At 36.0% G+C, this 72,089-nt stretch overlaps 2 protein-coding genes across 4 annotated transcripts; one reads left to right on the top strand and one right to left on the bottom strand.

Annotated features, from left to right (window-relative positions):
- Window positions 1-13,868: 13,868 nt before the first annotated feature.
- Window positions 13,869-34,554, bottom strand: Ccdc122 (coiled-coil domain containing 122). 2 transcript variants are annotated; one of them, XM_042685595.1, is made up of 5 exons: window positions 34,520-34,554; window positions 31,303-31,418; window positions 28,306-28,704; window positions 27,475-27,591; window positions 13,869-14,433 (listed from the first exon to the last, which is right to left on the bottom strand). In XM_042685595.1, the coding sequence occupies exons 2-5, from the start codon at window positions 31,414-31,416 to the stop codon at window positions 14,284-14,286; spliced, it is 780 nt and encodes a 259-aa protein (XP_042541529.1). In that variant the 5' UTR covers window positions 31,417-31,418; window positions 34,520-34,554; the 3' UTR covers window positions 13,869-14,283. The 2 variants fall into 2 exon arrangements, with proteins under 2 accessions (XP_042541529.1, XP_042541528.1); XM_042685594.1 differs by lacking the exon at window positions 34,520-34,554 and adding an exon at window positions 31,895-31,948.
- A 3,089-nt stretch (window positions 34,555-37,643) lies between these two features.
- Lacc1 (laccase domain containing 1) lies at window positions 37,644-51,522 on the top strand. Of its 2 annotated transcripts, none has more exons than XM_042685593.1 (7): window positions 37,644-37,716; window positions 38,579-39,183; window positions 39,820-39,998; window positions 40,808-40,973; window positions 46,988-47,213; window positions 48,540-48,664; window positions 50,496-51,522. In XM_042685593.1, the coding sequence occupies exons 2-7, from the start codon at window positions 38,628-38,630 to the stop codon at window positions 50,528-50,530; spliced, it is 1,287 nt and encodes a 428-aa protein (XP_042541527.1). In that variant the 5' UTR covers window positions 37,644-37,716; window positions 38,579-38,627; the 3' UTR covers window positions 50,531-51,522. The 2 variants fall into 2 exon arrangements, with proteins under 2 accessions (XP_042541527.1, XP_042541526.1); XM_042685592.1 differs by having other exon boundaries at window positions 37,646-37,716; window positions 48,540-48,700.
- The last annotated feature ends 20,567 nt before the right edge of the window (window positions 51,523-72,089 follow it).

Here is a 72,089-nt window from a genome sequence, read left to right on the forward strand (position 1 = left end):
GAAAACATATGGAAAAGCTTCATTGTAAAGGACTTCTTAGACATAGCACCTAAAAGCATAGGAAGTGAAAAGAAAGATAAATTGAAGGTCATCAAAATTTTAAAATTCTGTGTGTGAGAGGACACAGTCAACAAAGTGAAAGCAACCACAGAACATATTTACAAATTATATATTATGACAGAGTGAGAAAGACAAATTATATATTATGACAGAGGGAGAAAGAGTGAGGAATTCTGCCCCTAGATGGCAGATCAGACTCCACAGTCTTTTTTTTTCATGAAAGCATTCATTCATTCATGAAGGCAGTGCTCTCATGATATAATCACTTCCCACTAGGCCCCACTCTCAGCAACAGGTTGCACTGGGGATTGACTTTCCAAGAGGATCTAGAGTATAGTAAAGCCCTTAGAACTCAACAACAGCAGCAAAACAGCCTGATTCAAAGAAATGTCAGCAAAGAACTTGAAGGTACAGTTCTTCAAGGAAGATTTATAAATGGCCAAAGAGCATATGAAAAACTGTTCAGCACCACTTAGGGAAATACAAGTCAAAACTACAATGAGCTTCTATTTCACACTCATAAAGATGTCTGCTATTAAAAAATAGGAGTTAACTGATGATGAGGATGTGAAGAAATTGGAAGCATTTGTGTTTCATTGATGGAAATATGAATAACATAGTTGCTATGGAAAAAGTATGGTTGTCCTTGAAATAATCAAATTAAACTACCCCACATTCCAACAGGTATGTGCTAGAATACAATTACCATGCAATACATGTCTAGATATGTGCCATAATCTGTTTTGTGTTGTTACCATAGAAAGTCTCAGATGGGGTAATTTACCAAGAAGAGATTTTTTTTTCACATTTCTGGAGGTTGGTAAGTCCAAGATAAAGGCCAGGGCTGCTGAGGGCGTTTTTGTTGAGTTCTCACATAGCAGATGATAGAGCAAGAAAGAGAGGAATTTTAAGTTTCTTTCTTCCTTCCTTCTTTCCTTCCTTTCTTCCTTCCTTCCTTCCTTCCTTTCCTTCTTTTTTATTTATTTTTTGTTGGTCGTGGGGCCAGAATTCTGGGCCTGGGCACTGCCCCTCAGCTCTTCAGCTCAAAGCTAGTGCTCTACCACTTGAGCCACAGCACCACTTCTGGCCTTTTCTGCTTATGTGGTGCTGAGAAATCGAACCCAGGGCCTCATGCATGCAAGGCAAGCACTCTACCACTGAGCCACCTTCCCAGCCCCCAGTCTTTTTTTTTTTTTTTTTAATGAAGGCATTCATTCATTAAGGCAGTGCTCTCATGATCTAATCGCTTCCCATGAGGCCCCACTCTCAACACTGGGGATTGACTTTCCAACAGAAGAATTTGGAGGACACAAGAGATAATAGCAATGTATATCTGACAAAAGAACAAAAAGCAGAGATTCAAACAGATAGTTGTCTCACCCATGCTCATACAGCATTGTGCACAGTAGTTAAGGCAGAAGCATCTCTTGTCCATTGGTGAGTAGATAAACAAATAGAATGTTACTTCATCCTTCCAGAAGGAAGAAATTCTGGTATATGCATAAACCTTGAAAATATTGCCCTAAATGAAATGAACCAGACACAAAGAGGCAACTATCATGTGATTTTGTTTATGAGTTCCTAAATAGTCAAACTCATAGAAACACAAAGTACAATGCTGTTTTTCAGAAGCTGTAAAAAATATTAGATGATAATAAATAATGGTTCCAATATTCTAGCGAAGGGCTTAACCTACATGCCCTTGCATAATCTGACAGTGAACAATATAGTGCATTTCCTTTGTAAACTTAGGTTGTATAATAAAAAAATCAGAGTCCCAAATATATACACAAAAAATGTGCCTCTTCTATTAATGGCTGATCACACATAAGTAATCTTAAGTATCATTTTTCATTCTATATCTTTCATAAAATAATGTCAAGATTGAACAGATTTATCCAAAGAGATGTGCCTAGGATGGTGAAAATACTTGAACTTATGCTGTGAAAGAACTTAAAACATTCAGCTCAGAGAAAATAGTGCTTGGTCTGAATATAGCCTAAGTATTCTCTCCTCTTTGAAACAGAGAACCTAGTTACCTTTTTAAAAGCATAATTTGAATATTTTATTCATATTTTCTTTGAAATCAACTCTTCAACTCTCTCAATGAGTTCACATTTTATTACTACGGTTATTTATAAATTATTTTTTTCTATGTAATTATAGTTGGCCTTTCTTTTTTATTCAGACTACTGGGGCCTTGCATCTTAAATAGTGCTGTATTTAAGTTTAAATCCAAAGAACACGTACAATTTCAGGAAATTATTTATTTGCTTAAATTATGATGTATAGATGAACAATTACACAGTTAATATCACATAAGGCACACTTCTCTTTTGTATTTGGAATATTGAGACATGTTACAATAGTTGTTTGCTCAGTGGTTATTCATTGCATTTCTGTTTTATTATTTCTGTTTTATGAGTATTATTTCTCAAATATCCTTGGTTAAAGCAGCCACAATGGTACTAAAATGTATCTGAAAATTAAATCATCTGAGAAACATCTTAATGACAGCTCAAAACTCCCTTTATACAAGAAAATTAGCAGTCTCTACATCCAAACAAGCAAGGTTAAAGACACTCAGAGAAGAACTGAAAACCTTGTGTCATCAACTAATAAAATGTTATAATTTTAATGAAAAAGGAATTTTTGAAAGTGTTAGGGAAGATTGTTTTCATTAATGCAAAATATAATAGATACAAAAAGCAGACTTTCTGAAAATTATTTTGCTACAAATGCAATTAGAAAAAGTGTAAGACATGCTATTTAGAACAACTCTATTACAATTGCAGCTGAATTCTCAATCATTCCTAATCATATAGAAACAGTGAAACTATAAACAATTATTCTAACTATCCATTCAATTTATGATTAATTTATAATAGTACATCCAAAGAAATGTTACAATTTTATTTTTATTAAGATTCTCTTTTGGTCCCATAAAGTCCCATTTGGTTAGCTGTGTTTGAAAGGACTTATATATTACAACTTTCTCCTTTAAGGGGTGGAAGACTTTGCATAATTTTTTGTTATATAAAACTCTTTTAAAAGCATGGTTCAAAGTGTTTATAATGAAAGATCACAAAAGCATTCTTCTCCTGGCTTACTGAGCCTGTCTGATTTCATGTGACCTACCTGAAAGTACCATTATATTTTCCAGAAAAGCATTTGAAAGAAATATTTGATTTTCTAAATGTTCATACATTTTAGTTTAAAATTATAAAAGCATATTTTTAAGTAGTTAAGGAAAGGCTAATTTTCATGTTTGTATATAACTTCTTTTGTGATTAGGATTGAACTTAGGGCCTCATGAGTGTCAGGTAAATATTTTACCAGTAAGTTGTATCCAGAACTTCTTTTATAAATGATAAGTAAATTCTATTTTATTTGGTGTCATCTTAAGTCAATCAAATTCCAGAATATATATAATAAATTCCAATATTTAAACTCCTAAAATTATTTTACCTCATTATAAATGAGAAGTGCTACATAAATTCTCTATGTCAGAAGTATTATTGAGAATTCATGATGTAGATTTGTTACTACTTCTATACTGTGACATTGCTGGAGCACATCAAATGGTGGTTCAGCTTTATATCAGTGATAATTATTGAATTTGATCTGAAGGCCAAGTTGGAGTTTTCTCTTGGATATAGGTGAAACATATAAAAATGCTTATAAAATAGTTAAGACTTTATTTTTTGTCAATTAAAGGGTATATGTGTTAGAATGGAAAAAAACAATGCTGATACATGTTTAAGAGTTTAGTGTTAATTCATTAAATGAATTTGTTCCTATGCATTTTTTATTATTTCTTTTATTTCTTGATGGCTCAATTTTTTTTTTACTCAAAGATTACTTAAACATGGAATTAATAAAATGAGAGTTGCAGAAGCTTTCAGATAGGAATGTTGGAAGATTTTGATAAGATGAATAATGATTGAGCCTGACTTACTTCACTTAGCATAATTTTTCCAGGTCTTTCCATTCTTTACAAATGGTACAATATCATTCTTTCTAATGGATGAGTAAAAGTCTATTGTGTTTATATACCATATTTTCTTGATCCATTTGTCTGTTGAGGGGTACCTGGGATGATTCTAAACCTTGGCCATGGTGCATAGGCTACAATAAACATGGATGTGCTGTTGACTTTACTATATCCTTGTTTGTATGTTAAGTGAAATAAGTCTGGTTCAGAGAGAAAAAAGATGCTTATTTTCCCTTACATGTGGAAGCTAAGTTTAGCTTCCATTTATAAGTAAATATTTTGGGTGGTATGCAAGTACATACAAATGTATTAACTGAAACACAGTTGATTCAAGGGAGAAATAAAATAGTATAATTCCTTAGAAAGGCAAAATCAAAGTTCAGTGACATAAAACACTAGGAAGTGGGTATTTGAAAGGAGAGTGTGGTCAAGGGGAAAGAGTTGGTCCCAATGAAGAGAAGAGGAAGAGAATGCAGTCAAGACTCCAATATATAGCCCACAAAATTAACAAAAGTGAGAGGAGGAATGAGTAAGGAAGGGATAGGTGAAAATGATCAAGATATATTGTATCCATAAACTGCTTTGTTAAATGAGAACTCCTTTATAAAACTATTTAAAGATAATTTTTAAAACTCTTGAAAAAAGGGGTTTGCAAAGTGGTTTAGTGGTAGAGTGTTGCCTTGTATGCATGAGGGCCCTGGGTTCGATTCCTCAGCACCACATAAGCAGGAAAAACAACAACAACAAAAGAAGTGGCGCTGTGGTTCCAGTGGTAGAGCATTAGCCTTGAGCCGAAGATCTGAGGGACAGCGTCCAGGCCCAAAGTTCAGGCTCCATAATCAACAACAACAGCAAAAAAAAAAAAAAACTCATGAAAAAAATAATGGTTGAATGATTGAGTCAATAGTTATTTTATGCACTAATTTATAATTTATTCAGTGAGCATCAGAATATCTATTATGTGCCAGGTGGCTGCTAGCTGGTGGAAATGGAAAAGGGAACATAATAGCAACTTTCAGACTAATGAATAGAGACATCTATAAGAACTTCTGCTTGCTTTGAAGCAAACTTCAAAAGTCACTTCTTATAATCACCCTTTCCTAATTAGAATTAACTGTTCCTTGTTTGTGTTTCCAAAATAAAGAGCTGGGTTTATGCTTCTGTTACAGCATATTTTACATTGTATTTGAGTCTGTGTGTGTGAGAGAGAGAGAGAGAACGTGCGCGCACACGTGTGTGCACATGTGTCTACGTGTTGATAAAGTTGATCTCATGGAAGGAATGAATTATGTCATATTTATTAATGTAGCTGTCTATCACAGAGAAGGTATAACACAAAAAATGCTTAAGGTTCTTCACCCTCATTTCTGTTTTGGGCCCTAATTAGTAAGCTTTAGTTAGACCATATAATAAAGTTTAACAAGTTTTGATCCTATTACTGTCCTTCATTTATGTAAGCTTAGGACATTTTGCTGCCATTTAAAACATTTATGTAAAACTGTCAGTGTTGAGGACTCAAAACAAGGAGAAGAAAGACTATCTTGACTTTAGCTTAAGATAAAAAATTATTTTGTAATATGAATACTTGTTTTTTTATTTATTACTACTTATGTTACATTTTGGTATTGTTAAACACTTTAGGAATATCTTTTGTTAATAAATACTCGTAAAGTTACTATAAATTTTCTATGTTCTTGAGCTATAGATTGAATCATAAATGATTATAAGGTAGAATTTTTTAAAAGGCAGAAAAGAGAAAATAATGGTTTGACAGAAGAGAGTTATTAATATCAGAACACAGGATCTCTAGATGTACACATGATTTACCCAGGACTCTATGTCTGTGTTTTTCATCTAGTTTGAATGAAATCATCCAGAATATTCCCCCCCAAAGTATTGTTTGTTTGTCTGGTTATATGAGTCATATAATAAATCTACCTCAACACAGCTGAAATAAAACCATCCTAAGCTTTCACCTTGGAGTTTGAATAAAGGTTTATTTCTTAAATTTATTGTTTGTAGTGACATAGTAGTTGCTAAAGATATGAGAGCTCCAAAATATTAATAACACAAAATAATTATCTCTTTGAAAGCTAATAGTATACTTTCATGAATACCAAATACATGACTTGCTTTTTTTTTTTTATTTAAAGCAAATTGGATTTGAAAGGAGCTAAGTGTTTCAGTTTTCGTGTTGTTTGCTGGTCTAGGGTGCTGCTACATATAGAATCAGAATAAGAAATAGAAGTAGAACACAGTCATTGTTTTGAAAATAAAGATTTCAATGTGAGATTATTTTTGGAAGGTACTTAGGTTAGCATTCCCCAACTCTGAGATGAAGATTCTTGAGTAAGCGATTTGTTATTGAAGTCTTCTCAGGAGAAATCAATAAGGAAAAAGAAGCAAAGCAAGGCTGCAGTATCAGGCAAAGTCCTTTTAAGGTTAGTCAACCTCCCAAAGAAAGTCTTAAGTACGAGCAATAAGAGATGAAAGCATGCACCGATGGAGAGAGGGCAGCTCAGAAAGGAATATAAAAAGATTTGATTGAATCTGGGCAGCACACTGACTAAGTCTACTACACAATGCTAAGTCTATTGCACAATGCTTCAAAGACAGATTTTCTTTATGAAATATTTCATAGGAAAGGTGGGTAACTGGCTCTTGCATGAGCCAGTTATAAGTGTTGAAATTAATGAAGAAATGTTGAGAATCTAACTTTAGGCCAGTGGATTAAGTTTGGGAGCTGAAAAATCGAGAATTGGAGCCCCAATACAATGCAATTTATAGCTGTCCAGGGACAGAATGAGGAAATGGCCTTTTTTATGCAAAAGCACAAAAGAAACATGAGGGAATTATACTAATTATTAAGAAACTGCATAGGTAAATGACATTGACTGATTCGTTGAGATTGAAAGGTCTAGAAGATAATCACAATTCATGAAAGGTTAGAAAAAGGGTTTCTCTTTCTGAGAAATGAGTGTTTTATACGAATCTTTATGAGCCACAAATTAAAGCAGTAAAGCAAAATCAATAGTCTGTTTGCAGAAGAGAAGCATCCTCAGAGTAACTTTCTCCAGAGTGGCTGTTTATATTCTTTCTGAAAAACATACAAAAATCACAGGATGCTTTCAGCCAAGAAGAGCTGCTTACATGTGACTTAAATTTGTACATGAGCTGGTTAGCTAATAGTAAGTCACAGAAGACAAAAAATAGCTATTTCCGTTGTAAGCTTGCTTGTTTGTTTCATGACACATTCACAGAAAAGTACTGTGGACTCAAGAGTTTTGAAAGCACCTTGAGGAGACTTCCCATTTGGGGTTGTGTAAGTCTATTTTATGTAAAACAATAGAATAGAAATAATAGCAGATGAAGTGGATGATATCTTGATTTCCTCTGGAAAAATATTTGAAAATTTTTCTTAAACTTGTGTTCCATGATCACTGCCTCTGAATCTCCTCTGTGCTATTGTGATTGAGTCAAGCTGGCAAATTTCTGTCATGAAAGTGTTTTATTCCAATTTTGACATTTTTTTATGCCAGAGAGCTTTCTGTGTAAGAAGTCTTCTAAAACTATCACACAGGCTCTGGTTTTGCTTTTCGAATACATCATCTCATTAATTAAGAGGTTGAAGTCTCATTACTTCATGTCTGTCTTCACTGGATTATGTAAACAGCAACCCTGTCATTACCAATCATATGCTATTTTTATTTTTCTAAAGATCTAGAGCTCACAGCCATCATTTAAATGGAACATTACAGAAAAGAAAAAGCAATTTAGAGCATCCCATTCTCAGGCATGTTTTGAATAAATGTATTCTGCTAGTAGTATCTGCTTCAATTTAGTTTTCTTGATATTGGTCATAGTTCAGTAATATTCAAGAGAGAGTATTATATGGTAGCTAATGTGAAAAGTCCCATTCCTTAGATTGCTGAATTGATCATCAATGAATAAAAAAGAGACACTTTCTCCCAAAACATCTTAGAAATTCAAGTAGCATAGATTATTTGTGACAAACATACAGCTTTTAGCTTCTAATTATTAGCTTTATTATTAGCTTAGTTAATAAGAAATAAAGTATTTAAAATAGTGAATATATGAGCAACTAGAAAATCAAAATATGAATAACTAGAAAACCAAAACCATACATTTTTCTGAACTATGAACTTCCAGAATACTATAGTATTATAGTAACATATAGTCCAGAGTTACTATAGTATTAAAATGGCCCTTTAATAATTTTATGGATGAACAATAAATCCATGTTCAGTGAAAGGTGATAATGAACTTAAGAGTGTCGATTGCACTCTCCTGTGGAATTCCATTTTCCTTAACCAAAATGTTTCATAAACCAAGACCCAGGTGCCAGTAGATTGGCCTGTAAGCTTAGCTACTCAGGAGGGTTAGATCTGAGGCTTGAAGCCACCCTAGGAAGGAAAGTCTGTGAGACTCTTATCTCTAATTAACCATTAGAAAACTAGAAGTAGTGGTGCGGCTCAAAGTGGTAGAGCACTATCCTTGAGTGAAAGCATTCAGGGACAGCACCCAGGTCCTAAGTTCAAGCCCCACAACTGACTAATAGAAAGAAAAGTGACCCTCCTGTAATGTTATCTGAGTGTAATTTACCTTAGTCATAAAATTTCCTTTCGGATAGGTCCATTTAATGCCTTATTTTCTATCGAAATGATAGGTTAAGTATGGAAATAATTATTGCTCAGTTTTAGTAAAGTGAAATTTTAGTAAAGTTCTATGTCGTTAAGATAGGGCTTTGAATTTCAACTCTGTCCTGAAGAGCTGTGCAATTAGATCTTAAGCAAATTACATACCCTGTTTGTCAGAGCCTGATTTTACCCATCTGTAAATCAGAGATAATAATATATACCTTAAACTACTATTTTGAGAATTTAATGAAATAATGCATGTAATTTAGCAAACAGAGCACACAGCATTTACTCAGGACTTCAATGTGGTTTAGACGTTGTCTTTTATATCTGTAATGTTCTGTAAAATAGTATGATTAATTGATTGGCCAGGGGAGACACTGCGTAAAAGATAACACTTGTATTCACCATAAAAAGTGTCCATTACAGTTTGTGTGACTGGTTTAATATGTACACTCATGGTGTTCAGAGTCAAAATAAAGCTGAGGTACCAATTTCTTTACATTGTCCAACTTGAATTTTCCCACAGATTAAGTAGTAAGTTAATATTTTGAGATATTGATAGGTTGCTTTTTTTTCTTTCCCTCTGTTCCTTTGCACTAGTCATGTTTTCTTAACCATCAAGTAACAGTACCTAGCAGGCCACAGGTAGGATGTCAGCAGGCCACTGCTGGAATCAGGAAATAATTTGCTAGCATTATAGGTGTGAGCCATCGGAGCCTGGCTCAAAACAGGGTCTGAATTCAGAGCTTATGCTTGTTAAACAGGCTTTCTACCACTTGAGCCACATCTCCAGCCCTTTAGTGTTGCTTTTTTTTTTTTTTTTGAAATAGGCTTTTGTTTCCTGTGCCTGGACCACAATCCACCTACTTTAGGCTTCCTGTGGTAATTGGATGAGAGGTATGTATTACCTCATTCAGCTTTTTTCCTTTGAGATGGAAGTTCTTGGAATTTTTCTATTCAGGCTGACCTGGAACTATAATCCTTCCAATTTCCATTTCTCACTTAACATCTTCTTTTCTACTCACCTTGCATATAATTCTTTTAGATTTGCCTCAGGAACACAGAATTCCAGTGTAAACCCAATAATGCCTAAGAATTTATTAAGCATCAAAAAAAGTACAAGATTAGTGTGCTATCTCTGTAGGTAGGTGGGGTCTGGACAGTCTCACACTGGAGTGGCCATAGTTATCATCCCAACCAGATCTTGTTTTGAATGCAGAAAGCAAGCAGTGGTTCTTCTAGGAAACATAAGTGGCCAAGGAACCTGTCACACATGCCCTTTCTTACTCAGATAGCTTCACTGGATTTGTGGGTCATTTGTGCTGAGAATGCCAAGGGAGAGAAACAGCTTAGACTTCCTTTTCTTTCCAGTCTTGCACACACAGCAGCAAGCTGAGGACCATGTTGGTAGGATTCTATTAACTCAAGATAGGCATTAATGTTCAAGTTGTTTGGTGCAGTGTTACCACTGCTCTGCTGAGAATGCAACCCTTAGCTTCTATTAGCAATGATATATATGATGTTTACTCTTGATGATTTGGCCTGAGATCAATGCTCTGGCAATTTCATGTCCAATGGGCATTGGACAGTACAAATAAAAACACTAAAGCTCAAGTTAAATTTAAATTTTTCTTTAACTAGAATGATGTCAAAGTAAAAAGCATACTGTTACAAGTCTTGGAAGAGACTTCAGAAAAAAGGACAGTGCTTTCTATTTTAGTATATATATGTGTATATATATATATATATACACATATATATACATACATACATATATACATATATATATAATTCACTCATTTAAATTATATAACACAAATGATTTTAGTATGTCCACAGATACATGCAACAATCATCATAATAAATCCTGGATATTTTCATGACCTCAAAAAGAAATGTTGCCAGGTGTCTGTAGCTCACACCTGTAATCCTAGTTACTCAGGAGGCTGAGATCTGAGGATCACAGTTTGAAGCCAATCCTGGCAAGAAAGTCCATGAGACTCGTATCTCCAATTCACCACCAAAAGCCAGAAGTGCTGTGGCTCAAGTGATAAGTGTCTCAAGTAGCCTTGAACAAATAAATTCAGGGATAGTGCCCAGGCCCTGAGTTCAAGCCCCAGAATACGCACACACAGAAAGATGTTGACACTTTAGCTACCATGCCCTTACCCTTAGAGATCCCTTCCTTCTACCGCTTCCTAAGCAAGCAATGATCTATTCTTGGCACCATAGATTCCTCTGTTCTAGATATTTCATATGAATAAAATCATAAAACATGAGAAACAAAATGTAATAATAATTTGCCATTTTGAGTTTCATTTAGGATTTTTAAAGCCCATGGTAGAAATAGCTTCTTGATGAAGACTTGGTATTGTGAAGGATTTTTTAAAATGCTGAGTGTCTCAAAGAACAGAAAACCATAAAAGGCTCAGTTTATACCAGAAATCAGATTGTAGAAGATTACATGGATAGAATAACAAGTCTTATCTCTTAGAGATAAGACTTGACCAGCATAAACTCAGAATTAAATAGGTTCCGAAGTGGCTCTGTGATTCCACAAAGAAACTGCACTGACTAAATAAAAGCAATTGCAGGGACAACAGAGACAGAAGGTGCTCGAGAGCAGCAAGAATGGATTACATTTCTGTAGAGGCCAGAGAATGGCACTTGGACCAGAGCCCTACCACTGATGACAAAATAACTTCGGCCACCTAGGAACTTAGAGCACTTTAAGGAGAAGAAAACAGGAAAAAGAAAAGGAGCATTACCCACAAAGATACAGTGTTTTAAACACTGTGTGAGAAAGACCATGGCATGATTTGGATATGATTTTAGGGTGCCCCTAAGGATTCTTGTAAGGAGGACTTCTTGGAATGGTAGTGGGGTCTTTAAGAGCACTACCTAGGGCTCTCAGAAAGGATCAACATAGTTCATTTGGGACCCCAATTAATCCTTAATGGCCCTTTGACTTTCTGTCTCGCAATGTGATTTGTCATTCTAGCATGTGTTCTCACCATCTTCCTGGATATGAGATAATTAAAAAGAGACTTGCTGGAGCTGGTGCTATGCTATGTGGACATATAGCTTCCCAAACTGTGAGCTAAATAAACTTCATGTCTTCAAATCACCCAGCTTCAGGCATTTTGTTATAGTAATAGAAAAAAAGACTAATTCAAGACATTAAACAGAAGAGCTCATATTCTAAGCTAGATGGATGAGTTATGTAGAAATAAAAATGGATAACTTCAATTTTCCAACTTTAGACTTTTATGGCTGTGCTGAAATAGCTACTAAATCATCAGGCTTGCTTTTATCTCAGGTTTCAGTTCTTCTTGGATAATCTCAAAACCATCATTACCTGAAATGGGTTTTAAGATTAGAAAAAAAGGGAAAAAAAGTTTCTTCTTTCAAATAATTTAACTGTCATAAAATTTCAGATAGGTTCATGAATCATTATCAACAGTATTTTTTAAATGACACCAGACATTACTTTCTCAAATATGGAACATTATCTGAAGGAGATTAAACCTATTTGCTTTACAACTTATTTAACAGTGAATTTCCAAGCCCAGAGCTGGTGTCTTGTGCCTGTAATCCTATCTTCTCAGGAGGATGAAATCTGGAGGATTGTAGTTCAAAGTCAGCCTGCATAGAAAAGTCATGGTGACCTCCTGTCCAATTAATCAATAAAATGCTTGGCTGGAGGTGTGGGTAAAGTAATAGAATACCAGCTGTAAGCAGACTAGCCAAGTGAGTGCAAGACCCTGAGTTCAAATTTTAGTAGCAGGAGGGAAAAGAATCTCCAGATGAATCCAGCTGGACCTGACTGCAGCCATCTAGAGTTTTAACTGCCGTGGTTGCCTCTGAGAAGCCTGGCCTGCTCTACAACCCCACCTTGTACCATTTCCTGGAGTCGTACTGATAAACCCAAGCATTTGGTGGTGTGTGCAACTTTTAGGACTGGGCTCTGGCACTGTCAGCACTAGGAAAATGCCTGATGGCTTCAGTGTTAGCTTGAGACAAATGAGGTATACAATAGCTTGGATAAAGTTACTTTTTACAAGCCCATTCTCTGATCCAAATTGTGAGGATCCACTAGTCTTGCTGCCACCCTCGACTATGTTTCACTCTGCTGTACTGCATCCACCTGTCTGTTTTTTTTTTCCTTCTCTCATCACGTTCCACCGATGACAATGCTTTCACAAAATATTTTTCTAAAATAGTAATTCAGGGTGTTAGTGATCATGTATGAATATCTTATTTTTAATTCCATCATAAACTCTAAAAGAAAGTAGAAAAGCAGAATTTTGTTACACCCTATAGCTGAAGTTATAAACTATGATTTTAAGAACATTTGGACATGTAAATCATGCTAAAACGTATCTACATAGTCACCATCTGGTTCAACCTTGCCCCCAGCTGAGTCTAGTGAGTACTCCCTAAAATCTGCAGGTTTAATCATCTTCACTTGTAACTGTGTTTTGGAGTCACAAACCAAAGCTGATTATGTTATAGGATAAGCCATTTGAAGTGTTAACCAAAATAAGCCATGTTAAGCTATGCTAAGACTATTAATGTCAGACATAATGAGATTATTTATATCAGGTTTTATATCAACTATGCTTACTGAATCTTGGCCATACAGAAAGTTGAGAAAATGAATTTGAAATATCTTTTCTGATGTTGTTGCTTTGAAATCACTTAATCCTACAAATGCATATTTAAAAACTGTATTTAATACTTAATGTTTGTTTTGCTTCAAATATCTGACTCTATGTAGTCTTTTATCTTAAAAAAAGACAAGTTAGCATGTGATTTATTGCCAGGGATATAACATTTGCCTTTCATAAGATAAAAATGTTTGTTAGTCTATGCTAGTTAACACTTCTTTTAAGAGTTTGATTGTATGTTTGCTTTACATGATAACTTCAGTAGTAGAATAGGAATAAAGAATTTATAGACAGAAAAGAGAACAACAATTTTATGCATTACATTTGTTATTTAATAACAAAGAAAAATGATGTCTGCTTTCTAGATAAAGGAGAAAACTGAGTGAAATATGTGAAGCATTAAATATCTAATATTACCATGAATATTAGTATTTATGGGCTACTATGAAAGCAGTTGTAAAAAAAGCAAGATTTAATAAAATAAAAGTTTGAAAGACAACCATGTTTAATATATCAGCAATTCAAAACATTGAAAATTCAATTGTCACTTTCCTTCTAAATTTTTACATGGTAAATACAACATTTATGAATATAACTCACACACCTCAAATATTCATATAGAAGCCTCTACTGTTCTCCTGACACACTGCCACTGTCTACCTCTTGCTATCTAGTTTAGGGTAAGATTAGCACTAAAACAGAAATCTATTAAAACAGGCCTCTGACATGGGGAGTAGTTCTTACAAATACAAAGGGGATGGAGGGTTGGTTCAAGTGGTAGAGCTCTTGCCTCGCAAGCATAACATCTGGAGTTCAATCTAATACTGCCAAAAAGAAAGGGGGGGAAAAAACCACCAAAGTTTCATAATTTTGGTTGGTCCACATTGTCCTATGGCAGTTACTCTTTCATTCCAATGCATTTTCTTAATTCAGCTGCAGTTTTTTCCAATTGCTCAATGTTCCATTGCCATTGTCTTCTATTTGATTGAAGCCTGTTCACCTGACAATGCAAACGCTTAAGAATTGCATCATATCTTTTATGTTGTACCTATTAAAAGAATGGTACATATTAATAGGGCTCATGAAAGTAAATAGTAACTAGCTATAAAGGATATTGTGACTACTTGAAGAGGAAAGTACTTACTAGAAATTATTTATTACAAATAATATAAACAGTAATTGTATACACTCAACACTTGTTACATGTTAGATGTGCTAAAGGTTTTCTACATATAATTAAGTTCTAATGATGTATTATTATCCTCTTTTTTTGTGAAGGGACTGAAGATCAAAGAATGATTTGACCAAAGCTGCCTAGCTAGCAAGTGATGGTGTTTTGAACTTTGAAACACAAATGAAGCATCCCTGATGAAATAAATCCTATTTGTCAAAGCTGTGAAAAAAAAATGAAAACTTCTGTGAAAAAGAATAACTTCTATTTGTTAATGCTGTCTTAATGTAAATTTGTCCTAGAGCTGCCCCCTTATTTTGAGTCTCTATTTAATAAGCTGCTATCTAAATTAGTGTGTAAACTAAGAACCTAGTTTAGTAGCATACATTTTGTAAGAGAAAAAAGAAAAACAACAAACCTGAGTCTCAGCTAATTACAGTAACCAGACTTCAATCACAGGCTGCCAGAAAATCCAACCATGCTCACATAAGAAAATGCTGAGCTGTAACCAACCAGGCTGCTTCTGAACTTCACTTTCATTTACTCTGCTGAAATGTTGCCTGTCCCTATTACAGAACCTCTGCTGATTCTAATAGTTTCCTAATTCATAAATCATTCTCTGCTCAATTATGCTGTGTTGAATTTAATTTAAAGTTTTTTTCTTTTACTACTAGTGAAGAGAAATGGTTCCATTTCTTGTATTTGGGGCCTTATTGAAACATAGACCCAAACATAGGTCTTAAAGATCTAAGAGCTAATGTAGTCTATTTCTCTACAAAAAAGTAAATCAGTGTTTATGCTGAGCTAGTCAATGATAACCTAACAAACAATTAAGAACAGTAGAAATTGCCAAGTTTTGGGTTCTAGCCACAGAAAGTGAAAATATCAAAATTCCAGATGCTAGCGTGAACTAAAGAATACCCATCTTTGTTTTTAACTCAACTTTATTAACATGTAATTCACTTAAGACAATCTACCCTTTCATCTCGATGACTTTTAGTATATTCAAATTTGTACAACAATCACCACAATCTGTGTTAGAATAGTCTCATTATCACTCACAGGAAACTGGTACCCATTAGCAATTACTATTCCCCTACTTCCACATTTCTCCTTGGCAACCGTTAATCTACTTTCTCTTTATATACGTTTGCCTATGTTGTCTTTTGTGTACAAGTTTCATCTAGCATGTATCGGTATTTTTACTGTTAAATAATAGCCATTGTAGGATAAATCACATTTTATTTATCTAGTTCATCCATCAAAGGACATTTAAGTTGTTTCCCCTTTTGAGCTACTCTAAAATTATGATTCTATGAACATTCATGTGTGCTTGTGTGCACATATGTTATTCCCTTTTCTTGGGCATGCACTTAGGAAAGACATATGTTAACTCCATGTTTAATCATTTGAAAAACTGCTGTTTTCAAAATGAATGTACCAGTCTACATTCCCACCAGAGTAGGAATTACCACATTTCTTCACACCTTCAAAAATGCTTGTTATTGTCCCTTTTTTTCATGGTCACTTAAAGATACAAATGGAATGTTATCATAGTAAAAGATATCATCTAAATGCATTAGGACATTCATAGGTAGTAGGGCTGGGAAATTTACTGATTTGTTATATCTTTAGGAGTAGATTAATAAGATAGATTAAGTCAATTCAAAAAAAATCAGGTTATAAAACAACAACTCAACAAATGTATAAAATATCTAAATTGCCAAACATGTTTACAGGCTCAGAAGGGTAGAAAGGAGCACAGACTCTGCAGTCTGAAGATTACCACCAACCAATTTTGCTTCTCTCTATCCTTCAACTTCCTTCCTACCAGGACAGAGATCAGCTTTGTATAGTGAATCTTTCCCAGACTCCTTTCTTCTCTTTCTCAGGTCTTCCCTCACTCAGCTCAGTGGCTCATAACCTTGACAGTGCCATGGATCCTTTGGCACTGTGAAAAGGACTATGGGCTTCTTCATAAGGTATTTCTTTCATGTTGTGACAATCCTGGAGCTTAAACTTTCTGTGCTAAAAGCTAGTGCTTTACTACTTGAGCCACAGCTCCTTTTCCAGGTTTTTTGGTAGTTAATTGGAAATAAAGAGTCTCACAGACTTTTCTGATAGACCTGGCTTCAAACCATTATTCTCAGAATTCAGCCTCCTGAGAAGCTAGGCTTACAGGTATGAGCTGTCGTGCCCAGCTCATAGGACATACTTTAAAAACATAAAGAAAAGAAATCATGTAGCAATCCAGTTCTGCACATGCAGCAAGAATAACTGAAACAGAGCACTTAAAAACACCATGAGGGTGAAACAATGCAGCAGCTGTACATACTAGACACTGCTGAAAATGAGCTATACAACTTGTGGGTAGGACAGGAGGGAAAAATGGGGAGTGAGGCTGCTGGTATGAATATACACTAATACAACCACTTCAGAAAGCAGTCTGGAGGTACCTCAGAAAGCTAAATATAGACTCCCCTGTCACCCAGCCATACCACTCTTAGGCATCTACCCTGATGCAACAGGAATCAGGACATGAGGACACATGCAACTCCGTGTTCATTGCAGCACTGTTCACAATAGCCAAAATATGGAAACAACCCAGAAGCCCCACTGCAAATGAATGGATCTAAAAATTGTGGTACCTACATACAATGGAATATTATGCAGCCATTAGAAAGGACAGAATAATGGCATTCGCAGGGAAATGGATGGAACTAGAAAAAAATCACCTTGAGTGAGGTAAGCCAAGAGGAAAGAGACAAACAGCACATGGTCTCCCTGATATGTGGATGTTAAATACAAAATGTAAGGAGAGGAGCGGGGGGAGGCTGGGAAGGGATGGGAAGGGGAAACAAAGGAGGAGGCTACAATGCTTGATAAGAAATGTACTCATTATCTTCCCATCTAATTGTAATCCCTCTGTACAGTATTTTCACAATAAAAAATAAATAAAAATTAAAAAAAATTTAAGGAGATACAGCAAAGTAAATGGGACTCTAGAAACAAAGGACCTCCACTCATCTTTTCGTATCATTACTAAATGACCCCATGTTGTTGATCACATATATGGTATACATACATATATATGTGTGAATATATATATATATATATATATATATGCGCACATCTGAGGGAAGCTAGGAGGACGACACAGAATCAGATGGAAATGGGAAAATATACAACAGAAGGGCCCATCAGCTGCACTGGACATTGATGAAAATGACTAAGCAACTGAAGGGCAGTGATGGAAGGGAGGGAATGAGAAGGAAAGAGGGAAGAGCTTACCCTAAGCAAAAGGAAAGCAATGTACATACAATCTGATGTGAAAGAAATAACTGTATTGTCAAAGCTCATAGAATTAACAAACTTTACAGAGCATGATAATGACAATTTGCCTCATGAAGGTTAGAATGTGTTTGTGACTTCTAGTAACACTATCTCACAATACTGTGAAATTTGTGAAATTTATGTAATCACTTAATCACAATAAAAATTTTTTTTAAAAACCTGGGAGTGAGGGAGGGGGTGTCATTGTCAAAAGAAATGTGCTCATTATTGAATGTAACTGTAACCTGTTTGTCCATCATCTTTATAATAATAAAAAAATTAAAATATATATGTTCACTTATATATGGCTATGCAATGATTAATAAAACATATTCATAGGAATATAGTCATAGAGTATGCTTGTATTCATGTTTATTATAAAATTATACTTCTGTAGTTATGAAACTAATATATATGACAGGTGAAGGTAGCTGTGTGCCAAATACCATCACTAGAACTCCAGATTACTGGTGACAGCTAGATATCACAACTAGTGTTAGTGTATGTTAAGAAAGAATGTATCATCAGGAATGCTTCCTGAAGGGTGTAGTATAAAAATGGGTATGTAACGGAAGGCTTGTGTTGAGAGTTCTCAACCAAATACTGTCTATCTGACAAGTTTATTGTGGAGGTGTCTCCTTGAGCATACAGAGTCAGAAATTAAAACCACTCGAACTCAAGAAGACTGACTTGATTTTGATACTCATGTACCAACTTTGTGATAATGTGGCTCCCAATTGTTTTCCTAAGGGAAGGCAGCACATGACTGATTAGTTATCTGGTTTTCTTGAAGTTTTGTTTATTCTTTCTAGATTATGAAACTGGCTTCCAGTTTTTTACATTAGTTAGTTGCAAAATCACCATGGTTATCTGACTCCAGAACACTACATTACTTTCTAAATTCACAAGACAGTTTCGACCTAGAGGTAACTTCATGGAGGCAAAAGCTACCTTAAGAGATTTCTTAAAGCCCATTCATTTGATTAGCCTCTCTGAGAGCATTCTGACTTTGATAGGTATCTTAATAATAAAACTTGAACACCATTAATTGACTAAGAATGTAGTAGTTTTATAGAAAATAAAAGATTTTGGGGGGATCTAGGAAAATACAGTTCTTTTCTTAGTATTATTACCTAGGCAAGGATAAAAATATTTATAAACTAGCTGTGGAATCCACAAAACACACTAAAAAAGGGAACATGGCTCTATGTATTAAAACTCTGATCTCAAATCATTTAAATAGGGATACAGGTGGACCCATTGCAACAATGAGATGTACAAGTCATTATGTTGAAAATGAACTTTACAACTTTGGGGTGGGGTGGGGAGAGGAGGATTGGGTGGGGGAGCAGGGGGAGGATGGGAAGGGATGGGAAGGGGAAACAAAGGAAGAGGCTACAATGCTTGATAAGAAATGTACTCATTATCTTGCCCATGTAACTGTAACCCCTCTGTTCAGTATTTTCACAATAAAAAAAAATCTGATCTCATCTCTCTACTACTTTTCTTTCTTTCTTTTTTTTTTTTTTTTGGTTGGTCATGGGGCTTTAACTCTGGGCCTGGGCACTATCCCTGAGCACTGCAGCTCAAAGCTAGCACTTTACCACTTGAGCCACCGGGCCATGGACGTTCATGGACTTTCCTGCTGGGGCTAGCTTTGAACTGCAAACCTCAGATCTCAACTTCCTGAATAGTGAGGATTACAGGTGTGAGCCACAGATACCTGGCTTACTTTTCTTCTTATTATTTCTTTTCAATATACTGTGCCTCTATTTTCTGAATCTAGACATGTTTCTACTTTAAGATCCTTTGTACTTGATTTCCATTTCACCTGAAAACGTTTCTCATCTGTGTGTATGTACGTAGATACAGACACACATCTTTTCATACATATGTATACACGTATGTGCATATGCATATATGTACATACGTACACACATACACATATGACTAGCTCCTTTATGTATTTTCCCAAAAGACAGCCACTCAGTGAAAATTTATTGGCTCCAAGATCTAATATTTCACCCTTTCTCTCTTCTCACTACATACCTTACATTTCCATTTTCTCACATTTTTTGGTTCTTAACCCTATTGTTGGCTAGCATACTGTATGTGTATATCTTGTTTATATTTATAACTAAAATGCAAATTTTACAAGAAGAGGGATTTTATTCATTTATTTTATCACCACTTTATCATCAGAACGTAAAAGAATAATTGGCAGACCTTAGGAATTCAACAAATATGTTGAGTTACTGAATAAATGAATATAATGAGGCAGGTTTTGCAAATAAAATACCAGGCGTAATCATATTGAACATTTGTTCTTTTATACTTTATAAAGCAGAATAATTTGTTACTGTGTTATCTATTAAATAATTCTACCCAAATTATTCTTATCTTGCCTTTGGCTTACCTTTTATACCTTTGCTTCTGTGGGTTTTTCTCATAGGATTGGGTTGAGCTATTTAATTATTTCTGCTGCTGGCATCAATATGTGAATGCATTTGTCAAGTGTGTGGCTGCACGTTGTTTTGAACCAAGATTAAACCTGGTTTCTTCTAGACTCTAATATCTCTGAAAGTACACTATTTTTCCTACCCTTTTAAATTTTAAACTCAGATTGTATAAAATTTAGGCAAGAGTAAGCCATCAATGCTTTACACAATGTCTGTTATCACAAAATATTACTTGCAGCACTCATCATTTGCTGAAAACATCTTTACTCCTCCAGTCTCCTCTTGTATTTGGCAAATAACACTTTTTTTAACTTTGAACTAAAAATCACTGATTGTTGGTGAATGCTTCATATGTGAAGATTTGTATTTGTATGCTTCCTATTTGTGCCTCACCAATTTTTTTGTTAGTGACTCATAACTTCTTGTTACTTTTCCTCTCTCTTATCTTTAGTTTCCTTCTTCTAAAATATATAAAGACAGACAATAGAAATGGGAAGACATATGGACATAAGTATTTGGAAATATCTTTTTTCATTTAGAAATGCCCTAGAAGTACTAAAAATACGTATTTGACAAAAAATAAAATTCAAGTCATTTTCAATTTTTTCCTGAATGTAAAATATAAAAATTAAATATTAAATGCACAAAAAGATACAAGACAAAAGATGACCCTTGAACTACTCCCAGTACTTAGCCAAATAGTCAGAAGGGACAGAAAAAAAGCCTCAGAAGAAAGAATAAGTAATAAAAGTCTTCTAGTACTTGAATTCATCATTATTTAATAATTGGTTATTATGAGAATGAGGTTACTCCTATCAATGATCATGCAGCACATCATGCAGCAAGTACAATTATTGGGAAAAAAATGTCAGGATAATGATAGGACTATATTTGTCCTTTATTTCAATAATCTATTATGGAGAATCTTTTCTTTTTTATTAATATTCTAATGAAATTGAGGACTGCTTTAAAATATACTGGAAGTAACAGAGCTAATATTAGAAAGCACAAACGAAAGAAAGGTACTCATTACCTTACTTACATAACTCTAACCCCTCTGTACATCATCTTTACAATAAAATTTAAATTAAAAAAGAAAGCACAAATGATTCTTACCAAAAGACTTTTTACCTATTATGAAAACTTCAAAAGTCACTAAATTTCAGAGCAAAATGTTTTATGATAAAATCATTTCTAAAAATTGGATTTTACTTCAAAATCTACTATTAGTGGCCACTTACATCATGTTTTTACCTTTTAAAATATCAGTTTACTGTACTGTTGCTGGCAAAATGGAGATGTACTTTATATACCTATTCATCCTGTTAAGCGTAAGTAAAAATCTCTAGACTTCAAATATAAAACAAACACAAACACTTTGAAAAGTTGGAGAGAAGAAAGCAAATTGGCCTGGCAGTTCAGGATCCAAAGAATCAGATGCATTTTCTTTTTCTTCCACAAATCTTAAAGAAGATTCTAGAGAAGGCAGCAACCTCAAAATGCCAACAAATGCAGAAAAAAAGTCACATGAAAAATCTACTTTCTAGTCAGAAGAATGACAGAAAATGATAGCCTAGAAACAAGAATTTTTAAATGTATATGTTTATTTTCAACTAGTAGGACAACTTAAATGTGAAGATTCTTATCCTATGATGCTTTCCTTTTCCTTTTATTTTTTAAAATTTATTTATTTATTTATTTTTGTCAGTCGTGGGGCCTGAACTCTGGGCCTGGGCTCAGTCCCTCAGCTCTTCAGCTCAAGGCTAGCCCTACCCTTTGAGCCACAGCGCCACTTCCGGCTTCCTTTTTCCTTTTAAATTATCTTCAAATAGCTGTACAAAGGGGCTTCAATTCAAAATGTCAATTTGTGAATACAATGCAGCTTTTTAAAAATGTATTTATCGTTATTGTAAAGGTGCACAGAGGGGTTATGCTTTCATAAGTCAGACAAAAAGTACATTTCTCTTTGAACAATGTAACCCCTTGCCTCACTTTCTCCCAGTTTTCTCCTCCTGTCTCCACCTTTGAATTGCATAGTTCATTTTCAACAAGGCGTCTAGTGATTATCACTACTGCATTTGTTCACCCTTTGTCCCACCATTCTGTGACTCTCCTTACTCTCCCAAAGACAGAAAAATGAACTAACAAGACAAAAGAAAACAAAAACAAAAGCAGCTACAAAGAAGAAATAAAATACTTGTTTCTATTTCTTGGAGTTCATCTTGATAAGTATTATTTTATATGGGCAGATGCACATAGCTATTGCGCTATGTGATCCTCTCCTAAGAATATCCTCCTTTGGTCTCACTGTGTGAATGCCTAGAGGTCATTATAATTTAGCATGTCCCAGTGCATTTTTTTTCTTTTACCATCCAGTATGTTTTTACTGGTAGATTTATAGGCACATTCTAGTTACCACAAATGAAGGGAACTATGTAACATAGTTTCCCTGGGCTTGGCTTAATTCACTTAATATAATTTTTTCAAAGTATTTTTATGAATGATACAATACTATTCCTTCTGATGGATGAATAGAATTCCATTGTGTATATATACTACATTTTCTTGGTCCACTCATCAACTGAGGGGCATCTAGATTCATTCCATATCTTGGCTATGATAAACAATGCTGCAATAAACATGGTTATATGGTAGCCTTAGTATGGCCTTGTTTGTGTTCTATTGGATAAATGCCCAGGAGTAGAATTGCTAGGTCATAGGGAAGCTCTATGTTTAGTCTTTTGAGAAATCTCTATACTGCTTTCTAGAGTGGTTGAACAAATTTACATTCCTACCAAGAGTGTAGTAGACTTCCCCTTGCCACATCCCTGCCAGCATTTGTTATTGTTAGTTTTCATGATAATAGCCATTCTAACTGAGGTAAAGTAGAATCTCAATGTTGTTTTGATTTGCATTCTTCTATGGCTAGAGATAGTGAACATTTCTTCATATGCCTACTGGACATATTTACTTCTTCTGATAAGTCTCTCTTTAGTCTTTCACCCATTTATTGAGTTGTTGTAAAGCAATTGTTTAAGGCAATTATTTCTCTGCTCAAGTCAAACCCCACAGAACCAAAGGCAATTGCTTAACGCAATTATTTCTCTGCTCAAGTCAAACCCCACAGAACCAAAGTGTGGACTTTTCACCACCTACACTGGTGAAGGCTCATTGAAAAAAGTCTACTCCTTCATTTCTAGCTATATTAAACTACCTCAGTCTACCTGCTAAGAGTAGTCTCAGAGAGCTAACTTGGGTTCAGGAGGTTTTTGGTAAAATATATATCATGTATATTTCCATATATATATTAAGTTTAAGAAACAGGTAGAACCTATTGGAAATATAAACAATGTTGCTTTTTGGGAATGTAAATTGGGGGAGGGTCAGGATTTTTAATCTCCTTTGAACAATAATAAATTATATCACCTGATATTGGTGAAGACCACTTGATGGTCCTGGACTTCTACATTTATCAAGTGGTAATAATTCCCCTCCTTGCTGAGGTAATGTCAGAGAAGAACTACTCAGTATTTTTACTATTCCCTGGTAACAAAGCCATGTCCACAGTGTCAGTAGAGGTTGTGTTGTTCGCCAAACAGTAAGGCATACCCTCTCTCCCTCTGAACCAGGGTGGTTCAGTAGAGGTCTAGAGGACAACCAAACTCCAAGTCCTGACCATTAGCAACAAGAAGTCCTTCCCCTTTCTATGGGTGTCAATGGAGACAATCTGGACTTTAGCTACCCCCAGAAGTAATGAATATCTAGAATCTTAAAATATCATGTCTGATTTCAATAGAAAATCAGTTATCATACTACAAACCAAGAAAATCTCAAACTGAATGAAAAATGCCATTCATATCAGTATACCAAAGAAATTGTAATTTTCTGATTAGCACTTTAGTTATCATAATATGCTGCAACAAGCAGGTGCAAACAAACATGCCTGGATAAAACAGTAATCTTGTGGGGAAGGGACAAAGCAGGAGGGATAAAGGAAAACTAAATAAAGGAAAACTAAAATGAAACTTGAACTGAAAGAATAACTAAAATGAGTAAGTCAATGGATTTTAGCAGTAGCTAGGGAGAAGGTGGGGGGAAGAGTACTCACTAGAAGATTACTAGAAGAGTACTCACTTTGGGCAACACAATACTCATTTAATGAACAGAGCTTCAGGGACTCATAGTACTACAACAAAGATCTAACACTCATATTAGAGTCATACACAGAGAGTAGAAAGAAAAAGTGAAAAATATTCAAATAAATAATAGCAACTCTCAAATTTGCAAAAGACATAAACCTTTGGGGGAAAAAAAGGCCAAAGAATCTCAAATAGGATAAACCTAAACAAATTCATGCTCAAACATGCCATAGTAAAATCTGGGAAAACTAAAATCCTGAAGGCAGCAAGAAAAAAGCATTAGTATCAAGGGGGGGGCGGGGAGAAACAAGTTTAAATGACAAATGATTTCTCATCAGAAATCATGGAGGCCAGAAGGAAGTGGCATGATATTTTTCAACTGTAGAAAGAACTGTCAAGTTAGAAAACTATTCCCAGCAAAAAAAATTCTTCAGGAATAAAGAGAAAGTCAAGATATTCTCAGAAGACTTCTGCAGAAAGAATTTAGAAATTTTCTAAAGAGAAAAGAAATGATAAAAGAAGGAATCTTAGAGTATCAGGTTGGGGCAGTATGTTATCTAAAAGATTGTTTTTTGTCGGTCATGGGGCTTGAACTCTGGGGCTTGGGCGCTGTCCTTGCACTCTTCAGCTCAAGGCAAGCGCTCTACCACTTGAGTCACAGCGCTACTTCCAGTTTATTGAAGATAGAGTTTCACGGACTTTCCTGACCAGGCTCGCTTTGAACCGCGATCCTCAGATCTCAGCCTCCTGAATAGCTAGGATTACAGGCATGAGCCACCAGCGCCCAGCTTTGGGATTTCTTCTTTAGGTGAAGAAAAATTCTAAAATTAACTTTCACAAAAGTTTCACATTTCTGTGAATATAATAAAAGCCACTAAGTTATATGCTCTAAACAGTGAAGTGTATGGTATGCAAGCTATTTCTCAATAAAACTGTTTTGAAAAAAAAGATCAGTTGATGAAATTACTGTTGAGAATTTTCTGGTCATTATGGGTAAATTCTATATCTTGAAGTAGTAGTAATATCTATGTACCTTTCATACACATTTGTTATGTAAATATATACATACATATATACACTATACATGTGTATTTATATATCAAAATTAACCAATACAAATATTTACAAGCTGTATATTTCCCTTATGACAATTATATTTTCATAAAACATGATAATATAAGAAAATTACTAGGTAATAAATTTCCTTCTAAAATGCTTTTGTCAATTTATACATACAAATAGCACCTTAAAATTCAGGCTTTCTACTATATATCTTACCAACTATAATACTGAAAATTGAATAGCTAAAACCACAGTGAACCATCACTGTAATTTTAATAGTCAATTTTTTGTCATTAAAAGGCTATTCATATTTTCCATTGTATTTCGTATATTCGTTTCAAAGAATGTCTTTTCATTTGATTTGCCAATGTTTGACATTTTCTGGCCTATTTCTTATCATTTATATATGTTATCAATACTTCTCCAAAGCTGAATGTCTTCTCTATTGTTATTCTGTCCTTTCATAATCTGAAAACTTATGACATACTCAAAAATAAAAATTTAATCACAGAAATTGTGTGGGCTTCTCTTTTACTTTTTTTTTTGAATTTTTTGAATATTTTTATTATCTTTAAGTAGTTGTACAAAGGCGTTGTCATTCACCAAAGCAGATGATGCATACAAGTACATCTCCATCACCCTTTTCAACACTCACACACCCCTTCTATTCCTTCTCCTATCTTCATTTTAGTTTATGTATTTGACTTTTTGCCATTTATGAAAGCAGCCAACACATCTTGATCTATGCCATCACTTCAAAATCTGGGCTTCTCTTTTAAAAGAAAGTTTTCTCTAAAATTTTTGTTAAGTTTTTTTCCTATATTAATTTTTTTCAGGGAGGAAGAGAAGTTAATTTTACCAAACAGCTGGCCCCATCATGCACGGTGAAGACCACATGACCAAAAGACCACACAACCTTATGAGGTAGAAATCCAATTTTATTCTCACTATTTTATTTTTATATAGTTTAAACTACTTTTTACACAAATTATTGCTAGATTTTTCATAAATAATTTGTATTTTATATTAATTATATACTATCTTACTGTTCACAATATTTTAAGAAATTTTGATGTATAAAACAGATAAAAGACATAACTTGTCTTAAATTCCTAGTACACTGTAAGATAAAAGATCATGGTGTTTCTTACAGAAAATACATAAATACAAAAGTTTTAATTTTCAAATCCTCATAGGCTTTTCTATTGTGTCAAATTAGTCACAAGAAAGTTAACCTGCACTTTTTTATTTTCAGATTGATAACTGAAAGAAAAACTTAATTTTATTTGCAACTAATATCATTTTCTTTTCCATATTTGTTCTCTATTCAGTTAAACAATAATGGCATTGAAGTCTAGAATGATACCACAATACTTTAACATTTTTAGTCTTACTTTTGGTTTTGCATATCAGTTTGCTTTTACTTAACACTTTATAATTGTACTATGAAATGGTGGTATAATAATACTTAAGATAGTATTTTCTCTTGCCTTGTATTCTACTTTGAGAAGTTTCCAATGTCCAGGAATTGTTTTCACTATCAAGCCTCTGTTTCCTAGCCATTAATTAGTTTTACATTGTTTTGTTTTTGAGATAGGATTTCACTGGATAGCCTATATTAGCCCACTTTTTGATTCTCTGCCTCAGTGACCTAAGTGCTACTAATCCAGGCAGATTTTATGTCTGGAATACACCAGATTTAAACATGAGTAAGTACTTGCTATGCTTGAATAACATTGGCATATGTGAACATCTTTAAATGGCAGGGTTATCTCTATTAATACTTTGCATTTACTGAATTCTATAGTTTTTTTCATGTTCTCTAGTTGTTTTGAGAACTGGTTATAAACTATGGAACCATGAATTTAGCATAAGCCTAAGAAATAGTCTTATAAAACAGTGCAACTCAGATAATGAAGACTTACCTCTATGTCTTTTCTTAATTTTTCATGTGTCTTTTTTTCTTCAAGAAGAAAACATGTTTTTTCAATGATAGTTTCTTTTACAGCTATAATTTCATTCTTTAGCTTTGAAATATCTTCCTGTATGTTTATAAAATTTTAAAAATTCCAGTCATAAAAGGAATGGCAATATAAATTCAAGACTTTTAATGTTGTTAATTCAAGAAAACTAGCCAAATCTACGTTTATTCTTGGTAAGATTAGCAAAAACTCATCCTTAGCTTGGAAAATATAAAACTGAAACCAAATGAAGATAAGACCCAAAGTGTAGTTATGGTGGTAACTGCCACACAAGAGGGCTAAGGATTTTTTTTTAACGGTTGAGCAACAAATGGAGATATTTTAAGTATAATTATGGTCTTCAAAGAATAGAGAGAAAAATATAAAGATTTTTAAGGTATAGTTATTAATTCAGATTGTTAGTATAGTAACATTGAGTATACTACATGGATTTTAATTGGTTTGGATCCATTATCATAGAAGCTAGAGACATCAATTGGGGGGAATTACACTTTCTTCAACAAATGGATTGTTCACTATGATTTTGTTTGATCATTTGTTATATAAATCAACAAAGGATCTATAAATATTCATTTGCACATTTTACCTACTTATTACATAACTTCTGTAGTTAACTCATTTTTTTAAACTTGTGAAAATAGTTCTTGAATGTAGTAGAACAGCAACGGAAATGTTATTGACTTCATTATAAATTTATTGTTTATTATACTTAGAAGTATTTATATACTTATAAAGAAAAGTAACAGAGAAAGTTTGGTAATTAATAATGCAAACCTGGACTTGTGTTATTTGGCTCCCTCCTGGATTTTGGAGATCTTGCATTAATTCATCTTTCTTTATCTTTAGCTGTTTAACAAGACCTCGTTTTTCATTAAGGTCAGTCACAAATGACCATTTGCTTTCTATCTCCCCCAAGCTATCTTTATGTCCATTAATTTTTGCATAATATTCATTATATTTTATCACGTGTTTCTCATAATCTTCTTTAGCTGTTTCTATATCAAACTTAAGCTTTATATTTTCTTTATGTATTGACTTGATTTCAGTTTCAAGACATTCACACTTAAGTTTGGAATTCTCCATTGTATCATCTTGCTGATAAATTTGCCTCTCTGTTTCTTTTGTTTCCTGAGAGACAGCTGCTATTTGTTTTTCAAGTTCATGAAGTTCATTCTGCAATATATTTCAATATTATTATTACTAGTGAATTATTCAGCCTGAGAGTAAAGTAATTGTTTTAAGTATAATGCATATAGGAAAATCACTTAACATAGTTATCAGATATACAAAAAATACATAGAAGTATAAATGCAATAGTGTAATACAATTATTTTATAATCTCATAAAGGTTCCAGAGTTATCCTATTTCTTAATTTTTAATGCTTACCTATTCTATTCTAAATCTTTTTATTTTCCTATGGCTTTTACAATCAGAATGACAATTATAACAAAAAGTCTCCTGGGATTTTTGTTGCAATTGCTTTTAATCTACATATAAAGACAAGAGAACTAACATTTAAACAATACCAAATTTTCTGACTTATAAAAATGGTATAGCTCTCCTGTTGTTTAGATCTTCTTTAATTTTTCTGATCAATGTTTTGTACTTTTCAACTTAGAGGTCTTGTAAATCTTTTGTCAAAACTTCTCCAAAGTACCACAAAGTTATAGTACTAATATAAATGACACCACTTTAAAATTTTAAATTTCTTTAAAATTTTAAATATATTTTACATTGCTATTTAGCCTATAATTTATTTAAACTCATTCTACTAGTCCCTAATAACTTAAAAAAGTATTTGTTGGGATTTCTTAAAGATAGTCATGCAATCAATCAATAAAGAAAAATTTACTTATTCCTTTCTCATCTGTATTCATTTTACTTCTTTTCCTTACATGATTATACTGCTTGAAATAACAGTTGAACTACCATATGAATATAAATGAGAGCAGGCATCTTGCTTTTGTTCATGATCTTAGGAGAGAAACATTTAATCTTTAAACATAAGGTACAGAGTTGGTTACAGGATTTATATAGATTCTCTTTTGGGGGAATTAAGTTCCATTCTATTTCTAATATTCTGGGAGGGATTTTTTTTATCATGAGTGGATATTAGCTTATAATAAGTGCCTTTATGTATCTTAATTCTCTTTCTCCAACAAATTTTAATAGTTCATTGCTTAAAATCCATTAAAGCCTTCCCATCATTTCTAAAACAAAGAAGAGTTTCTTATCATGGTGTATATCCTACACCATTTCTCAAAATATACTCTGTGCTTACACATCATCAAATGACTTATAATAATGTGAATGTGCTAGTGCTATTCAGGACTTGGCAAATTTACTCTGGAATATCATCCTCCTCATCCCTGATGTATATACCTGTCCTAGAGGCCTAATCTTTCTGGTAAACTCCAGAGGTTCTTTAAAATCTAACTTTGAAAGACTATTCCTTTTGTGCTCACTCCTTCAGTAATAAATCTGTGCTGAGTTCATTCATGATACTACTGTTGACACTACTATCACACATTTAATTATTTGCTTACTCTTTGTCTCCCTCCCCAGTAAGCAATATACAATGCAAGGCTAAAGACAATGTTTAGCGAAATACTTTTATCAAGAGTAGGCTCCCAATGTAAATGAAATAAAATCTGTGAAACACTCTGAAGAAATTTTATAGAACATTTCTTCACAGAAATATAAGACATTATTCTTGTATTATATTCTAACATAATGCAAATATTTATAAGAAATTCATATTGCCACATTAATATTACCATCATACGTCAAACTAATGTAAAAATCTGGAGCCAATTCATTAAACCTTCAAAAATCTTAGAGGAAGTCAGTCCTATTTTTGTTTTTTTCAGTCGGTCTGGGCCTGGGCACTGTCTCTTAGCTCTTCAGCTCAAGGGAAGCACTCTACCACTTGAGTCACAGCACCACTTTCAGTTTTCAGGTGGTTAACTGGAAATAAGAGTCTCATGGACTTTCCTGCCCAGGCTGGCTTTGAACCGTGATCCTCAGATCTCAGCCTCTTGAGTAGCTAGGATTATAGACATAAGCCACCAGTGCTCAGCAATCAGTCTTATTATTATTTCCACTTTACAAATGAGGATAGAGAGACACAAATTCAATTGTAAAGTTAAAACTCACAAACCTGGCCTTTCAAACAAGGCAGTTCAACTTCATAATCTATTTCCATTTTGTGATACATGTAACAATATTTTTTAAATACAAGTAAATATACAGTTTTCATTTTCATTTCTCTAGTCATAATCACAGAACATAGTTATATTTAATTATGTTGCATGCATAGACCAAAAATGATTCCTATGCTCCTCATAAAGGAACCATGAATATACTGAGAAGGAATGAACACAGAAGCAGGCTATTTGAACTGTTCACTGACTACTAATGATCCACAAGCTATAGCTTTCTCAGCTTCTTTAAATGTGTCATTTTGGAAAAACAAAATTTCTCAAACAAATGGATTTAAAAGATTCAATGTTATTCTATACTCTTATCCCATGACAGCAATAATACTGTTCAGTCTTTTTAATGTATGGGAGCATAGCATATTCCATAAACCTGAAATGCTCATATAGATGTCACTGAAGAGGAATAGAAAAATTGAGAAAATAAATATGAATTTAGAGTTGATCCTAATATTACATATTCTTAGTAATTTCCCTATCACTAATAACATTTGAAGAAACATTGAGGAGACATGTGAAGAATAATATGAAAGATAATATGAAATAAATTACCTGCAAATGGAACAGAACTTTTTTGTTTTTTTCTATTTCGGATATTTGTGATTGTTGTTGTTTTGCAACTTGCTCTACAGCCTCAGTTAATGAAGATGTGTCTTGTTTACTCATAGCTAGACAAAGTACATGATAAAAAGTAATGCAAGCATTTTACAAAAGGTGTATTTTTACATGAATCATGAAAAACAGTGCTTTTTTCTAATGAACTAAACTAAGAAGAGCTATCTTCCTTTTTTGACTCTGTAAACAAAATAAAAAACAATAATAAGCAGTTAAAAGTTGTTTACTATATTTCCTTCTTTCTGAAATAACATATTTTTACTGTCCTAGTTTTTTAATCCGGGTAACTTACACATATAATTTCAGGGCTACCATACCACATGAACAACAATTATAATTGATTAGTTTTCATTATAGAATTATATTTGCAGGTTAGTATGCATTTTCTAGTGCACTATATGCATATATTTCTTCCTGTATAGCTATTTTCCTCTAATTTACTGCCAATATTAGCACAATCATCGTCTCATACTACGCTTTTGCTGTTGCTTATCTTTTAATTATTTGTTTCTTAACATTGCTCCATTACCTTCTTTAGGAATGCCTTCACTCTTCCTTTCTTTGTTGTCTGACATTGTCAACTCTTTGATAGGGTAAAACTTAAAATAATGGCAGAACCTGTGAAAAAATTCAATGAATACTTAGCCAACCACTGATGTATATGGTAGCAAACAAAAACTTCTGTCCAAGGTTATTCTGTCCAGGGTGAGTGCTACACATATTTTGGGCTATTCTTTATCTAAGAGTAACAGATGAGATGAATGGGTGGGTAGATATTTTTCTCTACTGAAAGATTAAGAGTTGTTCTAACATGAGTCATGAGGTATCTGAGTTAAGGGCATGATAGCTTTTGAAAAAGGGAATCTGAATTTTCCTACCCATTATATACATTTTGTATTTCTAAATTCTTTGATGAAGAAAATTAAAGAATGAAGAAATGAGATTTATGTAATTTAAAGTAACTGGTACTTCTTGATCTCTATTTCAACCCGAAATTGAAGCATCCCAAATTGAAGAACTCTTGTATGATTATTCATGAAAAATATTGTAAAATTGGATGTTTCAGTTTTATTGGATGGCTATAGAATGGAGGAAAAATAATCTGCTGCCACCTACTGATAAATTATTAGAATTGCGTGAAGCAATGCAAAAAGACTAAAGGCAATACTGAAAACTCTTAACCAGGATTTTAAGAGAAGTTAAAAAATTATTAGAGACATCCAAAAGAATGAAATGAATCATTAAAAAAATTGTTCTAGGGAGCTGGGTATGTTAGTACACACCTATAATCCCAGAATATGGGAGACTAAGGCAGAAAGATCTGACCTGTGCAAGGAGATGCTGCCTCTAAAAATCTATCTATATCTCTATGTGTGTGATATATTACACATATGTATTGTTATCATGTATCGATTACATACAAGTGCCTTAGAATAAGCTGGAATTAAAGGTTGTTTCTTTCTCTGACCAGGCAATAAGATTAAAATTTCAGCACATTGAAAACAGAATGAAATTAGTATCATCAACATTCATCTATTATAAATGTTTTTAGTTTTGTACTAAAGGTGGAATTTTTCTGAATGTAACAGATATGTTTTGGTAATTCTGGGCGACCAGATGACCAGACAAGTATTTCAAAAATGTCTTATTTCTGGGAGGGAAATCAGAGGCTTATGTTGAAATCAGGTCACAACCACCCACTTGTCCCATACAGGAAGGTAAGGGAAAAACTCTTTTTGTTTACCTTTAAACAAGTAAGACCAACTTCCAAACTAAGAAGAGCTTTGTAGTGGGCTGAATGATAACCCTCAAAAGGTCAGTTCATGTAATAACCACCAAGACCTTTATATAAATATGACTCTATTTGAGAAAAGGATCTTTGCAGAGGTAATTAGGTTCAGGACTTCAAGATGAGATCATCCTACATTTTTTTTTTTTACAATTTTCTTGTTTATGTGGTACCAAGGAATTGAACCCAGGGCCTCATGCACGCTAGGAAAGCACTCTACCACTAAGCCACATTCCTAGCCCTCACCCTGAATTTAAGATGGGCCCCCAATTCAATGGCAGGTGATAGTGAATATGCAAATAATGGCCAGACTATAAAAACACAATTCTCAGGGCTGGGAACATGGCTCAGTGGTAGAGTTCCTGCTTTGCATGAAGGAGGCCCTGGGTTCAATTCCTCAGCACCACATAAATAGAAAAAACCGGAAGTGGAGCTGTGGCTCAAGTGGTAGATGCTAGCCTTGAGCTGAAGAGCTCACGGATGGCACACAGACCCAGCGTTCAGGCCCCACAACAGACCAAAAAAAAAAAAAAAACAAAAAAACCAGAATTCTCAATCCATAACCAGAAGCAACTAACCCAGGAAAACAAGTCATTATTTAGAGTAACCAGTCCAGAATTTCAAGTAACAATCTAAGAATCCAAATTAAGTGGCTCGAAATGGCCAGCACCTGACTAGTGACTAGGACATTTTCCCTATTTCTCCCTAACTTCCAACTTGGGACCAACCAGAAAAAAATCAAAAAATCCAATTACATAGGATTCCTTATCCGTACCAGGTAGCCAGTCTTCAGTACTTTTTGGGGGGGAGGTCCGGTCGTGGGGCCTGAACTCTGGGCCTGGGCTCAGACAAGACTCAGACACATAAGAAACAGCATGTGAAGATGGAGGCGGAGTAACCCAAGCCTTGCCTTAGGGCAAGGCTCACTGCAGATCCACCAGAAGATGGAAATCTTCAAAAAATATGGTCATGCCAACACTTCCAACTCCAAATCCAGTCTCTGTAAGTGTAAGAGAACTGTTTAGATTGTTTTAAACATCCAATTTGTGGTAATTTGTTAAGGCAGCCTCAGAAAACCTAACAAAGCTTTTTAACAAAGATATCTGAATCTTTTACAATGTCCTTTTCAATAAGGACATTACTGTAATCTTAGTGTAAGTGTAAACTTAGTGTGTTCAGAGTTTTTGAAAATTCTACTTTTCTCTAAAGATTTCCAAGGAGGCTAGTGTGATGATGGTGCACTCTGTATTTATACAGATACTCATACTGGGAAGTGGCAATGGGAGAATCAAAGTTCAAGGCCGGCCTTAGCTAGAAGCTAGTAAGAGCCCATCAAAAAAACAAGCTGGGTATGGTGGTTCATACCTGTAATCTTAGCTATTCAGAAGACAGAGTAGGAGACGCTTGATTTAAAGTCAGCCTGGGAAAAAGTGCAAGATTTATCTGAAAAAAATTATATATATATGTATATATATATATATATATATATATATATATAAATGTTTTATATAGTACAAGAATGTCAGGATTTCCTAGTGTTCCCCTTTCACAGCCAGTTCCTCAAAGTGTTCTAAGTCCTTATGAGGAAGAAAAATACATAGCCAAATAATTTAAATGAAGAGGTACATCTGATAATTTTGTTCTACCTATTGAATTGCACAATCTTGTGTTTGTTCCAAAACCTGAGTATCAGGCCAGGTGCACTCACTATCTTACTTTAATGACTTAACTAAGCATCATGCAAACCAATGAAACAGAATGGAAATAAATGTGATCTTCTAAAATCTACTTAGTATTTTGGACTCAGTAGAGGTATGTAAGTATAAAAATAGGAATTTTAAACAAAAGGAAAATAAAGCCTAGGGAAATCTTAGCTGATGATTTACCTGACAGATGTAGGCAAGATATATAATGCAGAACTCCCATCAGAAGATCCCATGCAAAGAAAAGACCCTAGACTTTCTCAATAGATTGGCAAGTGGACATTGATTGTTTTAGGCTAAAACAGAATTTAAAACATTATGTTAAACTTATGTCCTGCATACTGTAACATTCATGTTAAAAAGTATATAATTCAATATTTAATCAACTTTTTTAATTCATTGCTTGGATATGGGTCCAGACTACCTATGAGAGAGCCTTGTATATAAACAAAATGCTAAAAGAAACTACTTTGCTTGGTAAGGGGATGGGACTTTAACAAAGGTTGCTTGAGTTTGAATAGTCTTGTAAAGCAGCAGCTAAACAGTCATTTAAAAAGAAGAGTATTCTATTTAGAATCTACAACAAATGTAAAGAATGTAATCGTGTGTCCCACTCGAAGAACAGTATGTGTTTGAAAAGCGTTGAGGGAGGCACTTATTTTTCAAACCTAATTATGCATTTGAATCATCTATCAAAATTAAAACAAGAAACCAAAGTAAAACATGTCTAGGCCTGATTCTGATTCACTATTGAAACCTTCTTGTAGTTCAGATATGATGAAGAATCATCAGAATGGGCTCAGATGAAGTAAGGACATTAGGAAATGAGTCTGGGAGCAGACAGCAAAGGAAATGGTATGCAAATACACTATCACAACTTCCCCAACATCATTTTGAAATTTTTTGTTTTTTACTGTCACTTCTCTTGCACAAAAGAATCAGAACTCTCCCCGTTGTCTATAACAGGAATAAATGTTTTGCATCTACTTTGTAACTAAAAAAATCTTTCTCTGGAGGTCAACATTTAACACAGAACAAGTTCAGGATAGAGGATATCACTCACAGTTCTAAGTGAATGTCTAGTGAAAACACAAGTAAAAAAAAAAAAAAAAACAGTTGACAGAGATACTGAAGAGTAGTTCTATTCTGAGATGGTGTTTTTGGTCCTTGGTCAAGTAGAAACAGGTGTCTATTTACAAGAGCTCTTCTATAGTCCCAGACTCCTGAGATTTTTCTCAGGGGAAACTTCTTCAAAACTTACATATGCAACAACAATAAAGACAGAAAGATCTTTCTTTACCTCATAGGACTTTTCCTTTTCCTTTTTGAAGGTCAGATAACCCTTTCCATATATGGGCATCCCTACCAAATCGCAGCTGCTCAATGGTTTTTAAATAAACATTGTGCCTCTTGGAGGACAGTTAAAGGATGCTTAATGTATCTTTAACACAATTCCAAGAATTAATGCCTTCTGTCTTACTGAGAGCGTGCATTTTCAAAAGGCCGGTGGTACAGCTGAGGGAGTACAGTGGTAGAGTGCCTGTCATGAATACAATCCCAGTACTGCCAAAAAGAAAACTGGGGACACAAGTGCTTTTTTTCTTTCTTGCTATTGTTTCTAACGCATTTATAAGGTACCACATGATATTTTTGTTGCTTTGTATGTCCCTCCCCACGGTATGACACCCTGTTTTCACTGTATTTGATGTTGGTATAATTTGGGGAGGGGAAGGGGAAAAAATTGTTTAAATAGGGATACAGGTGGACCCATTGCAACAATGAGATGTACAAGATGCTATGTTGAAAAACGAACTTTACAGTTTAGGCAGGGGGTGGGAGAGGAGGAGGGAGTGTAGTTGAGGTGGGAGGGCAGGGCTGGTAGAAGAAAAACAAAGGAGGCGGCAACAATGCTTGATAAGAAATGTACTCATTACCTTGCTCATGTAACTATAACCCCTCTGTACAGTATTTCTACAATTAAAAAAAAAAAAAACTTAAAAAACAAGAACAAAAACCCCTGTTGGTCCTGGCCAGGCCTGGTGGTGCGCACTGTAGTTCCAGCTGCATGGGAACCAAAGGTAGGGGAAAGTATGGATCTGGGAAGACCCTGGGGGGGGGGGGGGGGGGTCGGGGAGGCCAGAGGCTTGGCTTAGTGGGAGACTGCCCAACAAGCACAAGGTCCTAAGTTCAAATCCTAGTCTTACCCCTTCCCCCCGCAAAAAAGTGCTGACTGTCAGTAAGAAATGCAAATACAGCATCGACCAAAGGGAAGGGGGAAAGGAGAACCAACCAACTAGCTTCCCGAAACAATCGAACAAAACACAGACACAAAATCCCCCAGGGACAAACCGCGAAGGGCCAACTTGATGGGCAGCGCTGGGTCAGCGAATGCGGGACCACCGCACACAGGCCCAGCAGGCCGGCCCCGGGGGAAGGGGCCGCTTCCCGCCGCCGCCCGCCCCGCGGCGCGCCCCGCCCCCGCCGCCCCTTCCCGGGCCCCCTTCCCGCCCCGCTGACCCGCCGGGTCTGGCCACAGGGGCCTGGGCGGCGCCTACACGGGCACCTCCGGCCTCCACAAGGCCACAAGCTGTGGACGCGAAGCCACGCGGACGCGGAACGGCCAGGACGACAACGCTCGGGCGCACACCGAGAACTCCCCACCACCTCCTGCGCACGCGTACGCATGCGCCTGCGCGTGCACGCGCCTGAGCGTCCAGGCGGCGCGCGTCCGAAGCCCCGCCCACCACAGCCCCGCCCACCGCGAGCTCTCGGGCTCCCTGCGCCGGCGGTAGCGCATTCTGTGGTGGAACTTGTGCGAGCGGACGCGGGCCGGCGTGGGACCTGAGGGGCCGCGGCGAGGTGGGTGGGGCGACGGGCTTCGGGGACTGCGCTCCCGGCTTCCCGGTTTCCGGAAGGCCTGGGCCGGGGGTGGAGGGAGCAGGGAAGGGGGCAGCCGTCGCGCTCGAACCTTAGCCCACACTGGGCGGTGAGGCTGGACGGCGGCGAGTGGTGGGTGGGGCGTCGCCCCCGGGCAGGGTCCCCGCGTGACCCCGGCCGAGCGTGGAAGTTCAGGGCTAACGTGATAGGTCACCCCTGCAGGAGAGGAAGGAAACGACTCCCCGAGGAGATGACATATCATGTAGGTTGACATCCTATAATTAAAAAAGAGAACTTGAGGAGGCTGGGTGTGGTGGTGGTTCATCTGTAATCCCAGTCACTGGAGATACTTGATGATCTTCATCCAGGCTGTCAGCCAGGTAAAATCAGGAGACGCTGAAGAAGTAATGAAAGTGAAAGAGGGGCTGGAGAAAAGGCTCAAGTAATCGATCATAGGATGAAAGAGGCCCAGAGGAGAATGAGAAATAAGCAATAGGGCCAAACCCTGAGTTTAATGCCTAGTAAAGGTGGGATGAAGGTTGATGGGTAGGGATTGAGGGTGTCTGGAAAACAGGATGTGGTCTAAGTCAACAATTCCTTTCCTACTTGAAATCTGTTATAAAGAAAACAAAACAGAAGCTCTTGTTTTGCTGGAAAGATATACCTATACTTATACAAAATAAAAGATGGCTTTGGTGTAATTGTTATGTTTCTCTAATGAGAAATACTGAACTGGTTTTTCTAGGAAGGCTAGATTTGTTTTGCCTACTTTTTAAAAATTAATGCAATTACTTTGTAAGAAAACTGTTATAACTTGTGTTCTTATGCTAATTTTTCTTTGCAGGTAGCTCATTTGACTCTAAGTCTTCTTTTAAAAAGCACAATACTGAAGGATGTCAGAGGCAGTTTTGATTGATCTCTCTGGTTTGAGATTGAATGCTCAGAAAAGCTGCCACCAGACATTATTGAAGACATTAAATGATCTTCAGTACCCTCAGGCTGCCAAGGCCAAGTTCCTATGTGTCATGTGCTGCAGTGACATTGGCTGTAAAAGGGATAGTGAACATGATACTTGTGAATGGGAAACAAATAACAGACTATCAGCTCTCTTGAGAGAATTTGAGATTGTTAGCAATCCCAGCATAGCTGCCTCTTTGTATACCATTAAACAAAAAATTGATGAAAAGAATCTGAGCAGCATTAAGATGATTGTACCTGTGCACAGGAAAACATTAATGAAGGCTTTCATTGATCAACTCTTCACTGAGGTATACAAGTTTGAGTTTGAACATTTTCAGGTACCTGTGAGAGATGGCCTTTTGGAGCATTCCACTGAAAGCAACAAAGATCATGAATTTGAAGAAATCCAGAATGAAATAGAGACATATTTGAGGAGTCTGCCAGCTCTAAAAGGAGAAATAACTATTATCACAGCTCCTTTGATTCCAGGTATATTCAACACTATGTTATTTCTAATGCATACATGAAAATTCAGCCTTTCTTCAGACACTACTCACCTGCTTTTTACCCTTCTTTCTTTAATTGAGTCTTGTGTACTTATTGCTCAGTGTGCCTTGTTCACCATATGAGTGTTGTGGTTACCTTGTGGGTCAGTGTGAATATATGAATTTGATGGCCCCTTCAGAGAGACCCTAAATTAAAAAAAAAATGCTCTATGTGTATTCAGCTAAATTCTCCAACACTCCTTAAAAATGAGGTACATTTCTGACCCTATGTATCTTTTATTTAGAAATTCTGAAACTTCAACTCATTGATACTGTCAGAGAAGAGTAAAATTTATATTAAGTCAACCTGCCTTCTTACTTAAAAAAAACTTTTATGGTGAACTGTGTACTTAATATAATGAAGACAGATAATTAGGAGATTGCCTTTAAAGAGCAATAATCCTATAGGGAAATAGAATAATTAGTGATATATAATAACATATGGAGTTACAAAGTGCTGTCAGATAAATAAGTAAATGTTGATGTGACCAGGGTAGGTCTAAAAGAGAGACTAGCTTTTGTAATGCTGTCCAGTCTTCTGTAAAACACATTTTTAATCTTTACTATTTATCCTCAACAGATATTTTCATACATGGATTTACTACAAGAACAGGTGGTATATCTTATATACCAACTCTTAGCTCATGCAATCTCTTCAGTAGTTCCAAACGGAAAGACCCCAAGATAGTTGTTCATGAAAACCTACGTAGACTGGCAACTGCTGCAGGATTTAATGCAGAGAAATTTTACCACATAAAGGTAAAATTTTATTTCATCTTTGGAAGTTTTAAAGTATATGAGTGTTTTAGTAACTACATGGACTTTAAACTATTTAACTTTTGCATTTGGTATTTCATCTAACATTCTAGGATAATGTTATTGTCTTTATTCAATTTATACACCATTGCCTAAAGAGCAATTCCCTGTGTGTGTCTAAATATGCATGTGTGTCCACAGATATAGATGCACACAAATATTTTTCACCTGGAGATTCTCAATTGTAAAAATATGATTAATTCTCAGAAAATGTTGTATTACTGCCCTTTTTGATATAAAAGAGGGTCTCTGGGCTGGGAAGGTAGCTTAGTGGTAGAGTGCTTGCCTTGCATACATGAGGCCCTGGGTTCGATTGCTCAGCACCACATAAGCAGAAAAATCTGGAAGTAGCACTATGGCTCAAATGGTAGAGTGTTGTGCTAGCCTTGAGCTGAAGAGCTGATGGACAACACCCAAGCCCAGAGTTCAGGTCCCACGACCAACAAAAAAAAAAAAAATCAAAGAAAGTAAAATTTATATTTTATAAGAAGTGCAGCAAATAAAAATTTGCCCATCTCTGGTGAAAGGTGTTCATGATGGGGTGTATTGAATTTTTAAGTATTTTTTCCTCTGAACAAAGTATGTAAAAACATTGCTTTGGCATTTTATTATGTATAGAAGTGATGTATTCATTCAGGTCTACAATTCTTGATACTGTTGCATATTCAATGCTGAAATGAATACTTAAATGAAAGCTTAAATGTAAGAGATTTTATTTTCAAAACATTTTTATCCCGCATCTTTGATATTAGACTGATCATGCCAATGAAGTCTGGATTATGGGAAAGAAGGAGCCTGACTCTTACGATGGAATAACCACAAATCAGAGAGGAGTCACAGTAGCAGCACTTGGTGCAGACTGCATACCTATAGTGTTTGCAGATCCGGTGAAGAAAGCATGTGGGGTTGCTCATTCTGGTAAGTATTATTTAATTGACCATTTATAATTTTACTAATTCTCTAGTATAGGAAAAATGGTTCTTTTCTGGTGGGTATGACAAGTAGATACATTACTTGTGATGTGGTTGGGCCTGTATATGCATTTTAGGAACAGAGTGAAAATGTATCTGAAGTCAAATTATATGAATCATGGAATTCCTTAACTGAATGGTATCTAAAGAAGTGGTAAGTACTTGGAATATTTAGCTTTTAATGCTAAATTAGTGTTTCTACCCAAGGATACTATTAACATTTTGGGGAAGATAATCCTACAGTACAGATAGAGTATTTTGGCCCTTGAAATCCATCCCCCACCCCCACACACACATACACTTTGGCAAGCAACACTGGGATTTGAACTCAGTACTACATACTTGCTAGGCAGGCTATCTACTCTAAGCCACTCCTCCAGCCCATTTTTGCACTGGTTATTATTTTTTTTGCGGGGAGGGGGAGGGGAGGGGGAGGTCCGGTAGTGGGGCTTGAACTCTGGGCCTGGGCGCTGTCCCTCAGCTCTTCAGCTCAAGGCTAGCGCTCTACCACCATAGCACCATTTCCGGCTTTTTTCTTTTTGCTTATGTGGTACTGAGGAATCAAACCCGGGGCCTCAGGCATGCAAAGCAAGCGCTGTACTACTGAGCCACCTTCCCAGCCCTGGTTATTTTTTTAAATAGGATCATGATCCTGCCAATACCTGGATCATGATCTGCCAATTTTGGATTTCCTGTTGTACGTAGGATGACAGGCATGTATAGCCATACCCAGCATCTTTACTGAAATGTTTTCTGGACTTTTCTGCATAGGCCAGACTTGAACTATCATCCTCCTGTTCTCAGCCTCCCAAGTACCTAAGATTAGATATGTGAATCACCAGCACTCAGCTGGCTCTTCAAATTCTTTTTTTTTTTTAATTGTGAAAATACTGTACAGAGGGGTTACAATTACATGGGCAAGATAATGAGTGCATTTGTTATCAAGCATTGTAGCCTCCTCCTTTGTTTCCCTTTCCCATCCCTTCCCATCCTCCCCCCCTCAAATTCTTAATGTAAATAGTATCCCTCAAACATTGTAATAATCAAACAACAACTATTAATACTTTCTTGAAACATTCTCTTGGAGTTTGGTACTGAGAACCCTTGAGGTCCCAACACCAAAAAAGAGGAATGTTAGATATATTGTAATAAGAACTTCATATAGATAGAGCAAATAAATAAATGATGTGAGTTTAGGAAAGCAAGAAAAGTTTGAAAAAACATATCTAGTTGAAATAACTAAATGTATTTATTTCTAACTACTAGCTGAAGGTAAGTGCAAAGCATTTTTTTTTTTTTTGGGGGGGTCTGGTCATGGGGCCTGAACTCAGGGCCTGGGCGCTGTCCCTCAGCTCTTCAGCTCAAGGCTAGCACTCTACCACTTGAGCCACAGCACCACTTCTGGCTTTTTTTCTTTTTGCTTATGTGGTGCTGGGGAATCGAACCCAGGGCCTCAGGCATGCAAGGCAAGCGCTCTACCACTGAGCCACCTTCCCAGCCCCCGTGCAAAGCATTTTTAGATGGCATAATGTGTTAAAGTTACTGAATTTTGTTTTCCAAAGGTAGATTATAATAGTACTTAGATTATCCAGTGATTATGATTCTGTGCACAATAAGAGATCATTTCTTGAATTTCCTTTGACTTGTAAATCATGACTACTTTTTTTTTTTGCCAGTACTGGGGTTTGAACTCAGGACCTTGAGCTCTGTGAGGCTGGATTTGAACCATAATCCTCTGATCTCAGCCTCCTGAGTAGCTAGGATTACAGGTTTGAGCCACTAACACCCAATTTACTACTTTGCTTTTTAGACCATACATTAAAAAAAAAGAAAGTGCTATATTTTTATTTTGACCTAGCTAAAGTAATGGAATTGGATAGTAAGTCAGGTTTACTGTTAAAAGTAATTTAAAACTTGAATATGAGTTCCTAGATATAGAAATCATTTTTTTATTTCTTAGGTTTGAAAATATGTAGTTTTAAGATGTCCAAGTTTAAATAGTTGAAGTGTTATATGTTAACTTTTGAGTCATTAATAAATTAATTTGGAGGCTGGGAAGGTGGCTCAACGGTTCTTGCCTCGCATGCATGAGGCCCTGGGCCAGTTCCTCGGCACCACATAAACAAAAAGTCAGAAGTGGCTCTGTGGCTCAGGTGTAGAGCTCTAGCCTTGAGCTAAAGAGCTGAGGGACAGTGCCCAGGCCCAGAGTTCAAGCCCCACAACCAACAAAAAAAAAAAAAATCAATTTTGAAATAGAGTACAATTATATTCAATATATACCTTATTAAAAGCAGATATCAGGAAGTATAAAATCCTTCTTTGGGATTAATTTGATAACAATCTTTTAAGCTAAATATGTATATTTACATATACACATACTGTAGGAAAATAATTAGATAGACAGGAAATGGATGAATTATAAAACAGAGGATAATTAAAGAAGGTTTCCAAGAAAAAAAACTTAAATGTGTATGTGGAAAAGTCTAGACAGAATCTTTTTACTTCAAAATGCCTATGTCTAGTTGCTTTCCTCAGAAAATCACTGCAGATTCTTCAGAATCATCATGTTAAAAACACATTGTTTTTCTTACACTTTTCTACCACATATATTTCCTATTTTACTTGAGATCCCATTTACTTATAGACTCAGCTTAAAAAGCTTGATATTTCATTTGGTTTATTTTCCCATAACTATAGATCCAGTGTGTTGCCAGTCAAATGTAAAACTATCTTCTAAGTATTTCTTGCTTCCATCATCTCTTCCCTTGCAAAAATTGATCTCTTCACCCGATGCTTTGCATTACATGGACTTATATGGATAATCTTAGAACTCCATGGGATGCAATGAAGGAGAAGAGCAGTAAAACCAGCAAGGGGATGATAGTCTTGGAAGTGAGAAGTGTGTGCGTATGTGAGTGTGAGTGTGAGTGTGTGTATGTGAGTAAGAGAGAAAGCGAAACAGAGAGAAGGGACTAGTTATTGGAAATGAATTTATTTTAGGTTAAAAAGTGAGGAAATTTTTTTCAAAAAATTATAAAACACTGCTGAAAGAAATTGAAAAAACAAATAGGAAGAAATACTATGTTCATAGTTTGACTTAATGCTATTTAATATTATTAAAATGTCAATATTACCCTCAAATTATGCACAGATTTAATGCAGTCTTTATGAGATCCCAGAGGCATTTTGCACGGAAACAAATCCATTCTAAAATACTTATGTAAAATATTTAATCTCAAGGAACCCTGAATAGTTATAGCAATCTTGAAAAAGAGTGAAGTTGAATGTTTCATGCTTTCTGATTTAAAAAACTTATGAAGCTATAGTAACCAAAACAGTCCGATACTAGAATGAAGATATACAACTAAACTAGTGAAAAAGAACAGAAAGCCCTCCCTATCTTCTCTCCCCCAAATCCTGCGGTATGATCAAATGCTTTTAAAAGGGTACAAAACCACCAGGTGCTGTTGACTCATGCTTGTAGTCCTAGCTACTCAGGAGATTAAGATCTTGAAGTCAGCCCAGGCAGGATAGGTCATGAGACTTTTATCTCCAACGAACCAGTAAAAAGCCAGAAGTAGAACTGTGGCTCAAGTGGTAGAGTACTAGCTTTGAGCCAAAAAGCTCAAGGATAGTGCCCAAACCCTAAGTTCAAGCCCCACGATTGGCACACACACACACAAAAAGGGGTACCAAACCCCTTTTTGGAAAGGATAATCTTTTCAACAAATAATGCTGGGAAAATTCATCTTGGGCCTTTCCCTTATATCATATTCAAAAGTTAAATCAAAATGGGTTGAAGACATAAATGTAAAATTGTAATATTGGGTTAGGCAGTTGTGGGTATAGTACAGAGCCTTGAACTCAGAGGTCTGGAACACTCACTTAGTTTGCTTACTTATGGCTAGTGCTCTACCACTGGAGCCATGCCTCCAGGTCCAGTTGGTTACTTTGGAGATGGGATCTCCCAGACTCTTTTACTTAGGCTGACTTCAAACCTTAATCTTCCAGATCTCAGCTTTCTAGTATCTAGCATTACAGGCATGTCACCAGCACTTGGCTAAGAAATGGTTTGTTTTTGGTTTTTCTTTTTAGATGTTTGAACACAAGAAATAAATGTAAAAATGGATCTTTTGGACTTCATCAAAATTTAAGATGTCTGTATCAAAGGACACAACAGACTGGAAAGGCAACTCATAGAATGAAAAAGGATATTTGCAAATCCCATTAGGTGTTAATATCCAGATTAAGGAATTCCTACAACCCTATAATAAAACAAGTAGATCAAAAATGGACAAGGAAATAGATATTTTTCTAAGGGTGATATACAAATGGCCAACAAACATATAAAAAGTTATTCAACATTGTTCATAATTAGGGAAATGCAAATTATCTCACATCTATTAGGACAACTAATAAATTTGAAAAATAACAAGTATTAAGGATATGAGAATTATGAACCCTATGTACTATTAATTGGAATATAAAATGATGCAGCTCCTATCAAAGCAGTATGGAACTTCCTCAAGTATTTGAAAAATAGGCAGAGTTCAGTGGCTAAAACCTGTAATGCTTGGGGCTGGAAAGGTAGCTCAGCGGTAGAGTACATGCTTTGCAAACATGAGGCCCTGGGTTCGATTCCTCAGTACCACATAAACAGAAAAAGCTGGAAGTGGCACTGTGGCTCCAATGGTAGAGCGCAAGCCTTGAGCTGAAGAGCTGAGGAACAGCACCCAGACCCAGAGTTCAGGCCTCATGACCGGCAAAAAAAACAAAAACAAAAAAAAAAACAAACCTGTAATGCTTGCTTATTCAGAGGAGAGAATAAGAGGATTGTGGTTCAAGTTCAAGGCCAGCCCAGGAAAAAAATTCATGAGATCCCATTTCAATAAGAAAAGCTGGATGTGGTGGTGTGTGCCTGTCATCACAGCTAAGCAGGAAGTACAACTAGGAAGATTGAGGTGACTCTATTCAAGACATAGCTAGAGCCAAAAAGACTGAGGATATATGTATCTCAAGTGGTAGAGTGCCTGCTGTCAAGTGTAAAGCTCTGAGTTCAAACCCACATACCGCAAAAAAGAAATTTTAATAGAATTACAATCCAACAATTTTAATTCTGGATATATATCCAAAATAATTTAAAATGGAATCCATGAGAGATGTTTGTACACTTACATGTGTAACAGCTTTGTTAACAATATCTAAGAACTGCAAGTTAAGTACAATGGTAGATAAGTGGATTAGCAAGACATGCATATATATATATATATATATATATATATATATATACACACAATGGTATATTATTTGGTCTTAAAAAGGCAGGAAATTGTGACACATTCTACAACATGAGGAACCTTGAGAACAGTATGTTAAATAAGCCATTCACAAAAGACTACCAGTATACGAATCTACCATATGAAGTAATACAGTAATCAAATGTCTTAGAAAACAAAAGGGAAAGGGAGAATTGAAGACTTTTTTTTTTAAATGGGTCTAGAATTTCATATTTACAAGTTGAAAAGGTTTTTAAAAATTGGTTGCAGAATAATGTCAATCAAGTTTAATACTGAACTACACACTTAACATGGTTAAAATGGCATATTTTGTGGGTTTTTTTTAACCATATGGGAAAAAGAAAACTAAAAAGATGGGAATTGCATGGGGTAAAAAAAAACTAAAAAGATACAAGTCCTGTAAAAGTAGATCATATGGAACATTTTCAAAAGGAAATGTAAAGGAACAACCACTAAATGTTTATTCTATGTTAGATACATTATATAATGCTTCTCAGTTACTACATTAGAGTATTGGTATTGCACTATAATTAATGTTGTGATTCATTTAATATTTCTGGACTTTGGAAAGTGCCCACATTGAATCTGTTCTTTTTTAGCTCAGACATAAATTCACTTGAGGTCATGTCTTAATTTTTCTTATCTCTTTTTCTTCCTTTGCCAGGCTGGAAAGGCACCTTGTTAGGTGTTGCTATGGCTACAGTGAATGCCATGAGAGCAGAATACGGCTGTCTGTTGGAAGACATTATTGTTGTACTGGGACCTTGTGTAGGACCTTGCTGCTTCACTCTTCCCAGGAAAGCTGCAAATGCATTTCATAATCTTCATCCTTCTTGTGTACGTCTATTGGACTCACCAAATCCCTACATTGATATTCGTAGAGCCTCCAGGTATGCTTGATTTCATTGTAGAATTGTAAGCTTGATTGTTGATTATTGCTGCTAAAATGAAAACTACTTTAGGGAACCATTAGTAACTCCTATGACAGTTCAGGTAACAAATATTCAAGTACCTGAAATACACATACAAAATAAAACTCATTGTAGATTATGAAATCTATTCGAATTATGTTCAAGTAACAATTTCTTGTCAGGTTATCTCTTACTTATTTAAAAGTGAAGGAAGAAACAGTTATCCTTTAAAGAGAACTGCGCATAAATTTCATGTAGAATAGCAAGCATAAACTTTACTTCGTTTCCTTTGGTAAATTGTATGAAATACATTAACTAACAGAAGCTGATATTTTTAAAGTATTCTCATTCCCTAACTAATATATTAGCAAAAATAATAGATAATATAAAATGCATAGCCACTCTCAAGTTTTATTTGGTATTACACATTTTGAATTTATGAAATTTGCTTTTAATATCTATGGAAAATTTGTCATTTCTACAAAGAAAGTTGATGTCTAATTTAACTCATGTTTCTATTTCTGTCAGCAAAACCATACCCAGATTCTTAGTCATTTAATACATAAGTATAAAGGATCCAAATTGATTCTTATATGTGACCTGTAGAATAAGTATTACTAACTTTTACTCATCTTTTTTATTATGTTACAAACTGTTTGTGAGGAGACAAATTTTTCTTTGAAAAAATAAAGTTGATAGAAGAAAAGGAGATGGGAAGGGTAGATGATTAAAAAACATAATAAGGCTGGGAAAGTGGCTCAGTGGTAGAGTGCTTGCCTTGCATGCATGAGGCCCTGGGTTCGATTCCTCAGCACCACATAACCAGAAAAAGCCAGAAGTGGCGCTGTAGCTCAAATATGGTAGAGCACCAGCTGAAGAGCTGAGGGACAGTGCCCAGGCCCAGAGTTCAGGCCCCACAACCAACAAAAACAAAACAAAACAACAACAACAAAAAACAAAACCCATAGTGTATATATGAACCAAATCCATCTTGTCTACAAAGACCCTGGTAACTTAAATTTTTTATGAATATACACTTGATTTTGATCATAAATTTCTGTGCCCATATCATGTTTACCAGGCAATATGAAAATTCGTGTAGTTCATATTTGAACTTAGGTGCTGAATGGTGAAAAAAAATCAACTATTTCCTGACTGGTTCCTGTTGTGTAAATAAACAATTTGCACTTTCCCAAGCAACTTTTTCTTGAAACTCTGACACTAGTAGCTATCTATATGTTCTTCCTGTTGCATTGGATATTGGTAAAATGAACTCTTACGTCTTTGAAAAATCTTTATCCCAAGGATTCTTCTAGAACGAGGAGGAATTCATCCACACAACATTCAGGATAAGAGTCAAGATCTTGGCCTTTGTACATCATGCAATCCTGACAAGTTTTTCTCCCATGTTCGAGATGGCCTTAACTTTGGTACACAGATTGGCTTCATATCAATTAGAGAATGAGGTATAGTAGGTGTCCCCTTCCTAATCTTGCTCTAATTGATGTCTTTTCCTTTCTCTGTCTCTCTCCATTTTGATCTCCCTTTTATCAGTTTTATTTTATTTTATTTTTTTATTTTTTTAAGATAGGATTTTAGGGCTGACCTAGAAGTTGGTAAACTTAACCTTTCTTTGTCCAGTACTCTACTACTATTAAAATTAAATTTTAGTTATAGAAACTGTTTATCTCCTCCACTGCATTAGACTCAAAGAAGAAAAAAATCTTAGTTTGATTCATCTGTGCTTAACATGTAGTGCCTGACAAATAGGATATTCAGTAAGTAATAAACTGAACAGATACATTCCTGATTTTCCTATATAATGATGAATAATCGGGCAGACTTACCTAAAAGTATAAACATAAAGTAATTTACTCCTCTAAAATCCTCTGTGTATATCCTTTATCTCTGTACTTTTCTTAACATCATTTTCCCCTCTGGTATTGGGGTTGCAAGCCTAACACTTGCTAAGCAGGCATTGTACCACTTGAGTCCTATACCCTTTAGTTATGTTTGGGATAAGGTTTTACATTTATACCTGACCTGGACTATATTTCTTCTGTTTATACTTTTAACATAGCTGGAACAACAGGTATGCACCACCATGTCCAGCTTTTATTGAATGAGATGGGGTCTTACGAATTTTTTACCTGAGCTTAACCACAAACTACAATCGTTTTATCTCCCATTCCCAAGAAGCTAAGATTTCAGGAGTATATCACTATACTTGGCCTCATAACATCTTTATATCATTCATATTTTTAATTTTAGAGGAAAAAATCTTTGCATCAAAATTCTAAGTTCTAGAATAGGGAATTCACAATTATATAGACTGACTTGGTTTTCAACTAGATTTCCAACTGCTAGCTGTAGTGCAGCTTTCCAGTTGTTTCTTGAGAGCTTGTTTGGAAATTCTGTTGGAGGAGCACAGCTACTTGTTTACCCTTGACCAAGGATGATTCTCTGTCAGAGAAGGCTATCTCCACAAAGCATGTGGCTTCAGGAGAGTCATCCATGGAACAGGAGGAAGGAGACACCTGCCTAGACAACCAGATCATCCCAGTCACCCCTGGCAGTCAGCAGGCTGACGAATGTCACCACCAGACTGCCTTCCCATCCCAGTTGTTTTCTTTAAAGAGACATAGAGTAAACGTTTTATGTTTTATGGGACACAATATCTGTCTCAACTACTCTACTTTGCCATTATAGGGCAAGAGTAGCCATGACAGTACAAAAATAAGTGAGTATGTCTGTGTTCCAAGTAAACTATTCACAAAAGAAAGGAAAGTTTCTTTAGAGCTATACAGAAATATTGCGTGACTGTGACTGAGTACTGATCCTTTAGTGTATAATCAACTTTCCCTAAGGATCCTTTTAACTGAATTAGTGTTTTTAGTCTTTACACTGTATTTAACTCTTTAATATAAAAAAAAAAACTTTAAAATAGATTTCACAGTTCATCTTAATATGTTTCTGTGTGCCAATCCTGGGGCTTGAACTCAGGGACTAGATGCTGTCCCTGAGTTTTTCTTCTCAAGGCTAGTGCTCTACAACTTAAACCACAGCTCCACTTCTGTTTTTTGGTACTTAAGGAAGTAAGAGTCTTGTGGACTTTCCTGCCAAGGCTCGCTTCAATCACTAATCCTCAGATCTCAGTCTGTGACTAGGATTATAAGTGTGAGCCACCATTGCCCACCTCTTACCTTAATACTTTAGTTACACTAATTTGGGTCTCATGTTGATCTTCATTCCTTTTTTCAGGTACTGGACTGGATTTTTACATAACTACTTCTTGACTTCTTCCAAGTTGACTGCAAAACAGAATGTTCACTGATTGATTTATTGCCATGGAGAATACATCTTTAAGAGTATATTTTCACTATTATCTAACACCAAATATCTTCATTTAATTCTAATGACAGAAGATTCAGTATGATGTTTTACAGATGAAGATTATTCTTAGAGCTTGTTTCTTCTATCTGTGCCTTCAATCAGAAACGGGTCTTTTCAATTCAGTACTTATTGCCTACCCTCATTTTCATGTACTAGCTTACGCAGATGTGATTCAAAATGAGTAAGATTTTTTTTCCTTTCAGTCTAATGCAGTGAAAGAGAAAAAAAACACTTTCTACAACTAAAATTTAATTATAATAGTAGAATAATATGAGTAGTAGAGGCTTAACTTTACCCAGAAGGCAGGATAAAGTATTACAGAGAACATGACATATGCCATGTGCCACAAAAATATGCAGTTTTTTGACAGATGGCAACCAGCCATAACACTGTAAACCAGGACATGCAACTGAAAAGTCCATAGTGAATCCTAGAACAAAGGGAGGAGAGGAGTAGGAACTAGACAACATGGGAATAGATTAATATAGATCTCAAGTGCTTTGTCTGATAGTTTGGAATCTATTTTCCTGGAAATGAGTAGGCATCAGAAGTAGAGGCTAACAGGATAGAATCAGACTGTGAGAGTCCAAGTTTAGGTCAGAGATGGTCAAAATATTTCAAAAAAGAAACCAGGCACCAGTGGCTCATACCTCTAATCCCAGCTACTTGGGAGTCAGAGATCAGGAAGATTTCAGTCTAAGGCAAGGCAGAAAGTTCAGGAGACTACATCTTCTGTAGATGGGGACAGTGGTGCATGCCTGTCAGCTGCACAGAAGCCTGAGATCCGGAGATTGTTGTTCCAGACTTTCCCAAGCAGAAAAGTTTGCAAGACCCCTCTCAGCAGAAAAAGCTAGGCACAATGGTGCCTTTCATCACAGCTACTGCAAATATATAAATAGGATTATGGTCCAAGCTGCCTAGGCAAAAAACAAGAGCCTATCTCAAAAATAACCAGTGTAAAAAGTTCTGACAGTGAGGCTTAGATAGTAGAGCACTTACCTCGTCAGCACAACCTGAGTTTAGACTTTAATATATATAATTTCAACAAAGAAATAATGAAGTGTCATTGAGCTACTAAAAATTGGAGAAGAGAGTACATGTATTAGACTTTTCATGGGTGGGATAAATAAATCCTGTGCATAGGTCATGGAAGAGAGAGGTAAGGAAGAGTGGAGAAATCCAAAAAGAGTGAGGACTCCAAAATTTCTTCAGCTACCAAGAGTGGCAACAGGTGTTTTGGATAAGAGAGAAGGATAATAAATTTCCCTTTACACAGAACAAAAAGCATTCAGGTTGAAATATTTGGCCTTCAATTAAAATTATAGATGCAAAACTTGGAAGTCTAGGCCAAAGATGTAAGTTTAAGAGTCTGCTCTGGTTTTTTAGAAAAGATTGAGTAATATGGGCAAAAATTCTGGTGAGTAAAAAGGAAGTCCAAAGATGGGACCATACACAACCTGTACATTTGAAGAATAAGCTGAACCAGTAAAAAGGTAAATTGATCATAGCAATAAGAAAAACAAAGCCAGACCTAGGTTGCTTGTGCCTGTAATCCTTGATATGAGATGTGAGGATCTCAGGTCAAAAACAGCTGGGCAGAAAAGTCCTTTCTCCAGTTTATCAGCAAAAATGCTGGGCTTGAGGTATGGGTCAAGTGTTAGAGCACCAGTTTATATAATAAAGTGAGGCCCCAATTTCAAGCCCCAGCACAAAAAAGAAAAGAAAAAAGGAAGGAAGGAGCAAAGGAAAGATGAAAAATTGCATAGAAGCTAGCACACATGTACAAAATACTCAAAAGGAAATCTTCAGGGATCAAATAAAGAATTCAGATGATCATTTGTACTAACCCTGTTCTACAGCCAATGGTGGCAGTCATATTTCAGAGCATCAAGACAATGAACAGGTGTTGGCTTTTTGATGGTATTTTCTTGAGTGTGAGGTAGTGATTTTTTTTTTACTTTGGATGAGAGTTTTCATGTATTTTCTGTAGGTTAAAGAGAAAAAAATGTCAAGCTACATTTAACTTGGGAAATGTATAATTTTAATGAAAGTTGTCACATTGTATCTTAAGTTTTTTTTATACATGTATTTCCTACATGCATATGCAGTATACATTTGCTTGGTGCTTGCAAAGACCTTGGAAATATGCTATCTCAAGTTAACCTTTACAGCTGCTATGAAATATAAAACATCAGGTGTTCCCTTTTATTCAAATGAAAAACAGCCTCATTGAGGTAGAGTTCAAAATTGCATAATACGTGATGATGATATGACTTTGAACACACATTTTATAAGATTTTCCAGTAATCAAAGCTCTCTAAGTTTTGTTTTCAACTTTTGCTGATATCATTTATTCATGCATTCAGTCAAGTTTTGTTCAGGTACTAGGATAGGTCATAGTTCTCAACATGTTTAATAGTCTGTGCAAAGTGATAGTGCATAAACCAGTACTGTGATGTGTGGTGGGTTTCCATAGGTTGGCTCTTTAGTTTAATTCTTCTATTCACTCTGTAATCTGATGTGAAATTTAAATAAAATACCTCATTGCTCCTAGTTTAGGAAAGACATTAAACACAAAGGATAAGAGAGAAATTCCAAACTCATGTAAAAGAATCTTAAGTGTCTAACAACAAAGATTAAGGAATAAATTCAATATTTAGAACAGCTGATAATTTCTTAACTCTTCACTGTGCAATAATTTGTTTGAAGTTTGTAAGTTTATATAGAGTACTAGCCAGCCATATTGCACTCTGTGTACTGAAACATTCCAAAACCAAATAAAAACTATTATTTGTTAACTGTGATTTGGGGACCACCTGTACCAAAGCATATAATGCTGTTATTACTGAGTGAGAAGTATGAATTCACTAACTCAAAATCAGAACTATTCAGTTGTTAAATAATCATATCTTATTGCCTCTACAAGATCCTTGTCATTTCTAAGCGGTTGTTTATAGGTCTCTTGGAATTTTAGGGTACAAAGCAATGATAACTTCTAGTAAATGAAGTTTTGTTTGTAACTAACTGCTATTGGTATTGCACATTGATAATACAGTTTGACATCTACTAACAAGAGGGATTATGCTTATAAATCAAGTTCATGGTTTGACTTTTATGAAAATGCTGATTATCAAACTAAAGTTTAGTAATATGGCATTTGTCCTCTTGTCTAAATGTGATTTTAAAGTGTAAAGAATGGCATTGTTACCAAATATTCTATACTACATAAATGGTCATACCACTAAAGGCAGTATTTTTACAAGTAGTTCTGACATATCTGGAAATAAAGTTTGAACCAGTTTTAATCTGTTATTTACTTGTGCAAAAAAAAAAGTATTTAAATTAGTGACAGTATTGCTCTTAGAGTACAGTGTTTTTTAGTACAAGTAGATAAAAGCATTAAGGGACCCTTAGCCACCTCAAAGCTAACTGAAGAATTGCTAGTAAACACTTATTTCTATGTGTACGATTTTTATAGGAAAACACAGAGAAGCTCATACTGTGTCACGTGACAAAACATAACATCCATAAGCTGGAAACTATGACTATAGTACACATGTCAAAGTAGGATTGACCTTTTTTATCACTTGGTTGTCCTAATTTTATGCTTACATTATACTCAACGTTTGTGTGAACGCTTAGCAAATCCTGCCAACCTACTGAAGTTCTGCACTTTAAAGAAACCTGCTAAAGGAGGAGGTAACAATGCTTGATAGGAAATGTATTCATTACCTTACTCATGTAACTGTAACCCCTCTGTACATTATTTTTACAATAATAAAATATATTTAAAATAATAAAGAAACCTGCTCAGTTATCTGTACTTTTTTTCTGTATATGTTTGATTTTTTTGTGCAAGGTCAATGGCAAGAAAGAAATATATATGTGATAAATATATTTAGCCTCTTTGCCTTACCTAAAGTTAGTTCACATATAGAAACACATTGGGGACAGTAGAATCATAGAATTCTCTATGATTTATAAAAGCAAATTGTGTAGTAAAGGATGATATGTATATTCAGTGTTTGTTGGAACACTGATCAGGCCACATACTTCCCAGTACAGGCAGTGATTCTAAACTTGTGATTTCGAAGATGAGGCAGCCATAAGCAGTACATTGTTGTGTATGAGGTTATTCTGATCAGTAAAGGAAAAAGAAACATTCTGTTACAGCATATTCCAGATTAACACATTTAGCATGAACTCGTGCTAAATGAGTTTTAACACCATTGAAAGTAATGACATTCTCCTTAGATGTATTTTCTTTGCTGACAAATAACATTCCCCATGTCTGTAACAAATGCCTGAACTATGTTCTTTGAGTCACAAGTAGATGCATTTGTTTTATTGAATTCTCAGAGGCTTAGGTGTCTGTTTTCTATATATTAATCAAAATGTAAAGCAGATAATAGCTCAAAATAGCACATTCTTTTCTACCACCTCCACCCCCCCCCCCCCGCCGAAATGAGCACTCTTATTTCATGAGAAACATTTTTAGAAAATAGTTTTACTGATGGTGACAATTTTTAGTATCCTCATGTTCTATTTTTTTAGTTCTAGCATCTCATTCTCACTTGGCTCTTCCACTCATAGCTCATGATCTATCCCTTGAGCCATTCCTTCACTTTGGTTTTTTTGCTAGTTAATAGGAAAGAAGAGTCTTGTCTTCCTAGCCTGACTTTGAACTGTGATCCTAAGATCTCCGACTCCTGGGTAACTAGAATTAAGAAGTGAGTCACTAGTGCCTCACTTCATTGTCTTAACACTTAAACTCTTGCTTCAGATGCCATCTTACCATGCTTCCCCATTCCTTTCTGTTTCTTCATCATAAGCCTAAAAGTTACATCCATATCTCCTCATTCATTTTTCATATTTGATATTTATGTTCACAAGATATTCCTTCTTTTGAGTTTCCTACTTTTAAATACATGTCAGACATGGCAATAAAATAGCTTGTTATACATATTCTATGGCCCACAGAGTATTCTATCCTTCAAACTTAACCCATCATCTTCCCTCAAAAACCTAACTTCATTGAGTGTTCTGCCTCAGAGAGGAAACTACTATTCCTAGTTCATCCAGAAGCACTGGAGTGTTCTAAATACCTCCCTTTCCTTTTCTACTTCCCTTCCCACACCACTGGCTCCATCTGTCTTATCTGTTCCCATGTCCCTGTCTCAAGTGCTACAGAAATTCAGGTCATCTTCCCTTATTTGAGACCCCGAGCTGCCTTCTTAACTAGTAATTTCTTATTGAATCCCTTCTTATACTGCCATTATTACTTATTTTAAAATCTGATCACAATACATCCCATGAGATAATTTTATGGCTTTCCCATCACCTCTTTCAACACCCCTGCTTATTTCTGTTTCCACTACTCCCTACTCTATATCATAGATGTAGCCATTCTGTAATTTTTGTTTCCTAGAATATGCCAGGAAGCTATTCCAGACAAAGAGGTTGTTTGCATTCAAAGACTGATGAGTACTCATACTTTGTTCAAGATTCCTTTCACTTAGGTTTTCTACCATTCACAATAACCAAGTTATGAAATCAGCCTAGGTGCCCAACAACTGGTTATTGAATAAACAAAGCATAGTACATATATACAATGGAATATTATCCAACCATAAATGAGAATGTAATTACATCATTTTCAAGAAAATAAAACTGAAGATCATCATATTAAGCAAGATGATACAAGAACAGTAAGTCAAGTATGTTTTTGCTCATTTGCAGAATCAGACCTAAAAAATAATGTGATTGTAAAATAGGACCTATAGCAGGAGTAGTGGATGGGATAGAGAAAAAGGAGAGGTGGGAGAGAGGATTAGAGAAGTGTAGTATGAATATATATGCAATTACACAATGAAATCACACAAAACTCAAATTGCATGATATTCAACTTGTAAATATCAAGTGAAGCTAATTTTTTGTTGTTGGTTGTAGGGCTTGAACTCAGGGCCTGGGTGCTGTCCCTGAGCTCCTTTGCTCAAGGCTGGCACTCTACCCACTTTGACTCAATCTCCACTTCTGGTTTTTGAGTGGTTACTTGGAGATAAGAATCTCCCAGGGACTTTTCTGCCCCAGCAGGCTTTGAACCAATATCCTCAGATCTCAGCCTCCTGTGTAGCTAGGATAACAGGCGTGAGCCACCCATGACTAACTAATTGTGCTAATTAAAAAAAAAAAATCCTCACCAACTCTTCCCTTCACAAACCTTAATCTCTGCAGGTAGGTGATGTTTTAGAGGTCTCAAGTGTTGTTTAGGGGGTGTATGTTTTAGAAAAAAAATTGAAGTCTGGTTCTTCTGTGTTGGACCCTTAGAAAAACTGAGTATTAGAAAAAAACCCATGTTCTGTTTTGCAACTTCACGGAAATCATACCTCCAAATTTCTAATCTACTCTAGATGAAGTAAAAGAGACTTATGCACAGGGATAAAAGAGATTTTGCACTTCCAGCTTTTCCCACACACACACACACACACACACACACACACACACACACGCACCATTAGTCATTTTACTTATGTAAATTTTAATTCATAGCCTTTGAATGAGTACATCTATTTAAAGTACATGAAGAAAATTTTGCCTTGAAAATACTCAACGATTAGGTTTAAATAGTCATCTCTTTCTCCTTCATTACACTTCCCTTCCAGTTTAAGAATATGCTTGGAATAAAATGTACTCCAGTATCTGTTTGTTAAACATCCTGTTCTATCCTTTACTTTCATATCGTATGTTTTGAGTTTCTCAGTACTAATGTGATTCTTGTGCTTGGCTTTTCAAACTGATGGTAAAGGAATTAAATCACAGGATAAAGGGCAAAGTCCTTTTCATTTGATGCGTAAAATGTTACTATTCTGGCTTATAAAAGTGTCCTTAAAAAAATAATTTCTTACAACCCGTGCTGTGGCACTCAGATTCTGTAATTCTATGTTCTGTGATGGTCATTTTTTTGTATCTTTAAAAAGTATCTACAATTCTCACTGGTTATCTTGCTAAATGATTTGTTGGGCAATCTTCCTGATTCATGATCATAGTAGTGGTTTTGAATTATCACTCCAAAACTCCTTCTGGACATGAAACAGACTAACAAGATAGAAAAGAAAAGACAGAAAAGCGGCTGGAATGTGGCTTAGTGGTACAGTGCTAGTCTAGCATGCATGAAGCCTGTGTTTGATTCCTCAGTACCATATGAACAGAAAAAGCCAGAAGTGGCAATGTGGCTCAAGTGGTAGAGTACTAGCCTTGAGCAAAAGAAGCTCAGGAACAGTGCCCAGGAGCTGAGTTCAAGCCCCCAGACTGGCAAAATGAAGAAGAAGGAAGAGGAGGAGGAGGAGGGGGACGGAGGGAGGAGGAGGAGGAGGGGGGGAGGAGGAAGAGGGGGGGAGGAGGGGGAGGGGGAGGGGGGGAGGGGGAGGAGGGGGGGAGGGGGGAAGGGGAGGGGGAGGGGGAGGGGGAGGGGAAGGGGGGAGGGGGAGGGGGGGGGAGGGGGAGGGGGAGGGGGAGGGGGAGGAGGAGGAGGGGGAGGGGGAGGAGGGGGAGGGGGAGGAGGGGGAGGGGGAGGAGGAGGAGGGGGAGGAGGAGGAGGAGGAGGAGGAGGAACCAAATAGCCTTTTCTACAAAAGCTGGTAACATGAAATCTCTCGAATCCAGAATATGGGTCACATCACCATGAGGAGTAGGAATAACAGAAGATGAAGGTGAGAGTTACATTGTCAGAGTAGCTGTACATAAAATGTAAAATTGTGACTCCTGAACAAAATATAGCAATTTTAAGTTTAGATTCCATTTTGTCCAGGAAATGTGCCAGCAACGCCCCTTGATCCCCTTTGAGGCCCAAATTCCAGGAACAACCCTTCTTTAAGGTAAATTCCACTAACTACAGCTAATCAGTAGATAACAGGAAAAACCCAAAGTTCCAGATGTTCCTGCAAGTTAAAGACCAATCAGTTGCGGCTCAGACCATCTGCTTTAGCCAATCATTTTGAAGAGCGTCGACCACATGAACCAGCCAATTCCCAGTACCTGGTCAGTTCCCGCCACTGGTTACGCTAATCATCATTTAGAATTATTTTATGATTTTCCCGCGGTGTGATATGATTTGCTAAGTGTTGCAATGACTCATAGAAGTCCCTAAAAACCCTATAAAAACCTTGCTATAGGAAGGGTCGGGGCTCTCAACTCTGACCCGCTGCATCCGGGATGGTTGAGTCCAGGTTCGAGCTTGTAATACACGACTCTCATGTACTTGCATCAGAATGGGCTCTTTGGTGGTCTTTGGGGATCCTTATCTGGGCACAAGATCTTGACACTGCAGACTTTTTAGAAAATAATGATAAAACCCCAGAACCCTTGAAATATAGCAGTAGGAACATCTATTACATTAAATGCCTTTATCAACAAAATAAATCTAACGTATCCAACTCAATAATAATATTAAAATATAAGAATAATTCTAAAGGGCTGAGAACGTGGCTGAGTGGTAGAGTGCTTGCCTAGCATGCATGAAGCCCTGGGTTCAGTTCCTCAGCACCACATAATCAGAAAAAGCTGGAAGTGGCACTGTGGCTTGAGTGGTAGAGTGTAAGCCTTGAGCAAAAGAAACTCAGGAACAGTGCCCAGGCCCTGAGTTCAAGCCCCAAGACTGGCAAAAACAAACAACAACAACAGAAAAAAAAAACTTAACTAAAGGACTGAGAAAAATAAAGGCAAAAAAATTTAAAAGCTAATTAAAGAACTAAGAAAAATGCTCAAACCATTACTCATCCTCACTGATGAAATTAAAGATTCATAAAATATGGAATGCCTTCTGGGGATGCATAATAGTCTTTTATCTATAAGCTAGATCTCTCTGATTTTCTATCAATGTTCAGAAACAATGATAACATAAAGTCTTAACCAAGATAATTCTCTGAAACCTTCACTATCATTCCAATCCTATAAATTCTTTTGTTCTTTCACCCAGAACAGAGTAAACAGTCTTGGTCTTGCTGATAAAATACTGGAAATCTCTTAAGGAGTTACCCGCCCCCCCCCCCTCAAAAAAAAAGAATATTGCCGTACCCCTCCCTCCAAATTGAACTGTCAGGATATCTCTATGTAAGCATGGTCTCAGTACTTACTTAAATGACCCAACTTCCATTCATTGTCTCTAGCTATCCCCTTTATCAACAAAATAAATCTAACGTATCCAACTCAATAATAATATTAAAATATAAGAATAATTCTAAAGGGCTGAGATTTTTATTCACTTTCAAATGAAGGAAAATTCAAATTATTATGTCAAGAATGTAAATCTTCACAGACTTCTTGCCAAGTCTCTTTAGTACCCTAGAGAGTCAAGATTTGCATCTCTAGTGACTGCCTTGACAGCTTTGTTGTAAGTTAAGTACCTTTGATTTGTCTTGTTTGAAATTCATGGGCCATAAGTTTCATTCCTATTAATGGGACTTTACTATCTGATGTGTCAATATGTACATATTTCATAATATTTTTCTTTTAGGGCTATAAGCCTTCAATGGTTATCAGAACACTTTAAAAATGTGTTCTAAAATCTAGTCTGGCACTGTGAAGGATTAGGGATTACATATGGTACCCAGTCTACTGAGTTAACAAAACACACACCAACTTTGAGGTTAACCTATTTAGTCTCCCTGTGTCTTCCTTTGCAAGTGCTTTATGCATCATGCATGTTCTACCACTGGGTGGCAATATATGCTCAGGAATGCTTGCTATTATCAGTTCAGTTTAACTGAATTTCACATATCCAGCTGTTTCATCTGGAAAATAGTCAATGTTAAGAAATGAAATATTGTCTGAATGCAAGCTCCTTTCAAGATTTTAATGTCAGTATGTCCTTTTCCTTTCAACACTTCCACCCACATACACACCACACATTTGCAGAATAGATCACCCTCATGTTCTTCTAATGCCTCAGGATTTCCTAGTTTTTCATACCTCACTTCTGAAGTGTGTATGCCCAGTCCAGTTCCCCTTACCTGCTTTCCAACATTATGGTTCTTAGAACTCTACCTTTTATTTCTGTGGCTCTTGCACGGCAATAGGTTTTCTAGGGGTGGGGCAGGGATTCTTATGATTTTTAGCTATGTTGTCTCAGAAGGAGAATTTATAGTGTCAGAAAGTAAGGAAATACTTAAACAATGATGAGATTAGGTTAAAGGCATTCAGGAACTTAACTGAAAACATATTAGCCAATTTGAGTAAGGAAATAGTAATAGTAGATAATAATGCAAAATGTAAAATACTCACCTATGAGTCCATACTGTATAAATGATTGAATAAATAACAAATGAAAGAGATAAGAATTTCAAATATTACATAAGTGGTATCTACCACACCTGTCCCTGAGGTTGAACATAATTCTCCACTCTGTAAGTGTGGGTTCTTCACAGACAGAGGGGAGAATGGAAAGAAGAGGTGAAAGAATAACTAACTTGACACAGGAGGAATCTGAGAAATACTACCTCAGCCAGGTAGGTGATCAACATTGTTTGGTTCTCATAGCAGTGTATACCCTTGGTGTAATGCAATGAGAAATGGCTAATCTGTGATCTCTCCAAAATCCCTAACATCTGTCTAATTATGGTGGAAACATTAGACAAATCTTATTTGAGACCCATTCAACAAAATACTGAAGATACTCCTTAAAGCTTCCACCATAGTGATAAACAAAGGATGTCTGAGAAACTGACACAGGCAAGAAGATCCTAAAGAATCATGATTCACTTCAATGTGGCAGCCTGGTTTGATCTTGGGGGGGAGGGAAGGGACAGAATATTCCATGGGATCATGATAGTCGTGGTAGGAAATTAGGTAGAAAACAAATCTGAATAAAACACAAGTTATTTTAGCAATAATGTATTGTTGATAATAATGTACTGGTGCTGGTTCATTCATTATAACCAATGAACCAAATTAACATAAGATGTTAATAAGAGGAGAAATGGGGTATGAGAGTTACAGGAACTCTACTATATTTACAATTCTCTGTGAATCTAGAGATGCATTCTTAGTTTTTTCTTCCTAACTCACTTCACTAAGGATTTAAAAAAAAAATACTGTGTGTCTATTGCAGGCAAGAACTTCTATTAGGAATATCATTTTAAAATATTTTGTGCAATCTTCTCTTCTGATTTAGGAACCATTTGGTCCTTTACAGTGAGGATCATTTCAATGTGGCAAGGGGAACTTCAGGTAAGATTCAATCTGACCATAGTATCTACAAGTACGTGGTACTTCTTTACCTCGATATATTCATGATGAGAGAATCTACATCTACATCTTCAAATTTGGAATTAGCATTATGCTTTGTAGTTCTTATGCAGGTGCAGCAGAAATAAAGCACTCTTTTCGACCCACCATCCAGAGTCTAATCCCTTTGTTTGGCTATTCCCACCAGTATAGCAGTGACTGGCACACATTACTTCTATGAAAGACAACTTTAGATACATGGTGGCTTTTCAGAAATGCATATTCTTGATATGACCTAAGCAGTTTTGTGGGTGTTCTTAAAGTGAACCTCTTCAATAATTTAATGTTGCTTCTTTTTGTAAGGACCGTTCCTGGATGGCGAGCAAACTCCTGCCCTCCTCGCAGTCAAGTCTCCGCCCAGTACCTGCATTACTAAGACAACTGGCACACCTGGAAGAGATCACATCTGCATCTGCTGATATCACCTCCGGATTCGATGTAGCCACACCTTTCCCCACCCCTACCCTAGATAAGGTCTAGCCCAGGGCCAGACGCTCTCTTTCCCAGGTCTTTTCCCAGCCGCGTAGAGTGCCAACATGGCCTGGTGCCAGCCAGAACGATGAATAAACCTTACCCCTTACCTGAATACCACGTGCGTGGTGCTGTTCTTACTCGGCTCCTCTCTTTAAAAACCTAACACTTTTTTCTCTTTTGGATCCAATGAATACAAATCATTTTCACAGATCACTTTAGGAAGACCAGGAATATAAGTTTTTGAAGGTCTCCTTTTTAGATATTAAATTTTAGCTGCACAAATACACAAACATATCTTTCATGCCACTGTTTATTAATGAAGAAGAATACTAAAGGCAAAAAGAAGAGTCTCGCCTAAAACGAAAAGTCACATAATACTTATTCATCTTTCCATTCATACCCATGAGTATACACTGGATGTGGGGAATGGTATTCAAGTTCTGAGAGGATATTCCAGGACTGGTTTAAGCAGGAAGAATGCATCTATAGATGAAAGCAATCTTCAGAAACTTCTAGCTGAGGAGGAGAAATGATCAACACAAATTAAAACTAGAAGCTGGGCAAAGGTTGCTCAAGCCTCTAATTCTAGGTACTCAGGAGACTGAGATCTGAAGATGGTTTGAAGCCAGCCCAGGCAGAAAAGTCCTGGTGAGATTTTCATCTCAAATTAACCATTCAAAAACTGGAAGCAGAGCTGTAGCTCAAAGTGGTAGAGCACTAGCCTTGAGCAAAAGAGCTCAGGAACAGCACCTAAGCCCTGAGTTCAAGCCCCATAACTGACAAAAAAGAAAAACCTAGAACAATTCCAGCTGTGAGTTCAAATTCAACTGCCATGAGTTTACAGGTTGTGTGTTACAAGTTGTAATCCTCTGAGATTTTGAGTTCAGCTAATCATTTTCTTTCTTTCTTTCTTTCTTTCTTTCTTTCTTTCTTTCTTTCTTTCTTTCTTTCTTTCTTTCTTTCTTTCTTTCTTTCTTTCTTTCTTTCTTTCTCTCTTTCTTTCTCTCTCTCTTTCTCTCTCTCTTTCTCTCTCTCTTTCTCTCTCTCTTTCTCTCTCTCTTTCTCTCTCTCTTTCTCTCTCTCTTTCTTTCTCTCTTTCTTTCTCTCTTTCTTTCTTTCCTTTCCTTTCCTTTCCTTTTCTTTTCTTTTCTTTTCTTTTTTTTCTTTTTGGTCGGTCAAGGGGCTTGAACTCTGGGCCTGGGCACTGTCCCTCAGCTCTTCAGCTCAACACTGGTGCTCTACCACTTGAGCCACAGCTCCACTTTTGGTTTTCTAGTAGTTTATTAGAGATAAGAGTCTCACAAACTTTCCTGCCAGGGTTGGTTTTGAACAGTGATCCTCAGATCTCAGCCTCCTGAGTAGCTAGGATTACAGGGGTGACCTACCAGCGCCCAGCTCGGCTAATCATTTTCAAGAAAATAAATAGTTTGCATATACCTATATTCATAACACAAGCCATATAAGGGATTGTTACATATCACCATTTTCAGATGAACAAATGGAAATTAGAACTGGGCCTGAGCTACTTAATGATTCTATCTTCACTGAAGCTGAGTCCCAAAGTGGTCTGGTGACTATCCATGAGGAACTAGATGCCAAAGCCCTCTGCCTTCAAAGCAGTGCTTGGTTTTTTTCAGCACAGAGATGTGCCTTGTTAAATCATTTGATTTTTTCATTTCACTCATTCATTCATTCTACAAAATGTTCTGCTTCATTCCTGACACTGTGCTAGGGTTTTCAGGTAGACATTTTGAGTTTGCACCACTCTTAACAGCAACAAAATTAGTACATTAAAATTTGAATCAACCACCACCAGATGGCAGAAGTCCTCAGCTTGGTAAGGACATTTGTAGTTAATTGATAGGTAACCATTTTAGTATTTTCTCTTAGACATTGTCTCAAGCTGAGATGGTAAGAACATGTCAGAATGTTCAATAGAGGCTTCTCATTTTTTGATCCAGATACTGCCGATCTTCTAGCTTCCCAGGCAGAATTCGGAGTTGTTTTTGTTTTATTTCATCGTTTACTCTTTGAGTCATTGCTTGTTCTGACTGGCTCTTTCCTCACCTTCATCCTTTTCATAAAAACCTCCAATTTAGCTGTATCCAGACTGTTCTTAACCTACTGCAAGTCTGTGTTTCTGATCCTTTGCTGATGATGTACTCTTTCCTGGAATTCCTTTCCTTCGAAAACATTTTCGACATCACCTCACTAGTGTTTAGTAAAGATGGAGAGATTAATATGATGATGGAGTGATGGAAATATATGAGATACAAAACTATGTCTTCTGCCCTCATATTAGAATTTATTAATTTCCCTACCAAAGGAAGTCTAGTAGGTAAAACGGGTATATGTTCGATCTGCTATATTTATAGGCAATGATCACGCACAATAGTGACAAAGAGTCAGTCTTTCTTAGATGATTAAAAAATCATTCTTGGGGTGAGACTAAAGGTATCTCTTAGTTTCAAGTCAGATTGTTCTATATAGTGAGGTGAAATAACATTGTAGCTCATGGGTAGAAAGCATGTATGTAGGCAAAGTGGCTGAAGGGGATTTTTTTTTTTTAAAGCAGGGGTTACATTATGAGGGCTCTTGAATGTCATGCACAGAAGTTAGTACTTTATCTTTTAGGAGTCATTAGAGTCATTACATGATTTACAAAGGAATATAACAGGAACAGGTTTATCATTCAGAAAGATCTTCCCTATTTGTGACATGGCTTGGCCAGAGGTGAGACCAAATATAGAAACAGGTTGGGAAAGGATCAGAGAATCTGGGTGAGTAGAGAATTAAATACCAACCTAGATAAAAGCTTTGTTGATCCCCCAGGGGTGGGTCTTAAAAGGTCAACAGAAGCTGAATAATCAGGTATGGGAGTGAGGAGAAATAGCTGGGTACCACTAGGTCTCTGTTTTAGGTCACTAGATAAATGGCAATGTTATATCTCAGGAGAAAGGATACATACAGAAGCTAATATTATTAGAAGGTTGTGGTGGTGAATGTCTTGAATTCTCTTTGGGATATACTGCATGATTATTTGCAGTAATCAATGTCAAAAACTAATATGTAGCATGAAAGGTCTTAGGAAAGAAAAACTTATTAACAACCTCCAAACAATCACTTTGTTAATCAAAAATTTTTTAATTCTGAACAAGAAATGTACTCATTGCTTTACTCATGTAACTGTAACCCTCTGTGCAGCATCTTTACAATAAAATAAAATCAAAAAAATTAAATTCCTCCTTTATGTCTTTTAAGAATTATGCACATTAGGTATTGTGGACCATACATCCTCAAATTCTCAAAAATAGTTCCACTTTCCTACAGTTTTATTCTTTTTTTTTTTTTTTTTTTGTCCAGTCGTGGGGCCTGAACTCTGGGCCTGGGCGCTGTCCCTCAGCTCTTCAGCTCAAGGCTAGCACTCTACCACTTGAGCCACAGCACCACTTCTGGCTTTTTGCTTATGTGGTGCTGAGGAATCGAACCCAGGGCCTCAGGCATGCAAGGCAAGCGCTCTACCACTGAGCCACCTTCCCAGCTCCCAGTTTTATTCTTTTTAAAAATATTTAGCTAATATTTAATTAGTACTAAATGAATTAAACTAGATTAATTTAGTTTTTATATTTTAGATTTTCATAAGTAATTTCATAAATAAAAGGTTTAAGATGTGACTTCTCCAAGTAAGGAATTTATACTTGAATCCAGAAAAAGAACTCAGTATTCACCAGAGACAGTTTAGTGGTAAACCGTGATGTTCTGAATAAACTTTATGAGATATAACAAAAGATGGGTCTCATTTAGGGTAAGAGGAATTAAAGAAGCCTACACTGGAAATAAGCTGGTATTGAGCAAGAATCCAAATGATACAGAATTTCTGAAGAGACAGAAGATAAGAAGAACACCATTAGGAAACACACTCAGTTGGAAATGACTTCTATGTGATCAAGAGACATTGGAGGCCTGGGTGGTCCAACTTGATGGCCCTTGAACGAAGCCAGGGAGAGACTAAAGTACTCTAATAAGACATATGACTCCTATTACTGCTCCTCTGCCTCTAACTTATTCTTTAGCATTCATTTCATGGTGATTTCTCTAAGGTACAATGAAAATTTCTAATATGTTTCCCTGATTCTGTTTGCCTATTCTTCTCTTGGCTTTTTAAAAATTTGCATCTCATTTTGAGTTTTTGCTTTTTTGACTTTAGTCCCAAAAGCTCCTAATAAACTTTTAGTATTCCCTAATTATTCTAGTCTCCATTTTCTGTAGCATTCTACTTGTCTGGGAGGTCTACATTAAGCCTTTTGAGACAATATAATTAAAACACCAATTAGAGTTAACTGAATGGTAATGAGATATTCCTGTAACATATCCTGAAGAGTTGTATATGAAATAAACATTTGGTACTGAGAATCCATAATGCAATAAAGATTTATAATAATGCTTCCTGTAACCAGGAATTCAATAAATATTTCAAAATGAGTAAATCTTATGTAATAACCTGCATCTTCTTTGCTGCATGTCTGTACAAGTACTTACTACTGCCAGGACAAGAATTACAGGAAGAGATCTCAGGGATAACCTGCTAGGCCATGATGCTTTAGCAGAGGATTTCCTTTCGCTTCTTCAGTAAAAGCAAGCTGTGGCTTCTAGGTGCTGTGAGGTGAATTAAGGGTCAGGGATCTGATAAATCAACCCTCCCTTTGCTCAGGGATTCCTGGCTTAAGATCTTTCTGAAGTGCATCAAAACTCATGTCTTCCAAGTGGCTAGTGTCCACTTCTGTTATTTGTTTACAAATAGGAGTTCCAAATGCTTTGAAAACAGTTTGTTCTTTAAAACTAGCATGCAATCCTTTTATAATTTGTTTATACTGTTTTGGAACAAGCTATTAATGTCACTGATAAAGATTAAATCTTAGGTAGCCTCACTTTGATGGATGATTATAAATTAGCAATGTTCAAATCAGTGCAGTTTTGTTATGTCTAAATATGTGCCTATCCAGAGTTACATAGAACCATGGCAATTTATAACTGGAAAGAAAAACACTAAAAATGAAATTTGTCTTAACTCCACATTATGCAGATGAACCAATAAGTGACTGCTAAATTGTTCTTTTTCTTATACACAAAAGACGACTTCTATTTTTAAACACAATCCATAAATAACTTCCTATACAGATATAATTTGCTTATTCCATGCTCTGTTAAGCACTTACATGTTATGTAATGCTCTTACATCTATTGGCTGTGTCTTATCATCTCAGATAAATCTACAGATGGTAACTTGAAAGTAGACATTGTATTTTATTTATCTTTCTTATTCCCCACAGTACTTGCCCCAGTTTCATCCAAACAACTGATGCTTATAGACAGCCTTGATCCTGTACTGAAGACCAAAAAAGCAGGCATCAGGTTGGTACATCTCCATGAGCTTGGACATCTACAGTTTCAGTAGGTAACATTATGTGATATTCAGAGACTTATTGTTCCATTTTCTACCTGAGAGTTAAAAAGCTGTGTTTTCACCTTTTCCAATGTTTCCTCAACCCTGTAATTGCCAATTGAACTTGCCATTCTCTTGTTTAGACACCAATAAGAGTTGTTGCCACTTTCCTGACCTCTCAACATTGTATCCCTCAGCTCAGAACTCTTCCTTTGGCATACTGTAGTAAATAATTCAGGCAACCTACAATAAATACTCTCACTGAGAACTAAAGCTATTTCTTGCCTGACAATTTTACATGAAATAAATGGGAAAGATTGTTAAATTATTTCAAAGAGTGGATTTGAGCAATAATTATTCATTGACAAATGATATTTGTACTTGACGCATACCATGAGCCCTGTTTGGGGTGCTGGAGACACAGCAATTAACTAAACCAAATCACTGTCTTCATGGACTTTACATTCCAGATAAGGAGAGACACAGTTAACAAGTAAATGCATAGGTACTTCTAAACTCACTAATAGAAAGTTTATGTTATGGTGAAACATAAAGAAAGAAAGGAACTAGAAAGTGACAAGTGAGTGTACTAATTAGACAAGGTAGCCAGGGAAACTATGGACAGAGAAATAGTTTGGAATTATCCGCCACAGAGTGAGATCACTTAGAAGATAATGATGTTATCATTGAGCTTTGCAAGGACTCAGTCTTTGGGCATTCCAATATCTAGAGCTATAGAAGGTAAAGAGTATTGATGAACAGTCATTGAGGTAGATGAGGTGGAACCAAATTAAGAAAGTATTTTAAACCAGGTACTGTTGGCTCACATCTGTAATCCTAACTACTCAGGAGGCTGAGATCTTAGCATTTCAAAGCAAGAAAGCCCAGTAGACTCTTAACTCCAATTAACTACCTCCTCCCCCACCCCTCAAAAAAGCCAGAAATGTAGCTGTGGCTCAAGTGATAGAGAGCTAGCCTTGAGCCAAAAAACTCAAGGATATTAGTCATGGCCTGAATTCAAGCTCTGGAACTCATACTCACTCAAAGAATATTTTAAAAAGAACAATTTCTGGGTGAAGGATTAAAGTATTTCAAAAGAACAATTGCCAGGCACAGTGATGCACTGCGTGGGAAGCATTGCTAGGATTGTGGTCCCAGGTCAGCCCAGGAAAAAGCAATCCTATGTAAAAAAAATAAATGTAATAACCTAGAAGCAAAAAGTGCAACAGGTTTAACCCAAATACTAGAATGTTCACCTACCAAAAGCAAAGTCTTGAATTCAAAGTCCAGTACAACCAAAAAATAAATAAGCAACACACAAAACAAAACAATTAATTAGGACTAATGTAATAAGTACTTAGAAGCTGCTTTTTTGTTTGTTTGTTTTTTTCCTCTGAGAAACACTTGACATCTTGCTTGAGCTCATGAATTAAATAGGAGGAGGATAAAGCCATGAATTACCTGGGAACAGGATGAAGACTAGACAAGTCAGACTTCTCTATTCTATATGTTGTTTGCATTGGGAAAGAATTGTCATGAACCATTCTCTCCTACATACACTTTGGAACCATTTTAAAAGCCAGAAAAAAGATGAGACCAGACTGCATGAGCAATTCGGAGATGATAAACTGTCAGACCACCTCTGACACTACTCTTGACTTGGAACTGCCAGGCAGGGTGCAAGTGGACCATGTTTCCACATGCAAAAAATGCCAATGACATATAGGACATTTCAAAAGAAGGCAAATTGGCAAGTGTGCATTTCATTTCTGGTCTATTTTACTTTCTTACCATTATAATCTAAAATTACACTGATTATAATATTATTTTTCAGAATTTTAGTCAATGAGATCAATGATGTTTTCATAAATTACTTAGTTTTGTGTGTGTGTGTGTGTGTGTGTGTGTGTGTGTGTGTGTGTGTGTGTGTGTGTGTGTGTGTGTGTGTGTGTGTGTGTGTGTGTGTGCTGGTCCTGGGGTTTGAGCTCAGGGCCTAAGGGCTATCCCTGAACTTTTGTGCTCAAGGATAGTGCTCTATCACTGAGCCACAGCTCCATTTCTGGCTTCTTAGTGATTTTAATTGGAGATAAGAATCTCGCCAACTTTTCTGCCTGGGATGTCTTCAAATTGAGCTTCAGATCTCAGCCTGTTGAGTAACTAGGATTATAGGCATGTGTGAACCGTGGGCACTGGCTGTATTTACAGTTTCTAACCCTAGAACATCTTGAGGTTCCTAGTCCTCAATGTATTTATAGGTGATCTATGACATTATTAAAATTAAATCCATATAATTTAAAGAATAACCACTTCTTTTTGTTCTTTGTGGCATTTCTAATAAATGGAGTTTTAATTCTCTCAAGAAAAGCCACAGAGAAAAAACTCAAATGGGAAACATATGACCCTATGAACAGACAATGCAACCTTTCCTGTTTGGTTTTTCTCTTTATAGTACCTCAGTCCCATGTTCCCAGGAATAAATAGAGGTAGAACCTGTCCTACTTCTTTATTTTTTCCATAGCATGAAAGTTTTAGATAAGAAAAATAAGAAACAAGATTTGCAGGGCTTCAGAAAAATAGCTGGTTTCTTAACACTTCTACATTCTCAGTAAGTATAAAACTTAAGACAGTGTGATACATTCCTGTTAATGGAAAACTAATAATTTCTAGATTTTTTTAAAGAACCACATTAGTGATTCCTCATTACAATCATTTAATTTTATAAGTGAACAAATTCAGTGCCTATATTAATGAGAGCTTGTTTGGAGTTTCTAGTGGTGGAGCGCAGCTGCTGCTTTGAAAGAAAACCTCCCTTATTTGGAAGGTCATTCTCTTCAGCCCAGCATGCAGTTTCTGGCAGGATGCATACGGAGCAGTGAGGGAGGAAAGGGGCACTCACCTCGCCAGCCAGATCAGCCAAATCAACCCTGGCACTCAATGGGGAGACAAAGGTTGCAACCATATCACCCTCAAATGTCTACATAGTTGAATAACATAAAGATGTAAAGGTGGTTAGCAGCTGTGTGTGTTTGAAAATAAGTAAAAAGAAAACTAAAATAGTAATAATAATATTCGTTGAGTGCCTTTACATAGAAAGCACAGTATATTAAAAGTATAGTCTGCTTGTAGAATCAATACCATAACAAATGATGTACATTCTTCAATCAAGCACCACTGATGTCAACTATAGTAGTGTTTTCTAGCAAAGCACCCAAGACAATGACAAAAGTAATAAGCATTTCATGTCTAAAAGCTAATTGAAATTTAGATGATCTGGCATCAAGAGTATTTGGAACCCACTGTCCCTGATCCTCCTTGGACTAGTGGCTATTTGAGGCAAATTCTCCTTGTGGAGAAAGTCAGGATTCAAGAAGGCAGGTCTAGTTTTGCAAATCCAATTCATATCTCTTCTTCTAGCCTTTAACATTCGGTTAGTCAAAGTAATGTACCTAGCCAAGCCTACATTCAAAAGATGAGGAAATGTCTCATTGAAAAGAAGGACAAAGGTGAAATATAATCTAATCCGCCATACTATGCAAATTCAAAACCAGTATTTTCATCTTCATACAAATTTTATTCAGATGCAGGTGCTGGTGGCTCATATCTATAATCCTAACTGCTTGGGAGGATGATACAAAAGGATCGTGGTTTGAGATTATGTTAGTCATACATGTGAGATCCCCTTCTGAATCAGCAGAAGCTACCCATGTACCCGTCATCCCAGCTATGATGGATAGTGAAAATTAGGAGGCTCATATGTCGGCATATACCTGGGCAAGAAGTGAGACCCCCCCCCCAACTCAAAAATAACTAGCACACAAAAAATGGAGTGAACAAATGCAAGTCATGGTATTCAAAATAGCCTTACATAAAAAATGAGCTATGCAACTTGTGAGCAGGGACAGGAGGAGGAAACAGGGGAAAAGTGAAGGAAGAGGTGACATAGTCCAAAAACAAACGAACTCATTACCTGAGTAACCCCTTTGTACAATTCCTTAGTGATAACAATAAAATTATGTTGATAAAAAATGACTGGAGGTGTGACTTTGTAGAAAACCAGCATAGCAAGCAAGAGGCCCTAAGTTAAAAGCTTTTTATACTATAATAAAAACTATTCAGTATGTGTGTGTATACACACACACACACTTATAAAAGATGAAGCAGTGAAAACAATTTATTTGGTATAATTTAATATTACTGACTGATTTTTTTAAAAATTTGTTGGGCACAATGTTAGGAATTCTTCATAGAAATTGATAAGACATACC

This window comes from Dipodomys spectabilis, unplaced genomic scaffold (assembly GCF_019054845.1).
Source record: "Dipodomys spectabilis isolate Male_0828 unplaced genomic scaffold, ASM1905484v1 ptg000095l, whole genome shotgun sequence".
NCBI classification, from domain to species: Eukaryota; Metazoa; Chordata; class Mammalia; order Rodentia; family Heteromyidae; genus Dipodomys; species Dipodomys spectabilis.

What these genes read in the sequence shown, in the direction of transcription:
- Lacc1 (XM_042685593.1), top strand. Translation starts at nt 38,628, where the DNA reads ATGTCAGAGGCAGTTTTGATTGATCTCTCTGGTTTGAGATTGAATGCT. An exon ending in GATATTCGTAGAGCCTCCAG is followed by an intron (nt 47,214 to 48,539) that starts GTATGCTTGATT and finishes CTTTATCCCAAG; the next exon opens with GATTCTTCTAGAACGAGGAG. An exon ending in TCGAGATGGCCTTAACTTTG is followed by an intron (nt 48,665 to 50,495) that starts GTACACAGATTG and finishes TCCTTTTTTCAG; the next exon opens with GTACTGGACTGGATTTTTAC.
- Ccdc122 (XM_042685594.1), bottom strand. Translation starts at nt 31,940, where the DNA reads ATGTCAGACAACAAAGAAAGGAAGAGTGAAGGCATTCCTAAAGAAG. An exon ending in AAGTTCTGTTCCATTTGCAG is followed by an intron (nt 28,705 to 31,302) that starts GTAATTTATTTC and finishes AATATATTGCAG; the next exon opens with AATGAACTTCATGAACTTGA. An exon ending in AATTAAGAAAAGACATAGAG is followed by an intron (nt 14,434 to 27,474) that starts GTAAGTCTTCAT and finishes TTCTTTTAATAG; the next exon opens with GTACAACATAAAAGATATGA.